The sequence below is a fragment of the Arachis ipaensis genome, chromosome B2 (assembly GCF_059453495.1).
Source record: "Arachis ipaensis isolate K30076 ecotype BB chromosome B2, ASM5945349v1, whole genome shotgun sequence".
Classification (NCBI taxonomy): Eukaryota; Viridiplantae; Streptophyta; class Magnoliopsida; order Fabales; family Fabaceae; genus Arachis; species Arachis ipaensis.
In genome coordinates, this window is record NC_142437.1 from 108716845 (window position 1) to 108788933 (window position 72089).

The 72089-nt window shown below is 33.9% G+C and overlaps 3 protein-coding genes across 3 annotated transcripts; 2 read left to right on the plus strand and 1 right to left on the minus strand.

Moving 5' to 3' along the window:
- Positions 1-6799: 6799 nt before the first annotated feature.
- LOC148575173 (uncharacterized) lies at positions 6800-8029 on the plus strand. Its single transcript, XM_088506088.1, has one exon. The coding sequence runs from the start codon at positions 6800-6802 to the stop codon at positions 8027-8029; it is 1230 nt and encodes a 409-aa protein (XP_088362214.1).
- Positions 8030-27365: 19336 nt separating this feature from the next.
- LOC107627656 (UPF0481 protein At3g47200-like) lies at positions 27366-28793 on the plus strand. Its single transcript, XM_016330481.3, has one exon. The coding sequence runs from the start codon at positions 27369-27371 to the stop codon at positions 28791-28793; it is 1425 nt and encodes a 474-aa protein (XP_016185967.1). The 5' UTR covers positions 27366-27368.
- Positions 28794-35298: 6505 nt separating this feature from the next.
- LOC148575174 (uncharacterized) lies at positions 35299-43592 on the minus strand. The gene is made up of 2 exons (XM_088505493.1): positions 42601-43592; positions 35299-35423 (listed from the first exon to the last, which is right to left on the minus strand). Exon 1 carries the CDS (start codon positions 43499-43501, stop codon positions 42611-42613), a length of 891 nt encoding a protein of 296 aa, XP_088361619.1. The 5' UTR covers positions 43502-43592; the 3' UTR covers positions 35299-35423; positions 42601-42610.
- Positions 43593-72089: the final 28497 nt, after the last annotated feature.

Consider the following 72089-nt stretch of genomic DNA (forward strand, 5'->3'; position numbering starts at 1 on the left):
CTTGTCGGGAGGCAACCCGATAATTTCATATCCTTAGTACTTTTCGTAGTAGTAATTTTCTTACTTGATTTTTTATTGAGTTTTTACTGTTTCTCTGATCATGCATCTATTTTATCACATGAACCGGACACCTCAGTTCTTCTTTGCTTGAGGACAACTAAACCTTTAAGTTTGGTGTTGACGCTTCGCTTAAAGGTTTTCTGTTTATTCCTATGGCACCAAAAGGGAGGCGAATCATCTTCACTGAGGAGCACAACCTGAAGAATAAAATGACCGCTAGGATAACTAAGGTGGTTGAGTTCCTTTCATTTTTATTCCTCCCCTCTTTTTCTATATTATGTTCTGATTTTCTGCTATTTTTGCTTTGTTTGTTGCATGATCCTTTATTAGTTAGAATCCTAAGTCTAGTTTAGTTTTCTCTTAATTGATTTAAAAGATATCTCACGTATTACTCACTAAGCTTGAATTCAAATAAAAAATACAGAAGTGATGTATTGCATGAGAAATTGAGTTAATTTTAAGAGTAGTCTTATTTACTTAGATGTGGTGGCAATACTTTTTGTTTTCTGAATGAATGTTTGAATAGTGCATATTTTTGATAGTGAAGTTTATGAATGTTAAAATTGTTGGCTCTTGAAAGAATGATGAAAAAAGAGAAATGTTATTGATAATCTGAAAAATCATAAAATTGATTCTTGAAGCAAGAAAAAGCAGTAAAAAACACGAAGCTTGCAAAAAAAAATATATAAAAATAATATATAAAATAAAGAAAAAGAAAGAAAAAAAGAAAAAAAGTAAGCAGAAAAAGCCAATAACCCTTTAAACTAAAAGGCAAAGGGTAAAAAGGATCCAAGACTTTGAGCATTAATGGATAGGAGGGCCCAAAGGAATAAAATTCTGGCCTAAGCGGCTAAATCAAGCTCTCCTTAACCATTTGCTTGTGGCGTGAAGGTGTCAAGTGAAAAGCTTGAGACTAAGCGGTTAAAGTCGTGGTCCAAAGCAAAACGATTGTGCTTAAGAACTCTGGATACCTCTAACTGGGGACTCTAGCAAAGTTGAGACACAATCTGAAAAGGTTCACCCAGTTATGTGTTTGTAGCATTTATGTATCCGGTGGTAATACTGAAAAATAAAATGCTTAGGGTCACGGTCAAGACTCATAAAGTAGGTGTGTTCAAGAATCAACATATTGAACTAGGAGAATTAATAACACTATTTGAATTCTTAGTTCCTATGGATGTCAATCATTCTGAACTTCAAAGGATAAAGTGAGATGTCAAAATTATTCAGGATTGCAGTTGTAAACCCCATTATAAAAAGAGACATGAGCTTAATCGAACTCTCATTCTCATGCAAATTCACATCCTAAGCTTATATTAGTTCTGGTTGCTTGAGGTTCAAGTTTGGTGTTGTGATGCATGAGCATCTTTCCTATCTTTTCCTAGTAAATTTGCATCTAAATTATTGAGTTTAATAAAGAATTAATTATTTTTTAGCCAATATGGATGCTACTTTGAATTTTGTGCAATTTTATTTATTTTAGGTAGCATTCAGCTGGATTTGATGGAGTTTCTGCAGAAGAAGAGATGAAGGCGAATGATGCTGTCAACCCTGACCTCTCTGCACTCAAACCTAAATAACTCGAGCTACAGAGATCCAATGGACGTGATTTCAGTGTCGTTGGAAAGCTAACTTCTAGAGCTTTCCAACGATATATAATAGTCCATGCTTCTTCTCCAAACTTGCTGCCAAAGCTGCATTAGGCACACGGCACAACAACAATACGCGAGATTGGTCTTGCCCACTTCAAGTTAGGCGCACTAAAGCCCAAGTTAGGCGTAGCTTCACTCAACTAAACTCCAATTCATGTTACCAAGCCCAAGTTAGGCGTGGATCCTAGTGAAGTCAAGTGGTCCCCATCCATCAATTGAAGATTTGCTGATTGCTATAATTAATTATAATTTAAATTCAAATTTTAAAAATAGAAAAAGATATTATTTTAGTTTTAAAGATAGATTTTAAATTAATTAGGATTAGATATAAATAGGAGGATACCACCTCAACATTATCCCAGACAACCAAAATACATTTTATTAGAATCCTTATTTTCTACTCTGAACCATGAGCAACTAATCCTCCATTGTTAAGGTTAGGAGCTCTGTCTATTTCTATGGATTAATTTTATTGCTTTTTCTCTTTTGATTCATGTATGGATTTATAATTTAAGGATTTTTTTTTTGCTCTTTATCTTATGAATTTGGGTGGAACGGAAGTATGACCCTCTTTCTATTTGAGTTCTTGTATAACTTGGAAAAGCTCTTTACTTGAACAACAGCTTGAAAACATATTCTCCTAAATTTTAATTATCTGGATTTAACGGGATACGTGACATATAATCCTTTTATTTTTGGATAATTAGAGTTTTTGTGACATATAAACTGAAATTTGATCATGTAGCTTCTAATTGGAATTAATTGACCAAGGAATTGGCAGTTAATGAATTTTAGAGGAGACTAGAAAGGTCTAAGGAATTAGGGTCTAGTCACATATAGTTTGCCATAAATTAAATCCTACATAATTAAAATAGTTAGTAAGAAAAGTAAATCCGGAAAAATAGATAACTCTGAAGCCTTAACTGCTTTCTCAATATTTTACACCCAACTTATTCACCTACCTGTCTTCAAACATCTAAATTTATTAATTAATGCTCTTTGAATATTCAAACACTATTTTTTTTTCTGTTTGTCTAACTAAGCCTATCAAACACTATTGTTGCTTAATCCATCAATTTTCGTGGGATCGACCCTTACTCACGTAAGGTATTACTTGGTACGACCCGGTGCACTTGCCGGTTAGTTTGTGGTTATAAATTCTGCATCACTTATCCGAACTCACAAGATGATTGAGAAAGATTGAGAAAGTCTCTTCTTTGTGTTCCATTTGAACTAAGTTGAAAGCGTAACCTACAAAGATATTTTAGTACTTAAGTTAGTAAGGAGTTTAGAGGTATATATTCAAAACAGTTATATTATACATAAAAGTCTTTTTGGTTTACAAGTCTTACAAGTTGGGCTAAACCCAATAGAAACTACGCTCATTCACAGAAACGTGTTGACACGTGAATCACGTTTTCAAAGCGCTCATTCACTATTATGAACGACTCTTCTTCTTCTTCCTCGATGAAAACCACAACTGTCATTTTTTTTCGCGTTTTTCCACCTCCTCTTCTTCCTTCTTCTTCTCCGTCTTCTTTGTGTTTCTCCTCCTTTTTCTTTGCGTGTTTCATCTTCATCGTCGTGTTTCTCCTCTTTCTTCTTTTAATTTTGCAACAATATTTATTTTTTTCTTTGTTTGATTTTTTTCTCCCAAAAAGAATTATGAAAATATGAAATAAGAAGATGCAGAAGAAGAAGCAGCAGAAGATGAGGAGGAGGAAGAGGATTGGAAGAGTTCTGAATAATGCAGAACTTATCAGAATAAAAATACACCCAAAATTCCTTAAAATACACCCAAATATGTTCGTTTACACCCAAATATCTTCGTTTTATACCTAAAATTGCTACAAATACAGAAATAAGTTATGCTTCGTGTATACTAAAATCAGCCACCAAAGTCAGCCACCAGCATAAAATACATACTGAAATACAAATATACATTGAAAATAAATTAAACCACATGTATTTATACACAAATACATTGGTGGATGATTTTAGTGGCTGATTTTAGAGTACAAATAGCATTTTTATACAAAAAAATGTTTCCTCTAATGCTGCATTTTTTTCTTCTTCTTTTTCTTCTTTCTTTCTTTCTTTTAGTTAAATAAATGTAAGTTCATCATCTTTCAAGTAATTTTGCAGCATTATGTGTTTCTTCTTCTTCTTCATTTGATTTTTTGTTTTTATTCTTGTTAAGAGAGTAAAACAAGAAGAAACTTAAAAAGGTAAAACAAAAAAGAAAAGATGAATAAGAAAAAAAGAAGAAGAAGATGGTGATGATGATGGAAAAAAAAAGAAGCAGCAGAAGATGAGGAGGAGGAAGAGGATCGGAAGAGTTCTGAATTACGCAGAACTTATCAGAATAAAAATACACCCAAAATTCCTTAAAATACACCAAAATATGTTCGTGTTACACCCAAATATCTTCGTTTTACACCCAAAATTGCTGCAAATACAGAAATGAGTTATGCTACGTGTACACTAAAATCAGCCACCAAAGTCAGCCACCACTATAAAATACATACTGGAATACAAATATACATTGAAAATAAATTAAACCACACATGTATTTATACACAAATACGTTGGTGGATGCTTTTAGTGGTTAATTTTAGTGTACAAATAGCATTTTTGTACAGAAAAATATTTTCTCTAATGCTGCATTTTTTTTATTCTTCTTCTTTTCCTTATTTCTTTCTTTCTTTTAGTTAAATGAATGTAAGTTCATCATCTTTTAAGTAATTTTGCAGCATTATGTGTTTCTTCTTCTTCGTTGTTTGATTTTTTTATTTTTATTCTTATTAAGAGAGTTAAATAAGAAGAAACTTGAGAAGGTAAAACAAAAAGGAAAAGATAAAGAAGAAGATGGTGGTGATGATGATGAAAAAAAAAAGAAGCAGCAGAAGATGAGGAGGAAGAAGAAGAGTTCTGAATTATGCAGAACTTATCAGAATAAAAATACATCCAAAATTTCTTAAAATACACCTAACTATTTTCGTGTTACACCCAAATATCTTTGTTTCACACCCAAAATTGCTGCAAATACAGAAATGAGTTATATTACGTGTACACTAAAATCAGCCACCAGTATAAAATACATACTGAAATACAAATATACATTGAAAATAAATTAAACCACACATGTATTTATACACAAATATATTGGTGGCTGATTTTAGTGGTTGATTTTAGTGTACAAATAGCATTTTTATACAAAAAATGCTTCCTGTAATGCTGCATTTTTTTCTTCTTCTTCTTTTCCTTATTTCTTTCTTTCTTTTAGTTAAATGAATATAAGTTCATCATGTTCTAAGTAATTTTAGAGCATTATGTGTTTCTTCTTCTTTGTTTGATTTTTTTGTTTTTATTATTGTTAAGAGAGTAAAACAAGAAGAAACTTGAGAAGGTAAAACAAAAAGAAAAAGATGAATAAGAAAAAAAGAAGAAGAAGATGGTGATGATGATGAAGAAAAAAAAAAGAAGCAGCAGAAGATGAGGAGGAGAAAGAGGAAGAGTTTTGAATTATGCAAAATTTATCAGAATAAAAATACACCCAAATATCGTCATTTTACACCCAAATTTGCTGCAAATACAAAAAATATTTTCTCTAATGCTGCATTTTTTTTATTCTGAATTTAACCATACCTCAGCCACTTGATTGGATTCAAAAACAATAATCAATTTCGTTCTAGTTCAATTGACAATCTGAACTTGAATTATTCATTATATTCAACGAGAAAACTGATGATGGAGGAGAAAGAGAAAAAGAAAGGAAGAGAAAAAAATCCAATGAAAAAAGAATGAGGAAGAGAATTAGGAGGAAGAAGTGGTGTTGATGGCGACGATAACGAAGAAGAATAAGAACGTGCAAGAACGTACGGTAACATAAAGAAAAAGAAGTAGAATGTGCGCGCGTTGATCGAAAAATCTATTAAATTAAGAGGCGCGTGAAATCGACGTGTTAAAAAAGAGACGTCTGGTATAAAATAAAATATATAGACTTATATAACTTGTATAAATAAAAAGGTTTGTATGTGGAGAATAATTCTATTCAAAAAATGTACTTACTTTTGTTTGTAATCATAACCTCCCATTTATATGATATTCATATAAGGGTTACTAACATTATTTATTATAAGCAAGGTTTGTATTTATTATGATTCTAAAAATTGAATTGGACCAGTTAATTCAATTGGATTAACCAAAAGCAGGTCTTTTAGCCGGTTTAATTGACATAAAAATTTATATGCAAAAATTAAAATTGGTGAAAAATTGACCGAATTAATTATTAACTGATGAACTGTGAGAATCAGTTCGATATTTTAAAGAATTTTAGTTCAGTATTAAACTTTCTAAAATAACGTTGTTCTAAATTTAAAAAAAAAGTTTTTCTTTCTTTCAACAATCCAATAAGCCTAAATTTATGTTAGTTATTATTATTATTATTGATACGTTACCTGTATCCTCGGTCGCCCGGAATACTCGGCACGTAAATATCTGAGGCTGGCGTCACATTAAACAAGCTCGGAACAAGAGCAGATAAGCTCGGCCTCATCCATTCGAATAAAAAGACACGTGCATCATAAAGCTCGGTCCCGTATCAGCCGTCCGAAAATCTCGGCACGTGATCAGGACCGAAGCAGCATCACCCAATTGAAAATAAGAAACGTGCTCAGCTGGTTTATAGCACCAAAACAGAATATCATAACCAACCTACAAACTAGGACTTATCCACTAACGGGTAAAAACCAACTCCTATAAAACCTAGCTAATATGCTCGGCTAGGTCTCAGGTTCTATCACTCTCACTCTTCTACTCTTTACTCTTAACTCACTCACTGAGAATCATCACTGACTTGAGCGTCAGAGTATCTTGTGCAGGTATTTCCGCCGCGGTGTTTGACTTTCGGCCGACGTGAAGCTCTTCCTCTTTGGTGTCAACTCACTCGGAAGCGCTCAAGCTCGGCCTCCCTAGTGTTCGGACGAACCACTTGGCGCCCACCGTGGGGCCCGGAGTACATCTAACCCCATTTTTTCCCTCGTTCAGTCTTCTACTTTATTTTGCAGGATTCCCGATCCTCGGACATGGCTGACAAGGAGAATCCACAACTCTCACAGGACGACCTCCTAGCTCAAATCGCTGAGCTTCAGGCGGAGGTACGAAGAATAGCCGAGCTCTCAACACAGAACAATGGAGAGAACTCCAAAGGCTCGGCTCAAAGTGCGGCGGACCCTTTAAACATCGTCCCGCCAAAGGAGAAGCTCACCCTTGATAACCCTTTCTCCGAGGAGATCACAAACTACCAGATGCCGAAAAACTTTACGCTGCCCACCGCGCTAGAACCATACAAGGGGTTCGGCGACCCTCGGGCCCATGTGAAGAAGTTCCAATCAATGATGTTCTTCAACGGCCCTAACAATGAGCCCGTCCTCTACCGAGCATTCCCCACGTACCTAGATGGTGCTGCGTTACTCTGGTTTTCTAAACTTTCTGCAGGTTCGATTTCCTCCTTTGAAGACCTCGCCAGATCATTCATTGATTATTTTGCTGCATCAAGAATCTACGTACATGGCTCGGACTATCTCGGCACCATCAAACAAGGTCAGCACGAGAGCCTGAAAGACTACATGACCAGATTCGCTGACGCCACTATGGAGATCCAAGACTTGGACCCGGCCGTTCACCTGCACGCTCTCAAGGCCGGCCTTAGGCCTGGCAAATTTCGGGAGACCATTGCCATAACAAAGCCGAAGACGCTAGAGGAATTCCGAGAAAGGGCGGCAGGTCAAATGGAGATCGAAGAGCTCCGAGAAGCCCAAAAGTCGGACAAACAACCACATCGGAGAGACAAAGAAAGGACTTTCAGATTGCCAAGCAACAGGGACACTAAGAAACCTTCTAAGCCCGCGTCAAAGTACAACACATACACCAGATTCAATACCAGAAGAGAGAACATCATCAGAGAAATCCTCAACGCCAAAATCATAAAGCCACCAGCCCGAGCAGGGAACTACCATGATCAACGGTTCGTGGACAAGACAAAGCATTGTGCCTTCCACCGGAAGTTCGGTCATACTACGGATGACTGCATCGTTGCGAAGGACCTCCTGGAAAGGCTGGCACGCCAAGGGCTCCTGGACAAATACATCGAGACCCGGAAAGGCAGAGGAGGAAACTCGGACAGGGTAGAACATAAGCAAGCAATCGCCGACGAAAAAAAAGAGAGGACGACTCCTGATCCACCAAGAGGAGTCATCAACCACATATCAAGGGGATTCGCAGGCGGAGGAGAAACAAGCTCGGCCAGGAAATGAAGCTATAGAGCGATGCTGGCAATCGAAGGAACTATACAACCAAAGAAGGACAAAGAACCAGATGTCACAATATCCTTCAACCAAGCAGACTTCAAATCGGCAAGCCCTAACCTCGACGATCCCGTGGTAATTTCAATCCAGGTCGGAGAACTGTTGGTAAGAAAAATATTGTTAGATCCAGGTAGTAGTGCTGATGTTTTATTTTACTCTACTTTTACAAAAATGATATTATCAGAAAAATTGATACAACCCTCCTCCGGAGAGCTAATTGGGTTCTCCGGAGAGAGAGTCCCCATCATGGGACACATATGGCTAAAGACCACAATGGGAGAAATCCCTATGTCAAAGTCGATTGATATTCAATACCTAATAGTAAACTGTTACAGCCCTTACAATATTATACTTGGGAGACCCGCCCTGAATATATTCAGGGCAGTGGTTTCCACATTACATCTGTGTGTCAAGTTTCCAGTGCAGGAAAACAAGATCGCTACGGTGTATGCCGACCATCAAGAAGCTCGGCAATGCTATAACGCTGGTCTAAAATCAGTACAAACAAAACAGGAAGCTCGGCCCCAGGTTCAAGCAATCCACACGTCTGCCAACACAGCGACACTAGCCGATCTCGACCCAAGGGAAGACCTCGGCGAAAGACCTCGGCCAATGGACAATCTTCAACAAGTAACACTGGCATCAGACGACAAACAATGCACATATGTTGGAGAAGCATTAGAAGGGGCAGACCGAGCAAGACTCATTCACATACTGCGTCAGAACGCCGACCTTTTTGCATGGACACCAGATGACATGCCCGGAATAAACCCAGAAGTCATCTGCCATAAGCTAGCAATCGACAAAACAATCCGACCAGTTGCACAGAAGAAAAGGAACCTCGGAGAGGAGAAAAACCAAGCAGCACTTGAAGAAACCCAGAAGCTCCTCAATGCAGGCTTTATCAGAGAGATCCGCTTCACCACATGGTTGTCCAACGTGGTAATGGTAAGGAAGAGCTCAGGTAAATGGCGCATGTGCGTCGACTTTACAAACTTAAACAGAGCATGCCTAAAGATGCATATCCATTGCCTTGCATAGATAAATTAGTTGATAATGCCTCTGGTTTCAAAGCTTTGAGTTTCATGGATGCATACTCTGGTTATAACCAGATTCTAATGCACCCAGAAGACCAAAGCAAAACAGCTTTTATAACAGAACATGGGAACTTTTGTTACAAGGTAATGCCCTTTGGCCTAAAGAATGCAGGTGCAACATACCAAAGGCTAATGGACAAAGTATTCCAACAGCAGATAGGCCGCAATATGGAGGTCTATGTAGATGATATGGTGGCAAAAACACCCATGCAGGGGTCACACTGTGACGACCTAGTAGAAATCTTCAAACAAATCCGAGCATATAACATGAGACTCAATCCAGACAACTGTGCGTTCGGAGTACAAGGAGGGAAGTTCCTTGGATTCATGTTAACGTCTCGAGGCATCGAGGCCAACCCAGAAAAATGCAAGGCCGTTCTGAACATGGCAAGCCCAAAAACGGTAAAGGAAGTCCAGCAACTTGCAGGACGAATCGCTGCTCTATCACGTTTCCTACCCGCAGTAGCAAAGCGATCTTACCACTTCTTCCAGACATTCTCTAAAGGCAGGAAGTTCAACTGGACAGAGGAATGCGAGAATGCTTTTACTGAACTCAAACACCACCTAACATCACCACCAATCCTCCAAAGACCAGAGACAGGTAAGCCACTGTATTAATACCTATCAATATCTAACCATGCTATAAGCTCGGTTTTAGTAACAGAAACAGGAAGAAAGCAAAACCCAGTATACTTCATCAGTAGGGTACTACAACCAACGGAAACACGGTACCCGAAGATAGAACAATTGGCGCTAGCACTAATCACCACAGCAAGAAGACTGCAACACTATTTCCAGAGCCACACAATCATAGTACGAACAGACCAACCGCTAAGGCAGATATTAACCAGACCCGAGCTCGCCGGCAGATTGATAAAATGGTCGGTCGAACTCTCCGAGTTCGACATCCAGTACAAGTCAAGGAAAACACTGAAGTCACAGGTGCTAGCCGACTTTATATCGGAACTGACTAATGACACACATAATACAGAGGCCAGTTGGAGCATACATGTGGACGGAGCGTCAAACAAAGAAGGCAATGGGGCAGGGATACTACTAAAAGAAGGAGACAAAGTGGTGACCGAACAGTCACTACAATTCCGCTTCAACGCAAGCAACAATCAGGCAGAATATGAGGCCCTACTTGCTGGACTAAAGCTCGCCCTACAACTACAAATACCTCGAATAACAGCCTACTGCGACACTTCATTAGTGGTACATCAAATAAAGGGCGAATTCCAGGTAAAAGATCCTCTGTTAGAGAAATATTGGCTCATAACAAAGGATCTAATTTCAAAATTTAAAGAATTTGATATTATCCATGTAAACCGAGAACAGAACACCAGGGCCGATGTGTTATCTAAGTTAGCCACAACTCGGCAAGCCGAAAACACATCGGCACTAGCCCAGCTAACACTTGACAAACCAAGTTTTGAGCAGGATACAATTTTGAGTATTACACAGGTCCCAGATTGGCGAATACCTTTTCTTGATTACATCAATACAGGCACCATTCCAAATGATGAGCCAAACTTACCACTCTTCCGAAGAAGAGCAAGTTTCTATATAGTGCTCGGAAACACCCTATACAGGCGAGGACATTCACAACCACTACTCAAGTGCATCAGCAACAAGGAGGCCGAGGAAGTTATGGCTGAAACGCATGAAGGAGTCTGTGGCAACCATATCGGCGGCCGAGCATTAGCAGCAAAGATTCTGCGAACAGGATACTATTGGACGACAATAAAACGGGACTGCATCAATAAAGTAAAAACATGCGATAATTGTCAAAAGCACGCCACCCTCTCAGAGACCCCGGCCGAGGAGCTCCATACCATAAAGGTAAGCTGGCCTTTCGATAGGTGGGGATTGGATATCCTCGGACCCTTTCCGAAAGCGCCAGGCCAGGTAAAGTTCCTCTTAGTGTCAATTGACTATTTCTCTAAGTGGATAGAAGCACAACCACTAGCACACATAACAGCAGAGAAAGTGCGATCTTTCCTATGGAAAAATATCATATGCAGATTCGGTATCCCAAGAGAAATAATCTCGGATAACGGAAGACAATTTACAGACCATAAGCTCGCCACCTTTCTAACAAACTTTAATATCAAACATCACTTCAGCTCAGTAGAGCACCCGCAGACTAACGGACAAGTTGAATCAGCTAACAAAATTATCTTGCAGGGATTAAAGAAAAAGCTCGGGGAAGCTAAAGGAGAGTGGGCCGACCTCATCCCAGAAATTCTATGGAGTTACAACACCAGCATTCAATCTGCCACAGGGGAAACTCCCTTCAAATTGGTATATGGCGCAGAAGCGCTCATTCTAGTAGAGGTCAGCATCTCAACGTTAAGAACCGAGCTCTACAATCAACCAAATAATCAACAAGCTTGGACAACCGAATTGGACCTTGTAGAAGAAGAAAGGGACATTTTCGCCATAAAACAACGAGCCAGAAAACAATATCTAGAGCTAAGACACAACAAAAGAGTAATACACATATCCTTCAACAATGGAGACCTCATACTTAGACGAACAGAGGATGCTCGAAAACCGTCATCACATGGCAAATTAGCGGCAAATTGGGAAGGACCTTTCCGAGTCCTCCAAAACCTCGGAAAGGGGGCTTACAAATTAGAAACCCTTAGAGGAGAACAACTCCCAGGAATATGGAACGTCTCCTCTCTAAGGGAATATCAGTCATAACACAGCCTGTATAATAGCGAATGATGGTACTCTTTTTCCCTCCGAAGGTTTTTTCCCAAATAACAAGGGTTTTACTCGGAAAGGGTTTTAATGAGGCCGGACGCAACAAATCATTGTACCCATACAACTTAATGTGCAACCAAAACAGCTCTCATTTTGATAGTTAGCATACATTTCAGTTAGTAAACACTTCAAATTATCCGAGCATAATCCTCGGAACCCTAACATCACAAGCCGAGCTTATCACCACCACAAAAACAAGTCAAAGTGTCTCCAGTAAACTAATCCGAGCTTCATACTCGGAATTCTAAACGCGCATACCGAGCATAATACTCGGAAAAAATACAACAAACATCAGATTATTTAAACAAGTCCCAAGAGATCACTCTACCATAACCCTTGTATTAGAGCTACTGCTCTCTTTACCAACAATCAAGAAACAGTTGCAACTGTCACCAACACATAATCATGAATTCATCCAAAATATCAGTTTTTACAAAGTCATAACTAAGCCGAGCTATATGCTCGGAACACAAAAGTATCGCAACCAAATTACATACTCGGTACCCAAAACGTTATTGCCAAATATTCGAAAACATAGTTCAAGATAAAACAGCCACAAGTTTCAAGCATGCTACAAGTATACAAAATAAACAAGATCAAATACTAAAATCCTAGTCTGCCTTATCACCTATGCTAGATCCCTCACTCTCATCAGCACCTTCATCTTCGACAAGTTCACCATTAACAACCACTTTCATGACATCAAGTTTCGAAGGATCAGCTTCCGGATACACCACCTTGACCTGGGAGACAGCACGGTCAAACCCTTGGGCAAAAGCCTCATAAACTCCGCCTTCCAACTCTTTGACCCGAGCAGAGAGCTGATCGTTCTCAGATTCCACAACCTTCAATTTTTCAGACAAGGACTTTTGAAGTTTTTTCTCATTGGCCAACTCCAACTCCTTTTTCTCCATAGAAGCAGCAAGCTCAGCAATTTTCTGATCTTTTTCCTGAATGATCCCAGACAGCTCTTCTACACGGGAAACTTCAGTCTGCTCCCGATCCAGGGCAAGCTCCTGTGCTCGGCCAATGGCAACAATCCGAGCACCAATCACCTACGAAAATAAAATAACGTAATAAGAGACATCAACAAAAAGCCACAACCTCAAACAAAATAAACTATACCTGTAGAAACCGACTAACACCAGCTCGGCCAACTTCCTCAATCATTTTCATATCGTCTGGAAAGCAACACAGTTCGTCAGCCATAGTACTGAAAGGATACAACTTTGCCCACAGAGACCTAGCGTGCTCATTCTCGTCATAACCGTGAAGCCTTTTCTGCGACTCGTATGCAGACTCAACCTTCTCCAAAATCATAGAAGACTCCCCCTTACCCTCCAAAACCTCGGCAAGGCTGCCCTGGGCTTGTCCCCTCTTCCTCTTATGTTTCGGCCCATGATGAATCAAGGCAGCTAAACCTTTCCCAGCATTCGAAGACACCTCCTTTTCACCTTTCTTGCGCTGGTTGAAGAAAGATTTCAGGCCCGCAGTTGTAATTGCAGGAGCCCTCTCGGCTGCAGAACAAAGACAAGCAAATAAAAACCAGAAAGAGCACCTTATAAAGGAAAGACAGAAGCATGGCAAATTAAGTTACCTATGTGATCATAAACAGCCTGTCTATTAGTATCCCATTTCAACATCTCGGCAATCGATAACAACCCCTTCGGACCCAATGATTTAAATAAGAAGCTCATCATAATATCATCATCTGGATGCCTATCATCTACGTCTAATACCTGATAAGGTTCGGGACACCAAGACAAGGGAAATTTTTCGACCAAGTGCTCATTCAAATAGAAGGGAAACTCCTCGGTTACACTCCTTACCTTAACAAACATCGACTTAAAATCCTTAAACGAAGATTTATACAGACCAAAGATAGCCCGACGCAGATAACTGCTAAGATTTACCCACAACCCACGTCCCACCCCCTTAGCCTGAAACAACGAGAAGAAAAGCCTCAGAGAAGGGGGGTAATCTAATAACTCCATCAATACCTCGAAAGCCCGTACAAAACCCCAAGAATTCGGGTGCAGCTGGGTAGGGGCGCAGTTCAACCAGTATAAGACCCCACATTCAAATTCGGTAAAAGGCAGTTTGACCCCCAATTCAATAAACAAACAGCTATACATATAAAAGAAAGACCAATCCCTCAACTGGTCACAGACTCGGTCCTCTTTACCACACGGCAACAACTCTACCCTAATGTTACTACCTTTTCTAACCCACAAATCCGATCCCAGTAACTTTACTGACTCCTCATCATCAAACTGAGATGCATATTCCCTCACCCTGGAATCAACCCACCCACACGGATCAACCACATCACAGTCCTCCATTGCAGACAAAGAAAGAAAAATAAAGCACAAAAAGGTAGCAGAAAACGTGAATTCAGCACTGACCTTTGCTAGACATTCTCAGACAGGAAACCAAACCAAAACTCCTTTTTTCCAGAAAACAGCAGCAAATAGGAATTACAAAAAGCAAAGGTAATAAAAGAGCAAGCCAAGTAACCTAAACGGTTACACAAAACCCCCGCATTAAATCCTCGTCGTCAAAAAAGAGAGGCATTTAATGACCACGAAATCCAACGGACAGGGGTGCCTGGGGATGCGGGGCACGTTTCACATCAATCATGTCAAATGGCGCAAAGAACGAAGCAAGTATTCAACACATAAAAAACCGTTTCGTAGTCCAGACAAAACCAAGCCGAGCTTGGGGGCTACAAGGACCATATGCGACAAACAAAATCGGCAACCGAGGATCCAGTACTCTTGGTCCAAAAGCTCGCCTTAGTCCTGTCCACACCAAGGCAAGCTTGGGGGCTATGATACGTTAACTGTATCCTCGGTCGCCCGGAATACTCGGCACGTAAATATCTGAGGCTGGCGTCACATTAAACAAGCTCGGAACAAGAGCAGATAAGCTCGGCCTCACCCATTCGAATAAAAAGACACGTGCATCATAAAGCTCGGTCCCGTATCAGCCGTCCGAAAATCTCGGCACGTGATCAGGACCGAAGCAGCATCACCCAACTGAAAATAAGAAACATGCTCAGCTGGTTTATAGCACCAAAACAGAATATCATAACCAACCTACAAACTAGGACTTATCCACTAACGGGTAAAAACCAACTCCTATAAAACCTAGCTAATATGCTCGGCTAGGTCTCAGGTTCTATCACTCTCACTCTTCTACTCTTTACTCTTAACTCACTCACTGAGAATCATCACTGACTTGAGCATCGGAGTATCTTGTGCAGGTATTCCCGCCGCGGTGTTTGACTTCCGGCCGACGTGAAGCTCTTTCTCTTTGGTGTCAACTCACTCGGAAGCGCTTAAGCTCGGCCTCCCTAGTGTTCGGACGAACCAATTATTATTATTATTATTATTATTATTATTATTATTATTATTATTATTATTATTATTATTATTATTATTATTATTATTATTATTATTATCAAGAAAAAATCAGTTGCATGCTAATTGATGTTGTTAATCGTCATCCTACAAATTTTATTATGCAGCCAATGTATATTCAAAATCTAATTAAAATGCAATTTGTGTTGTTATTGTTTAATATCTAATTAACCCCTATATATTTGTTCATCCTCTCTTTTTTGTCATCGCCATACTATTAAATACTCCATCCATTTTAAAATAAATGTCACTTTTTATTTTTTGAATTTATTAAAAAATTAATAAAAAATATTATTTATTTATATACTAAAATTAATTATCATATATTTATATATAAATATATATATTATTTAATTTATTTTTAATATATATTTTATATTCTAATATATATTTTATACTAATAACTAATTTTTAGTATATAGCTAACATAGTTAAAAATTAATGTATCTAAATAAATTTTAATTAATCCAAAAAAAATACGTATTTTAATTAAAACCGAAAAAGTATTAAATATCGGTCCTATATAAGAAATTAACTTTTTTAAGTCAAACAATCAATTAATAAACGATTCAAATATACAAGAGAGAAAAGAGAAAGATAAATGGCTTATTATAAAAATAGTAATATTAATTAATTTAACTAACCCCTGCATTTTAATTTACAAACCTATTATAATGAAAGAATATTTTTTAAAAAATTGAAGTCTTCCGTCAATCAATCATGTTTAATGAGTTCATACATAGACGGGTGATTGTTAGGAAATTATTTGATTTTCTAACTTATTTGTGGGTAATATATATATTAATTATAATCACAAATTATGTTATTTTAAATTAAATTATTTATATAATGATGATCTCATTTATTGTTTTAAATGCTAATTGAATAAGTTATTATTACTTTTGATTTGGAATTAAATGAGAATAAAACCGGATATTATCTTTTGTTCCTTAGATAATTATCTTTTTGGATTTTAGATATATTATCTTTTGGGCTTTAGATACTATTTTATTTGGGTTTAAGGGTTTAATGGGTGTCATGCTCAAATATAAATAGACTTTCAGGGTTTCGGTCCCCAATATACCAAAGCCGCCTTTGTTACTCTTTCCCCATCAAAAGAGTTGCAGTTCAGCCACCTAGGAATACAGAAGGCTTTGGTTGAGGAAGATCGAAAGAACCACAAGATCCAAACTCTTCCGATCGTATGATTCATGTTTATGAATTCAGGTACGCTTCCGCATTATGTTATGTTATATTTTTGATAATTCGATATGGATGATCTAGGTTAATAAAATTAATTTATTCCAACAAGTGGTATCAGAGTCATTCATAATTTAATTATCGAAAATATTCAATTTTATTTTTTAATTACTGAATTGATATATGGATCGATGTATATATGTTTCTTATTACGTTACCATGTTTTATATATATATATTATATTTGTGCGACTGTGTGTGTTAGTGTATATGGATTTAGTATTATTCCACATCTACAACGTAACATATCGCCGTTTTGGTTGCTTTTGAATATATATGTGTATATATATTGTCCATCATTCATATATATCATTATTTGGTTATACTTTAAGGATATATATGATTACGTATATATATTTTATGAGACGGTCTGTTTTTTATTAGTTTGGCAGAAATTTTTTTTGAATTTTTTATAATAAGTAATAAATTATTTTTTTAAATATTAATAAAATATTGCTAATCTTTGATCGTCTTGGATCTGTTTTTTTGTGTACCATTAATCGGAAAAAAATTGTTTAATAATTCTTTTTGGATATAAGGATTATTATGTGTATGTCACTTATGCGAATATTAATCTACTTAAAGAAAAATTTATATTTGGCCAAGTTATATGTACATATTAATAATATTTGAATAATAGAAAATATTATTTAATTGTTACATAAAGAAACTAGTAACAATTTGGATTAGTATACCCATCTATTTTATAAAGACTTGGTTTTAAAATAAATTGATTGAACATTATGCTGCCAAAGTAGTCTCTTTTGTGAAAATTGATTTATTTAAAACATTAGGAATATGGTGTTATGCAATTCATGCGAATATTGGTCGGCCCAAAGAAAGGTCTATATTTGGCCGAATTACATACACATATTGATAATAAATACATGTTTGGGTAACAAATTAAGAATAAAGTAATACTTATTATTTATGCGAACAATAATCGGCCCAAAGGAAGTTTATTGTTTGGCCAAATAATAAGCATTGCACACTTTTGTTTATTTTCTATTAATTATGCGGTCAATAATCGGCCCAAAGGAAGGTTATTGTTTGGCCAATTAATAGAAAATATATGCGGTAATAAATAGGTTGCGAAGTTTAAGTTTTCATGTGCGCATTAAGTCGGTCCAAAGAAAGGCTTAATGTGTAACAGGAATTTTGACAATATTTGATTACTGCAATGAGAGTATCACTTACAGTTAATTTTCTATCCAAAGATTGAAAATTAATGTTGTTCTAGATATCTCAATATGGATTTTTCCCATTATTTAACTAATGTTTACTGCATGTTCTTTTTTGTTCTAATCCAGAAACTATGGCTTTAGCTACCAATGTTTCTACACAAATTAGTAATATTCCTATGCTGAATGGTTCAAACTTTAAAGTTTGGAAGGATACCGTGAAGATTGTCCTCGGTTGTATGGATCTAGATATAGCTCTTCGAGAGGAGAAACCCACTTCCACTCTGGAAAACCTCAATGAGGTTAAAATAGAGAAGTGGGAGAGATCCAATCGAATGAGCATTATGATCATGAAACGCTCAATTCCTGAGGCGTTTCGGGACTCAATTACTGAGGATAAAGATGCCAAACAGTTCCTGAAAGATGTTGAAAAATTCTTTAATAAGAATGAAAAGGCGGAGGCAAGTAGCCTTTTGAGCAAACTTGTCTCCATGAGGTATAAAGATAAAGGGAACATAAGGGAGTACATTATGGAAATGTCTCATCTTGCTTCAAAATTGAAAGCACTAAAATTAGAGTTGTCTGAAGATTTACTCGTGTATTTCATTTTGATTTCCCTTCCTGCACACTTTGGGCAATTGAAAGTGAGTTATAACACTCTGAAGGACACTTGGTCCTTAAATGAGCTTATATCTCACTGTGTGCAAGAAGAAGAGAGGCTACAGCAAGATAAGACTGAAAGTGCTCACATGGCTTCATCTTCTCAGTATAAAAGAAAGCGTGATACTACTGCGGATGTGCCTTCTCAGCAGAAAAAGGCTAAGAAACAAGATCAAGCTTCAACTTGTTTCTTCTGTAAGAAGGTGGGACACATGAAGAAGGATTGTACCAAATATGCCACATGGCATGTAAAGAAGGGTATAATTCTTACTTTCGTTTGTTCTGAAGCTAAGTTATGCACCTGTTGATACTTGGTGGGTAGATTCTGCTGCTACTACTAATGTAAGTGTTACTATGCAGGGTTGCTTGTGGAGCCGACCGCCGAGTGATACTGAAAGATACATCTATGTGGCAGACGGTAATATAGTTGCTGTCGAAGCTATAGGAACCTTTAGATTATGTTCCACGAGTGGATTTTACTTGGATTTATTAGAGACATTTTATGTACCGTCATTTAGACGAAATTTGGTTTCTGTTTCTCGTTTGGACAAATCAGGTTATTTTTGTTCGTTCGGAGACAATAAAGTCAGTCTCTTTTATAATTCAAATAATATTTGCTCTGGTCATTTGATGGATAATCTATATAGGCTTGACTTAAATTCCTATAATAATGAAATACTGCAAACAGGTACAAAACGAAAACTAAATGAGAATTCGGCATCATTATAGCACAAACACCTAGGTCACATCTCTAAACAGAGAATTCAGAGGCTCGTGTCGGATGGAATTCTCGGACCCCTAAATTTGGCGGACTTTGAAGTCTGTATTGAGTGCATAAAGGAAAAAAAACAAACGAAAGGAAATTAGGTGCCGAGAGAGCTAAAGATGTCCTAGAACTGATACATACCGATATATGTGGCCCATTCCCTACTGTCTCTTGGAATGGACAACAGTACTTTATTACGTTCATAGTGATTACTCTCGTTACGGGTATCTATATTTAATTCATGAAAAGTCCCAAGTCTTGGATGTTTTCAAGTCTTTCAAAACTGAAGTTGAACTTCAACTTGGAAAGAAAACTAAAGCTGTTAAATCTGATCGTGGTGGTGAATACTACGGAAGATATGATGGTTCAGGTGAGCAACGTCCCAGACCTTTTGCTCTTTTCCTAGAGGAGTGTGGTATTGTTCCACAATACACCATGCCAGGCAAACCTAGCATGAATGGTGTTGCAGAGCGAAGGAACCGAACTCTTAAAGACATGGTGAGAAGTATGATTAGTCATTCTTCCTTACCTGAATCACTCTGGGGAGAAGCCTTAAAGACCGCAGTGTACATCCTTAATAGGGTGCCAAGCAAAGCAGTTAACAAAACCCCATATAAAATTTGGACTGGGAAAAGGCCCAGTATAAAGCATTTGCATATTTGGGGATGTCCAGCTAAGGCGCGACCTTATAGGCCGCATGAAAGAAAATTGGACTCAAGGACAATTAGTTGCTACTTTGTTGGTTACGCTGAGCGTTCACGGGGGTACAAGTTTTATAATCCTGCATCAAGGTCTATTTTTGAGACGGAAAATGCGATATTTCTTGAGGATGTTGAGTTTGGGGGGGAAGGAAATATTATGAATGTTGCTTTTGATGAGGATTCTATAACTGACAATGATCAGGACTTTGTGCCTATTATTGTTCAAGATACAGTTATAGTACAAGAGCACAATGAGAATCCTGCTGTAAATCCAGCTACAGTACAAGAGAACAATGAGAATATTATTGTTGCTCAAAATACTGCTACAGTACAGGAAAATAATAAGAATCCTCCTCAACCCCAACCCATACAGCAAGCTCAACAACCTCAAGAAGTGCCATTAAGGAGATCCATAAGAGAAAGGAGAAGTGCAATTTCGGATGAATATGTTGTCCATCTCCAAGAACATGAGGATGGCATTGGTTTGACAGAAAATGACCCAATCAATTTTCTTCAAGCCATGCAAAGTTCTAACTCTGAAAAGTGGATCGATGACATGAAAGAAGAGATGAAGTCTATGAAAGACAATGACGTTTGGGATCTCGTGGAATTACCTGAGGGTGTGAAACCAATTGGTTGTAAATGGATATTTAAAACCAAAAGGGATTCTAAGGGTAATGTCGAGAGATATAAAGCTCGTCTAGTCGCTAAAGGCTTTACTCAAAAAGAAGGCATAGACTATAAAGAGACTTTCTCTCCAATATCATCGAAAGACTCTTTTAGAACCATAATGGTACTAGTAGCTCATTTTGACTTGGAGCTACATCAGATGGATGTAAAGACAGCGTTTCTCAATGGTGACATTGATAAAACGATGTATATGGTGCAACCAAAAAATTTTGTATCAGGTGATCCAAAATCTATGGTTTGTAAGTTAAAGAAATCCATCTATGGTCTCAAACAAGCTTTCCGTCAACGGTATCACAAGTTTCATCAAGTCATTACCTCATACGGTTTTGAGGTGAATATCATAGATGAGTGTGTATACCGCAAGTTCAGTGGGAGTAAATATATCTTTTTGGTCTTATATGTTGATGACATTCTACTTGCCAGCAACGATATAGACTTGTTGCATGAAACTAAGAAATTTCTATCGAACAAATTCGAAATAAAAGATCTTGGTGATGCCTCTTTTGTATTAGGAATCGAGATACTAAGAGATCGTTCTCAAGGTATTCTTGGATTATCACAAAAGAACTATATCGAAAAGATTTTAAGTAGATATGTCATAGAAAGTTATAGACCAATGGACACACCCGTAGTTAAAGGAAACAAGTTTAGTCTCAAGCAATGCTCCAAAATAATCTTAAGAAGACAACAATGCATGATAAACCTTATGCATCAGCACTAGGGAATTTAATGTATGCTCAAGTCTACATACATCCCGATATATCATTTATAGTGGGAGTGTTGGGTAGATACTTGAGCAATCCGGATATGGATCATTGGATAGCTGTTAAACGCGTAATGCGTTGTTTAAAGAGAACAAAGAATTACATACTTATTTATCGGAGATCAGAAAATTTGGAGATCATTAGGTACTCTGATTCCGATTTCATGGCATATGGTTGCGAAACTTTGTCACTAAGCTTCATATAGTAAATGACATTGAAAGGCCATTAAAGATATTTTGTGACAATAAGTCAGCAGTACTATACTCCAATAACAATAAAAGCTTGACAAAATCGAAGCATACAGACATCAAGTTCTTAGTTGTTAAAGAGAAAGTTTAAGAAAAAATAGATTTCCATAGGACATATAGGAACAGAGTATATGCTAGCAGACCCATTACCAAGAGATTGACCCCTAAAGTTTTTTCATGAGCACACTGCTCGGATGGGTGTCAATATTTGTGATGCCTTGGTTTAGTGGGAGTTTATGCTATATGTCCTATAACAGATATTGAGTTATTCTTCTGCAGAATTAAGTTGATGGTTTATTTCATGTTATGTGAAATGTTCATTTTACAATATTTGTATTGTGTTTGATCTCAATAAAGTTGGACCAGCTGGAAATAGACATGCATGAGATCACTTGGCATGTAATTTTCATATTACTCATCCAAATTTGATCTATGTCGTTGAGTGTATTAGAATGGTGATTGGCGTGGTTTAGTCACGGCATTTAATGTGATAAAAGCTGCGGTAGTTCCATATCTAATGTATGAGACGGACCAGATTGTTAAAGTAACGAGAGAAATAGCATTCAGATGCGCGCATAAAGTTTATAAAGATGTGATTATGTCAAGAAATAATATATGTATAGCCCAAGTGGGAGATTGTTAGGAAATTATTTGATTTCCTAACTTATTTGTGGGCAATACATATATTAATTATAATCACAAATTATGCTATTTCAAATTAAATGACTTATATAATGATGATCTCATTTATTGTTTTAAATGCTAATTGAATAAGTCATTATTACTTTTGATTTGGAATTAAATGAGAATAAAACTGGATATTATCTTTTATTCCTTAGATAATTATCTTTTTGGATTTTAGATATATTATCTTTTGGGATTTAGATACTATTTTATTTGGGTTTAAGGGTTTAATGGGTGCCATGCTCAAATATGAATAGACCTTCAGGGTTTCGGTCTCCAATATACCAAAGCCGCCTTTGTTACTCTTTTCCCATCAAAAGAGTTGCAGTTCAGCTACCTAGGAATACAGAAGGTTTTGGTTGAGGAAGATCGAAAGAACCACAAGATCCAAACTCTTCCGATCGTATGATTCATGTTTATGAATTCAGGTACGCTTCCGCATTATGTTATATTATATTTTTGATGATTCGATATGGATAATCTGAGTTAATAAAATTAATTTATTCCACCAGTGATATCCTAACAAATGGTTCATATTTTAATTAAAGGGTTTTAGTTAATAAAGTCAACTCAAAATTTTGGAATTTTGAAACTTTAAAGGATCTATAGATGTGATTCTAATTATGATTAATTATGAATAATGTTATACACATTTAAATTTTATTGTTAATTAATTATAATCAAGTTGATATAATATAACAAAAATCAATTATAATAACTGACATTAGTTCAAGTCTTATTGTTCAATTTAATTAGATTTAATTTAAAAAAATTGAATATATAACATTATTCAATTAATTATAAAGAGAGATGATATGTATAAACACAAAAACTAGTCAATATATAATGGGTTTGTTAACCTGTGTCTTAGAACACATCTTAAAAGAACTATAAAAAAATATTTGATCAGAAATTATTAAAAAATTTGTTATTTTCAATGCATTAAATATATTAAAATTTTAAAAATCTTTTATTATTATATTTTAGTTAATATATATTTTAAGGCACAAAATAATTAAATTCGCATATATTATATTGAGTAAAAATAATGGAAGAAAAAAAGAGAATTCATCAAAAGTAGAGGTAGCTAGCTACTATATAATATATAATTTTTTGTGCTTACTCCATCATTTTTCATTTTATATTTTTTTTTCCTATTATTTCCATCATTTCCAACATGTCTGAGGTAGAAAAAAAGGTAGATTATTGTTCTCGACCATAACTTCAGACCTATTATTTCGATCCACTAGGTCGGTTTATTACTGAGGTCTGAGGATGGAAAAGCTCTTTAGACCCAAGCAAGAAAAGATTAAGCCCGATATCCCTCCAAATTTTGAGAAATTTGACTTCACTAAAGCGTGAAAGTTAGTAAAATGATTAAGTAAAAGATTAATTACTATTAATTTTATAATTTTTATGAAATGTGTATTTTACTATTTTAATTTAAGAATAATTAATTTTTTATTTTATTATTTTATCAACTTTTTCACTTTAAAAAATTTTGATCCAATTCTAAAATTAACTTCCTTGGCTTTCCCAAAAGGAAAAAAATTGCGAGGATCTTCTCAAATCAAGAGATTTTCGACAAATCCTCATGACCACTACTGATAAAAATTTTAGAATTTTCAAAAAGTATGAACTTAACTCTAATTTCAGTACACCTCTTTATGGTAGATTGAATTATAATGCATTTTAAAAAATTATAAATACTATAAATTGAACACAAATTAAAAATAGAGAAATACAATTTATGTGCCCTTTTCTTTTGGGGTTAAAGTACAGTAGAAAAAGTGTTTAATTTGGAAGAAAAGGAAGGAATTTGTCCATATATAGTTACATTTTTTTGTTGTTTCTTTCTTTTTTATTTCATGTCAATGGAAATTAGGAGTTTGAGAAAAATAACCTAGTAATAATAAGTGTGGTTGGACTAATATTTTTAATATTTATGTTTTAAACTCATAGTTTATATTATTTTCAAATTGTAGACTATTTTTAAATCGATCCAAATTATTATATCGATGCATGTTAAATCCCATAATATATATAACAAATACATTAAAAAATTCATCACAAAACACACAAATCTATTAACATATAAACTATACTAATACTCAAAATTTTTAGAAATGTTGGGAGAAATATTACCAACTTAGGCTGTCTATTGTTTCCGCCTCTACTGGTGAAGAAAAAATATAGAGATTTTGTCATGTAAGAAGAGAAAATAATAAATAGCTACCTAATTTTTTATCTTAAAGGTAAATAAATTTTTTTATTAAATTTAAATATAAATAAGTTCTTAACTTTTGTAAATAGGAGATGCATAAATTTTTTCGTATTGAATGCATATCAACGTTAGAACAATTTATGTGTCTCTTATTTATGAAAGTTAAAAATTTATTTGTAATTTAATTTAGTAAAAAATTTATTTATCTTTATGATAAAAAAATAGATATTTATTTGTCTGTTTTTCGATTATTTTTGAAGAGATTGTTACGAACTTACGATTTTAAAAAGCACAAAAAAAATATATAAACAACCTATTTTATATTTGGTAAAAAAAAATATTATATGTTTATATTTTTTAAAATTAAAAATCTATGATAACTTTATATATTAATAAATGCCTATATTTATTTTATTTGTATGTTTATTATATTTATATTCATTCAAATTATTTTAAATATTAAAAATAAATTTATCAAGTATAATTTTTGCAGTTTGTATTTTTTAAAAGTTACTTTTATTTTTATTATTAAATATAACTACTATAATTTTTAAAAAGTTATATATGTTTAAACAATTAAAAACTAAACTAGTTTTGAAAAAAAAAAATCTCCAGATTTAAAAAAGAAAAAGAATAATAATATTCTTTTATCTCCACAGTTTTTAATGATTTTAGAATCATTCATAACCGTTTTAAATGAAAGACTAATCAATTAGAAAAACATGACGAAGTGATCGATCTCCCCTCGGTCAATGAATTCACATAAGACTGTTATCCAAATAAATGACTCTTATTATAACAAACGACCAAATGGAGAAACTTGAAGTCTTGAGTCTTCTCTTTAATATTAAGTTATTAACAACTAACCTTGATCACCGGCTAATTTATTTTGTTATTATAATTACCATAAGAACCATATGGGTTTATTTTAAGTAGATAGAAATTAGATGTGGTTTACATGTAATATATTAGAGAAATATTAGGGACTAATATGTTTATTAACATTAGTCAATATTTAGTTAATATTTTTTTATATTATTTTTTTTTTTTTTACCAAAGATAGAAGACTCGAACCCGCAATCTCTTAATTGAGTATGGGAAGACTATGCCATTTGAGCTATAACTCATTGGCATATTTTTTTATATTATTAGAATTTAAAATTTAATATTTAAAATTTAAAATACTGATTAAGTATATATATGTTAGCTAAAAATAATAAATTTCACATATAGTATTGTTCATATAATTGTTAAAATAATTATGTACAAACAAAAAATCAGTTATTAAATCAATCATCATATATTTATATATATAATTATATTACATAAACACAAAAAATAACTACTAAATTAATTATCAAAATAAATTATATAATAAAATATAAAATAAAAAAATTAAACAACATATATATTTTTACAAAAAATATATAATAATTAATTTGGTTATTAATTTATTTGTATACACAAAATATTTTTTATATTAATATATATAGCTAGATCCATGTAAAACAAACCGTCAAAGTTCAAACTATAGTTGATTATCTGTCTTTTCATGTGGGTCTAATATATAGATAAACTCCTTTATCTCCTCACTCCTCTCTTATTTTATGACTGAAGTGTAGGATTTTTTATTTTAATAAATAAAATAAATGTATTAATTATTATTTTAAATAAATTTAAAATTTATGATCGAAATTTGCCATTATGTCTTATCTATTTTATACTATGAACAAAATAATTTTGCACGCTTCTCGTTTACAGTGTAAATAAAATAAACACGTAGACGTGACACGTGTATATTTCGTTCACACGATAAACAAAATACGTACAAGGTTATCTCGTTCACAGTGTAAACGAGGTTAGGCAACAACTATATATATAACTTGTTGACAGCGTTTGCTCGGGTTCTAGTTTGAACTTTTCAAACTACTTTCTCCTCTTTTTTATCCATTTCTAACCATATAATCGATACATATGACGATGGCGCACACAGCTAGTAAAGACAGAGACATCAACAGGCTGAACGAGACTTTGCGAGAGCAACCAACTTTGCGGTTAGTTCTAATTTATTAAATTTTACGCAATCCTATATAGATAAATGTGTGTATATAACGATGGTTAAAATAGTAGCGAAGAATTAAAATATAGTTTGTATAGTTAGTATGCAATAGGTCATTAGTAGTAATTTAAATATTGTAAATAAGATACGTATAAAATTATTTCGTTCACAGTACAAACGAAATAAGTTAGTGTAACAGATTTTGGTCATAATTTTAAAATTATTTAATTCAGTAATTATTAGATTTAATTTATTTATTAAAATAAAAAATCCCTGAAGCCTAAACATGTAATAGAAGTCACATATAATATAGGTGTCTGCTGTATATAAAATAAAAAATATCAATCACCAGCCCATTCATGAATATTATGAACTTCCAAATATTTTTAACATAATATACAACAAGATTAAAAATAATTTACATACGGAGCACAGTTAGGTATTTAGTTAATAATTTTTTGGTTACATATAATTAATAATCATATGTTTGCTTAAAAAAAGAAGTGTAAAAAATAATATATTTTTAGTTGACCAAATAATATTCCAAAAAAAAACTTTTGTTGTTCATGTAACATTGTCCATAACAAAAAAGTCTAGGTGATTAGATTTTTGTAACTAATATCTAATTAACGATTTTACTTTTATGTCCTTCACAGTTCACAAATATAATTTTCGTTTCCTTTTAATTTGTGTTTAGATTTTGTATTGAAGTATAATCTAGTCAATATCAAGATTCATCCGAGATTATCGTATTGTTGAAGATGCGATCAGACTTCAGTTGGATGATTCCAGTGGAAGTGATGCTGGGTGCTCTGGACCATGAAGAAGTCCATTCATGCAGCATTTCAAAGGTTCCACCAATGCTTCGAGCCCCCAACGAGGAGGCTTACAAGCCAAAGCTGGTGTCCTTAGGACCCTGGCACAAGGGAGCAACACGCCAGCTTCTCCTAATGGAAGAAGCAAAACTCCGCTACATGCGCGACTTTCTTGAAAGAAGAGAAACTGGAACGGATACAAGAACATCAGAACTCAGGCTTCGGGATTGCGCCGTTGACATGATCAGTATGGACAAAGCGATTACTGCCTGCTACAGCGGCGACACAGAGATGGATTCCCATGAGCTCTCCAGGATAATGATTGTCGACGGTTGCTTCTTGTTGGAGCTTCTCATAAGACTTGGTTATTACATGTCGAAGAAGAACAGCAATGATGATGATGATGATAGCTATTTGGGTGATCCTCTCTTTGAAACAGAGGAGAAGGTAAGATCTGTTCTCAACGACATCGTGATGGTCGAGAACCAAATACCCTTGATCGTTCTAAAGAAGTTGTACTACAATGTCTTCCCTGATGAAGACATTGAAGTCAAAGATGACCACCGCGTTGCCAACATCGTGTTCGGTGCTTTCGGTTACACTCCGGTAAGAATCTCTTCAGGTGCCGCTCACATACTCCACCTCATTCATCTGGCCACGGTTGAAGAACGTGACCAGTTAGAGAAGAAGAGAGGGGTAAAAGCGTCTCAAGAGCTAAAGCGATGCGCTACTAAGCTCCGGGCTTCCGGAATAACCATTCGAACCGCCGCAAATAGCAAAGGCAACGGTAAAGTTCCGGATCTATTTGAAGATATTTTTGACTTCGACATAAGATTTAACGAAAAAGATAAGGTGCTGGAAATTCCGGCTCTTCGTATCAAGGAAACGACGGAAGTGAGGTGGAGGAATTTGGTTGCTTGGGAGCAGAGCAGGATTTGGGTGAAAAGGAAGTACACTTCGTATGCTTTTTTCTTCAAAGGTTTGATATGTTGCAAGCACGACATTGAACTGCTTGAGAAGAAGGGAGTGATAGTGAACGATAGCAAGAAGAAAAAAGAAGAATTGCTAAGTATGTTTCGGAAAATCTGCAAGGGTTCTGAACACATGGATCCAGGTTATGGCGGAATTTGTGAGTGCTTGAACCAGTATGAGGCGGAATCTAGGAACGCGTTTCGTGGATTGGGTATAAGGAGTTGGCACAGGTGCAGGAAGGTTTTTGAAATTCTTATGTACTATGCGTGGAATTGGTATGATGCTTTGATCCGTGATCATATCCCTACAGTGTGGAAATTCATAGGAGTTGTGGCAGCTATTGTTCTGCTTGTTCTTACCATCATGCAGACATATTATTCAGCTCGTTCTAATGGCTAGTCAACTAGGAATCTCTCTATTTTTACATTGGAATTTATGCACCATTTATTATTATTTTTTTTCTTTTCCTAGTTTGATAACCATAATGGAAGCCTCTATGTGCTTTCAAGTTTGATAGTTTAAACTTTGAATCCATGAAAGTTTTTGTTGGCCAATTAATATTTGATATTTTGATTTTTATTGTTTTTTTAGTATGTGAAGTAACAATTTTGCTAGGTAGACAACGGATATTGTGAACAACGTGAAATTTAGACTACAATCCTGACACATCAAAGGTAAAAGAAAAACAAACCTCCATTTCCAATTACCCTACCAAAAACCCTATTTTCACATTTCAACTTTTAACTATCCCTTTTAACTCTATTGACCGTTGCACCTCTATTCTCCCAAATCTCCAATTGGCGCCACTCCTTCCCTCACCAGCCACACTTATTGGCGCTACTCCATCCCTCATCACTCAGCCTCAGTGTCAGGCTGTCAGCGCTTCTTCTCTCACCAGCCCAATTATCGGCGTCGCCCACTCCCTCACCATCAACACTCATCGCTGTCGAGATCTTCTTCCTCATCTCCTTTTTCCCGCCTACGCTGCTGCACTCTTGTTCGAGTTGCACCGCCGCCTTCTACAGGTAGAACAGACCAAGCAGTAGCAGTAGAACCAAGCAAGCCGCAATTTAAAAGCCGTTGTACACCGCTATCACCGCTAACTTCAGCAACATCATTTTTTACTACAAGAAGGTTAGTGATAGTTAGGGTTTTATTTCTTAAATGAATGTTTATGCGATGTATTAGACTCCAAGAAATAGTTAGATGTTCTGTGATATTTGGTTGAATTATTGGAATTTTTTTCATGAATGTTTATGCAATGTATTAGACTCCAAGAAATAGTTAGATGTTCTGTGATATTTGGTTGAATTATTGGAATTTTTTTCATCATGTAGACTATTTTTTATTTTTGAATAATTGGACTCAACTGGAAAAAAAAAAACATGAGACTGTTGCTGATTTGCTTTTTTTTATTCATTACTATATCTTTCGCATTTTGGATTAGTTAATCTAGGATTCAGGTAATATGTACAGGTATTTGTTTTGTTTACGTAGTTAATCTTTTGCTTAATTTCGTATGTTGTTTGTGAGTTAATTAAATAATTGATTGAAATTTATTTTGGTTGTGGTTAAATCAAGCTAATTAAATTTGGTATAATAGTAAGAATGTAATATATGTTTCTACTATGTACTGGGATTCAGACGCTAGTTATAGTGGTTTGAAAGAGATGTATTTTGATCGATTGAAATAGTTAATTTTACGTTTTGTTGTAAACCATTTTAAATGATTGGATAATTGGGTTCAAACGGAAAAAAGGGGGTCAATGTTGATAATATGCTTGGTTTCTATTTTTCTCAATTGTATATGTTTCTCATTTTGGTTTTAGAGTATTTTTAAAAAAAAGAAAAAGAAAAAGGGTACAGCTCAGCTTGACATTTGTTGAATTGATATTTCTTGTCAATCTAGAACTCAAGTAGTATGCATGGATGTTTAATTGTTGTGATATTTTGAATGAGATGTACTTTAATTAGTTGAATTAGTGGAATTTTTGTCTTCTTGTAAACCATTTTAAATGGTTGAATAATTGGGTTCAAATGGAAAAAAAAAAAAAAAAAGACGAGTCAATGTTGATGAATTGCTTGGTTTCTATTTTTCACGATTCTATTAGTTTCTCAATTTGGTTTGGGAATTTTTTTTTTATAAAAAAAAAAGATACAGCTCAACTTGGCATTATTGAATTAAAAATTTATGTGAATCTAAAACTCAGGTAATATGCAGGGATGTTTATTTTTCCTTATATGCAGATGTTCATTTTAACTTGAGTGTGGATTTAGTCTAAAAAGTTAGTTTAGACTTTGTTTAATTTGTCAGTGACATGACATAATTAACTTAGCTTTAGTAGTATGCATTCATTATGGTTTGCTAATTAAAATGCATGGTTATTCTATTATTCATTGGATGCTTGTTCTCGAATCAGCTTGTAAAGTTCGGATGGTGTGAAACCTAACCTTTGATTGGTCCTTAACAGATCGTAAATGCACCTGATTTGTGCTACTGAATAGAATATCCAAATGGAAAAAATGTAATACGTAGTTTACTGTTGTTGGCTTCGACTTCAACATGAATGTACTTGTTTCTCACAGCTACCTTCTATTTTGGTAGAAACTAGTAGGGAAGCGTTGTTCACCTTACTATATGAACGGTATGATCAGCCACGTGGAAAAAAAATAATGCCGAATTGAAGCCGAAGGAGATCGAAGATATTGGATTCAGATTCCTAAAAGCAAATCCAGCACTAACCTGTAAAACAGGGCATCATGGTTCAGCTAACAAGGGTCTGCGATGTAGGAACAAGCACATTGAGAGTATATGTCAGTAACATTCGCATTAACGCCGAGTTGATTGGGGGGTTTAGGGATTCTTTCTGGTGGTGAGTTTGTCTTTCATATTAAGCATCCTTTGTTGTGTCAAGTCATTCGATTTCAGTATTTAGTAATTTTATGTACTTTAATGTTTCAAAAATGCAAGCGACGACTTCGCCACACTCGACAAAAAGAATGCTACCCATGTGGCAATTGAAACACAATTCCAAAAAAGAACGACCATCAAACTGCATGATTTCGTCTACAGCTGCTTTATAGAAACTGAAGCAGACAAGATGGAGTTCAGACGGCACTTCATCTTAGTAGTGCTAAAGATGTTCCTGTGCCTAACAAGTCAACAAACAATATCGCCGTGGCACATGTCCCCTATTTAGATGTCTCGGACCTAAGTAGGTTCAATTAGCTGTTGAAGACTTTCAAATGGTTGGAAGCGACGCTCCAAAAATATAAAATTAAAAAGCACGAAACCTGTGGAGACTGCATGTTCGCCCTATTGGTATCATGGTATGTTACGTTTTTAAACTACTAGTATATCCGGCATACCATTTATTTATGTTGCAAATCAAAAGTTGTGAACTTCTTTTCTCTAGGTATTGTACTTCCAGCAGTTGAAGCATGGTTCGCTTGATGACTATCAAGAATCGGAGCCATGGGTCGCCACATGGACTACTACTGAACTTGAAAAGAAGGCAACAAATGTTATTTCCAAGATACTAACCTAGACGAGTTCTTTTTTATACTGTACTATGATAGCTTGCTTTCACATGAATATGATGTTTTTTATAATCCGAACGTTTTTTCTCATATCTAACTTGGATGATTACTAGCTAATTGATACTTTGGATCATTAAACATCAGGGACCCATCACAAGCAAAGCGAAAAATGGTGAAAAACCTAAGGAGGGGGGAGCACGTAAGACAATAACAAAATCACACACTAAAGAAGCGCGCTCAGAGAGGGCGCGAAAAACTTCATCGCTTCCGATGGTAAGTTCCTATTGGAATTTGAGTAAGCTACATTGATTCTCTTTTAACTAAGACAAAGATGCCAACTTTAATTGAGTACATCATTTGCTAGTTTGGTATAGGTTTCTCTAACTATAGAAGTGATCTTGTATTTTGGTATGAATTGGATATTTTGTATGGTTACAATTTTAGTATTCTTATGTGAACAATTGCATGGTTATTCTCTGATTTTTTGAATGTATCCGAATGGAGAAGCACTGACGCTAAAGAGCCCAAAGAGAAATCCATAAAAAGGTAGCCCATTAAGATGACAGAACAACCACCATCAGGACAAAGACGCGTATTCCGATCGAAAAAACAGACAGCTGTAACTAAGGTGAGTATATTTTATTGTGTGTTTATGTTATGTTCTTTATACCATAATTTGTCTTTATGATATAGCTGGACATTAATTGAACAGAATTCAAATAGATGTTTATTTCCTAATTATAATGGTTGTTTTTTTTATTCAGATTAAATATATATCTTAATTAATTTATTAAATAAAAAGTTAATTAATACTAAATGCACAACCAAAATAATCGTGCTTATAAACTAAATCATGATATACTTTCTAGTAAATACAAATCCGAAATCCTTTACCTACTTGATTTAGAAGCTATATAAAATACCATGCATTGGTGGGTTGCATTCACACGTGTATATATTTTACTTTAATAAAGTGTATATATATAGTAGATCATTCCCATCAATTTCCTACTATTTCCTTTTAATTATTTTATCTATTTTTTTTATATATACGAAAACAAGGTTTTATTGCATATAAGTAGTCAAACATTATTTATAAATGACATATTAAATATTAGCAATGAAGTTTATACAGAATCATCTTCTGCTGCTTTTTTGTATGTTCATTTCTAAATATTTTGGTTGTTTTTTTTTATGCCACGTTGAATATTTACATCAACACAGAAAAGTAGGACAACTACGAGGAGAAAGATGTGCATTGTCAAAGGTTGATCATGCAAAAACAACAAAAAATCACTTTCTGAGAAAGCTACCTCATAGCATACCGAGACACATACAGTAGTTTCCGACTCTGATGACGAGGATAATGAGTCAATTGCCAAGAGAATGTGTCAACTGTTTCAATATACAGGGAACCCACAAGATGAGAATCTAGGGGATGATGAGGTCAATGTCAATCATGAAAAAACTCTTGAAAAGCCGTCAAACCCCAAAGACCCTGATCCAATTACACCATCAACAGTACTGGTGCAACTTACAGGATATAATTTTGACAGGCAAGTTGTTTGTGATAAAATCTGTTGTTTGTGCCTGTTTTGCATATGCTATGATTCCAGTTCCTTTAAAAACATAAACTCTTTCTTTTATCTAACATCAGTTGCATTCGACATAGGGACTTTGACATGTATGATGCAGATTTTTGCAAACTACTATCAGCAAGTGTACCGAATCGTATCAAATAATACTTCAGGAGTGGGTTATCGTTCCCATGAAGATTAACAGACTAAGCAAGAAATGGTCAATTGATTAATCTAGTCAGACAATCAGAATTTAGGGTTTTAGAATTCCTTAGCATAAAAGCAGTGAATAAAATAAGACAAATAGTAAATGGTTGGGAGAGTAATATGATTAAAAGAGTTAAGGTTTCAGAGATGTTAAACTTCAGGAAGAATTCTACTTTAATCATGCAAGATATATCTATGGCAAATCATTAGTAATCAAATCTCAATCCCTTGATAATTCAATTTCTCTTAACTTAATAAACCATCAATTCCTTGATTAATTGATTATGAAAAGAGGTGAACTACATTCACTGATTTAGAAACCACACAATTTACAAGAGTTAACTCTAGTTGATTCGATGTCACTTATCAAGTCTAGTTTCAAAACTTAAAGAATTATGAAAAGGAGTTTTCAAGCTTAATTCCAAAAATCAAATTTTTCAATATGATAATTAGAATTCAGTTTAGATTAGAACTATTTCCCAATAGATTCAAACCCTTGTGTTGAAGAACGAAAACTCTTTCTTGAGAAAACATCAATGCATTAGTCAAAAGTAGAAAAGCTATAACATTAGTCCATTAGAATTAACAGAACCCCTAACCTTAACTAAAGAGATTAGTGACTCATGCTAAGCTTGAAAATCAAAGACAATGTATGAAAAACGGCCCAAAGGTCCCCGTCAAAGTTTTTCGGGAGCCTTTTATCCTCAACCTAAAACAAAACTTAAAATCCAAATTCAAACTTCATTAAAAAAAAATCAAATCAAATCTTTCGCAATTAATCTTCAACTCCCATTGTGATTTAGGTCCAAAGCTTAGTGATTCAATTCTTCAACAATGCAATGTGGACCTAGGTGATAACTTGATGCTTGTGGGTTCTTATGATCCGTTATTTTTTTAACTTGTGTGATTTTATTGTTGCAAAATTAGAAAAATTTGAGATATATCCAATCCAATAAAATAACCATTCACTTAAGAGTAAAAATAACTATCCGCATGCCTATGAATTAAATATCCAGCATGCCTAGTGAATTTAACTAGCTATTAATAATTAGACTATTAAAGCGTTTGGCTAAGTGTTTCATACGTATATTTTTGCCTTGTGCCAAACTTTTAGGGCTAACAAGTTAAAGATTGTACCCTAAATATTTTAATTATTAAAATTTTAATATATATCATATTATAAAATTATTTAGTTTAACAACTCCATTTAATGCGCAAAAAAGAAATGACTAAATTTTTCCGGTCACAATTCGAAAGGTAAAGTACTCCTTAACAACTCAAAAAGTTTTTAAATTAGTTTCTAACTATTAAAATAACTCGAACATCCAGCATATTTTAATCAAATAATCATTCGCACGCCTAACGAATTAAATATCCAGCATACTTAGTGAATTTAACTAGTTATTAATAGTTAGACTATTAGACTGTTCGGCTAAGCATGTTTCATACGTATATTTTTGCCTTGTGTCAAACTTTTAAGGCTAACAAGTTAAAGATTGAAACCTAAATATTTTAATTATTAAAATTTTAATATATATCATATTATAAAATTATTTAGTTTAAAAAGATAAAATTAGTGTGTAAACAACTCCATTTAATGCGCAAAAAAAAGAAATGAGTAAAAAGACAAAAAGACAAAACCAAACAGAGGAACCAAATTCCATTTCATCACTTCCTGACTCAATAATGTCCGTAACTTTACGACCTGCAATTGAACACAAAAAGACAAAGCCAAACAAAGGAACCAAATGAAATATCATACCATGAAGTAACTATCAGAAAAATAAATAACTAGTCAATAACCAAAAAATCAGACAAACACACAACAAGAGACATCTAATTATATTAAATCATCCAACAAGAAACAGCCGTCCTGAATTTTTTATTATTGAAACTTCTAAACGTTAACATAAAATCAAAATTTTTGTTTATTTTATATGTATAATTATTTTTTTAAAAAATATTATTATTACTTTTAATCTTTCATTGGAATTATTATGACTCTCAAATTACACTAACCAACACAGTTCCAAAAAAAGTAATACGCATATATGAATAAATTTTTCCTAAAAATGAAATGAGATAATTTAGTCCCATTTTACCACTATCATATGAAATATCTCACTTGATTTTATCAAAATAAAGTTAAATTGAGATAATTCGTTTCAATAAAGATGTTTATGTTCTTTACACACACACACATATATATATATATGACCAATTTATTGTTATAAAATATTTGGTTGAACTGAAAATTATTATCGTTTGCCTTATTATACGGATAAAATATAATAGAATAATCCATTTATATTATGAACAAATATCCGATTTGTATTAAAAATAAACAACCGCATGCAAAAGCAATTTCTACTGCATACCTTGTCGGATTGTTGACGCTCCACAACGCATAAAGTCAAAATATTGCCATCTGAATGCGTAGAATGGTCATTGATGTAGGAGCATAGGGCATTAGAACCTCCTTCATCAATTGAGGATTCCATCAACGGTCCAATGGCATGACTTCAAGCCCAAACACAGTAATGATCTTGGGATAGCTGACGCGGCGTCACTCTTGGTTACCACGAAAGGGTCCAGAGACTAATATGGTGCCCAGAACTGAATCTCGAGGACTAGTATAGATAATTTTGAATTTAAAAAAATTACGTGGTAAAAGATATAAATATGAGAGACCACTTTAAAAATTTTATCGAGCTATGTGATGTTAAGCGAGTAGAAGTAGAACCCATCTGAGAACTGAATTATGGAGGAGTACAAACAAAAAGATTATATTTGAAGCTGCGGTTAGAATTTCTTGTTAAAGTAGTGACGGCTAGGGAATAATTACCGACTACATGGTTAAATGCAAAACTGGATGTTGAGAAAGTAGATCGGTAAGATTTTGAGCGCCTTAAATTCTAAAGGGATTTTGGCACAATGACTTGAACAACAAAAAATCTGTTCTTGGGCAATTCACATAAATAAAATAAATTGGAGAAACTGTTACGCAAATACAAAATTCAGAAAAACCAGACGCAAATGCAATAAACCCAATTATATGTAATCCGCGACATCCTAACGCGGAATCTGAATACACGTAATCCGCTACACTCTGTCGCGGATTACGTTGAGAAGCTGCAAACACATAAACTGCTACACCCTGTAGCAGTTTATGAACAGATGGGCCCAGAGTGTATTCCGCGAGACCCTGTAGCGGATTATAAAGAGAGTGGCTCACTATATAAACCACGTGAGGGTGTAGCAGATTTCATTTGAGGAGTTTTGATAGGGACTTAGAGAGAGAAAGTAGAGAGAAGGCAAAGGATATTCTTGGAGCAGTGGAACAATGGAAGATGAACGGCGGTTGTACGGGCTCAAGGCATTGCTCACGTAACCGGAACCATCAATGAAGAGGTAAGTCTCTTTATTTTCTTTCAATTGGATGATATCTGTATATTTTATTTAACCTTAAGGAAGTTATTTATTAATTAAGAAAAATAGAATCTTAGTTTAGCTTAGGTTTTGAAAATAAAAATATGAAATTTAAAATTTAAATTTAAATGTAGAGAATTTGAAATTTAAGTTGTAGATGGTAAATTTGTAATTTTAAAACCTAGGTAGTTTACATCTTGAAACATAAATTCTGGTTTGGTAATATCAGTGTTAGAAATTAATCAGGTGTTCTTAGGCAACAGAATATGCCGTTACATGATAGGATCATACCTTACTTGGAAAGGGCTAGGTTGTACCACCTGACTAGGCTGAACGCGCATTGGTTCAGGTTGGATGAGCCTCTGGTCAGCGCATTTATCGAGAGGTGGCGGCCTGAGACCCACACTTTCCATATGCCGTTCGAAGAGTGTACTATCACGCTCCAGGATGTGGAATATCAGTTGGGGCTGCCCGTGGATGGCCAGCCTGTTTCTGAGTGCATGACTAACTTTCACTTGCACATCGAGGGGGCCAGACCGGCGTGGGAGTGGTTCCAGGAGTTATTTGGTGAGCTTCCGCCACCGGATAAGAGAAAGTTATACACGGTCCACTTCACATGGTTCCATGAGAGGTTCAGGGTGTTACCGGCTAATGCTTTCGAGGAGACCGTGCGCATTTATGCACGTGCGTATATTATGATGCTTCTGTCGACGCAGCTGTTAATGGACAAGAGTGGTAATCGGGTCCACCTTCGGTGGTTGCCATTTGTGGCGAGACTGACGACATAGGCAACTATAGCTGGGGCTCAGCTGCGTTGGCATGGTTGTACCGATGCATGTGTAGGGTGGCAAACAGAAACGTCACCAACTTGGCCGGGCCCCTATAGTTGCTATAGTCATGGATCTTTTGGCAGTTCCCCACACTGAGGTTGCAGGGGTTTGACACTTTTTCTTTTCTGTTGGCATCTAGGTATTCGTTAATACACGTATTCTTTCAAGTTATTAACATTCTACATATGAAATTACAAATTTATGTGATATTTCTATCATTCAGATGGGCCACATATTTACCCACGTTTGATGGGAAGGAACAACGGATTATTCAGTATCGCCTAACATTAGATCGACTGGGTGATCGAGATGTAAGTCATTTGCTTTTTGTTTTCAATATAGAGTATCTTCATAGTAAGGACGGCAGGGGTGGAAATAAATGGTTCCCCACTTACTATAGGACATGGCATGAGCATTGGGATGAGTGAGTTCGCTCTGTGTTGAGTATCTAGAGAGTGGCTGATCCTGGTCCATCCATTGAGTTCCTGGACTGGTGGTACCATATTACACACAGGATTCTGTCACCGGGGGTTGCATTTGCAGATCCCATGCCAGTTGAGGTTCCGGAGGATGCTATACTCAGAGGGTTGTCGCAGGCGCCCGTTAGAGTTCCAGCATCGGATATGCTCGATAACAGACACATGGAGCAGAGACGATGCATTGGTACACGTGCCAGTGATCGGGAGTGGCGCTGTCTCGACGACATGATGTAGGAGGGGCAGCTTGGTGGTGGTGATGAAGGAGGCCAATCAGATCATCGCCGGCATCGATCTAGTGCTAGACGACGGGCTGCTCGTGCTGGACGAGCACCTTCCGTCCACCATGATGACGAGGTTGGATCGTCCCGTGGTCGATCACCCTACTAACACTCAGGCTGGTGGCACTGTGGAGGCTTGTATGGGTGGTACACATTTTACTCACGTATCTAGCTCCCAGGTGATGCAGGAGCATGTATCTTTATGTTTGTATCGTTAGCTAAAGTAGTCTAGTTTAGTATATATTATTTTATTGTGTTATGAGTTAGTCCCACATCGCCCGAGTCATGAAGGTTTCCCGTCCCCTACTAGTATAAATATGCATATGTACCTCTTTTGTTTATGAGTTGAATTCATTGAGTTATATATTTAAATAAACCGTGTGCTTATTTTTCTCTAGGCTCTTTAAGAGTAAGAGGTGCATCCTTGGCTTAGCCAACCAAGGTGGGTTCTTGTCTATTTTCACCATAGTGGGTTGTTAACCTCGCCAAGATTGGTAGTCCAAGCAACGCCCCGGCGTCAGTTTGGTATCAGAGCAAGGTCGGTTCTCGACTTGCTCCAGTAAAATTTTATTTGGTTCGTGGGTACGATCTTTAGTGCAATTCTCTCGCTGTTGGTACAAGTTGTTGTCAATACGGATTGTCTGTTGCGAAGTTCCGGGTAATATCGTTCTTTTCTCTTCTTTTGGTGCCTTTTCTGTTGGTGGTTATCTTTGTTCATTCCCATCATTATCATCATTGGTGCATTCCCATCATCATTGTGCATCATCATTATCATCATAACATCGACGCCCAAGCATCAACCTCATTGCATAGTAGTAAGAGATGGCTCCAAAGCGTAGAACTACTCAAGAGATTGAAATGGAGGAGTTGCGCCGTCAAGTTAAGGAGTTGCAAGAACAGCTTGCAAAATATGAAGCTGCTTAAAATAATAATGGCAAGCAGAGTGATGACAGTTCTTCTAGCGAAGATGATAATGGAAATCCATTTCATTATTCTTCTTCGTCTGAAGATTTGTCCACACGAAGAGCACGACACAACAACATGAAAGCTAAAGACTTGGGAATCAAAATTGATATTCCTGAGTTTGAAGGGAGACACCAACCTGATAATTTCATCGACTGGCTTTGCACAGTGAAAAGAGTGTTCGAGTTAAAAGACATTCCAGATGATAAGCGTGTGAAGCTTGTAGCAATCAAGTTAAAGAAGCATGTGTCAGTATGGTGGGAGAATCTCAAGCGTCAGCGAGAAAGAGAAGGAAGAAGAAAGATCAAGACATGGGATAAAATGCGTCGTGAGCTCAAGCGCAAGTTCCCCTGAATATTACAGGCAAGACACCTTCATCAAATTTCATAATTTGAGACAAAAGTCATAATCTGTAGAAGAATATACAATGGACTTCGAAGAGTTGCTTATGAAGTGTGACAATCAAGAGCCTGAAGAACAAACAATTGCTTGTTATCTTGGAGGACTAAACACAGAAATTTCTAATGTTGTTCAGCTACAACCATATTGGACCTTGGATGATGTCATTATGTTGTCATTAAAGATTGAAAAGCAAAAAACACAAAGGAATAACACTCAATCGCCGAAAGACAAAGAAGTCATCCTTGATGGTCAACAAGAAATGAAGATAAGATCTTATAGAAGCAACAAGGAGCGTGGATCATCAGGTAAGAAATGCTTCAAATGTCAAGGTTTTGGGCATATTGCTACTGATTGTCCAAACAGAAGGGTTATCACTCTTGTTGAGGAAGAGGTTAATGAAGAACCAATTCAGAAGCAAGAGGAGGAAGGTAAGGTTGACTATGCTATTGAAGAAGTTCCAGCCGATTGTGGAGAAGCTTTAGTAGTTTGTCAAAGTTTGAATACTGCAAGGGTAATAGAAGACGAGAGTTGGCGATGCCACAACATCTTTCACACAAGATGCACTGTTGAAGAGAAGGTTTGCATGGTCATCATAGACAGCGGAAGTTGTGAGAATGTTGTCTCAAATTATATGGTAGACAAACTGAAGCTTCCAACCGAGTTACATCCTCATCCTTACAAGTTGCATTGGTTAAAAAGGGAGAATGAAGTTAAAGTCACAAAACGATGTTTAGTCCAATTTTCTATGGGAAGCAAATACAAGGATAAAGTGTAGTGTGACATCATCCTAATGGACGCATGTCACTTACTGTTAGGACGTCCTTAGTAATATGATCGTCAAACTATTCATGATGGTTTTAAAAATTCATACTCTTTTATCATAGATGGCAAGAAGATCATTTTAACTCCATTACGACATGTAGATGATCAAAAGAATCAAGCTGAGCTGTGCCTTTTTACATCTTTCAAGACTAAATGTACTCGCCAATAAAATCTTTCGCCAATACAAGATGAGCCTTTTTCAACCCAGGGAGGATAATGCAGGAGCCCTTTCCAACCCAGGGAGAATGATGCAGGAGCATGTATCTTTATGTTTGTGTCGTTAGCTAAAGTAGTCTAGTTTAGTATATACTATTATATTGTGTTATGAGTTAGTCCCACATCGCCCGAGTCATGAAGGTTTCTCGTCCCCTACTAGTATAAATATGCATATGTACCTCTTTTGTTTATGAGTTGAATTAATTGAGTTATATTTATATAACCACCCCTGATAGGCGACGCTTAACAAACCGCTGGAATCTCGTTTCGCGGCGGCTTAAAACCGCCTCAAATCACTCCAAGAACCGCCGCTATTTTCCGTTTCCTTTGTAGTGGCTTAGCCGACCAATGTGGGTTCTTGGCTACTTTCACCATAGTGGGGTTGTTAACCTCGCCAAGATTGGTGGCCCAAAAACGCCCCAACGTCACCAGGTATAATGAATTTTAAAAAAAATAAGGCTAAAATAAAAAAAATTAGATCTAGATTTTCTCTATTATAAAAGGAGAGTTCTGTGATGACATTAGTTTTGGTGACTAAGAGTGACATAAGTTTAACCTATAAATAAAATATTGATATACGACAAAAAAAATTATATCTAAGACCAAAATAATTCTCTCTCTCGTAATTTCTTATGGTTATTTTTATCAAAATAATTTCCCATAACTATTTTTATAATTATATAAAAAATTTCAAAAAAATAACACCAAAATAATTTTTTTAATTATATTTATAATTATTATTTTATTATTATTTTTATTTTTAAAAAATAATTTCTTATAATTATTTTTATGATTATTTTTACTAAAATATTTTTTTATAATTATTTTTATTTTTTAATTATTTATTATTTATTATTATTAGTTTTAATAATTTCTAAAAATAACACCAAAATTATTTTTATTTTTACCAAAATAATAACAAAAATAATTAAAAATTAATTTTGGTATTATTTTTAAAAATTATTAAAAATAATAATAATAAAAAATAATTATAAAAAAATTATTTTAGTAAAAATAATTATAAGAAATTATTTTTTAAAAATAAAAATAATATTAAAATCATAATTATAAATATAATTAAAAAAATTATTTTAATAATGTTATTTTTTAAAATTATTTTTATAATTATAAAAATAATTATAAAAATTTTTTTTAATAAAAATAATCATAAAAAATAAAAAAAAAGAATCATTTTAGTCTTAAATTTAATTTTTTTATTATATATCAATATTTTATTTGTAGATTAAATTTATGCCATTTTTAATCATCAAAATTAATATCACTATAAATATTTTACTTATTGGTCAACTTTATAACATCCGTGTATAAATCTTGACAAATATAAGGGAGATCATATAAATATACAATATTAACAAAAAGGAATGATAGACAAACCTATACTATCCTGTAAAGAAATTTCAAATAGAAAAACAAGAGTCTTCAAACTCTAAACAAAGCCTTACCTACGATACCTCACACATGGTATTTGAAAAGCCACAGCAACACAATACAGAAGACAAAGATCATAAATGACACAGAGCAGCTAGAATTGTTCGTAGCTTTCGGTAGCAAAGGATCACGGGCATAACTATCTGATGTTTGGAGTCTAGAATAATCAATCCCTGCATCCAATGGCCAAGAAACAAGATCACAATGACGACTATCGGATGTTGGGTGGCTAGAATCGTTCCTTGGATTCTCTAGATGCTCAGAACTGCGAATAAAATTACTATAGGTGGTTGTGTGCCTAGAACCTGTTTCATCAGAATTTGGCAGTTGAGTAGTACTATGGACAAAACCATTAGATGTTAACAGTCTAGAATTCATAGTAGAACTCAATGGTGGAGCATAGCGGCGAACACCACGGTTAGATGCAAAACTTGGTTCCGAGGCAATAGATTTATTATAGGATGATGTTGAGTGCCAAGAACCCATACTACGGCGAAAAGGATCACGTGTCAAGCGGTTAGAATTCCGGATAGAAGTTGATGTGGGGTCATAATTATGGACAGCACGATTAGATGCAAAACTCCATACCGAGTCAGCAGAGCTATCGGATGTTAAGCGGCTATAACCAGAACCCGTCTCAGAAATACTAGAAAGTGGAGGTGTACGGACAACAGGAGTGGATGTGAAGCGGCGGTTAGAATCAACTGCCGGGGAAAAATTCCGGACGGCACGGTTAGATGCAAAGCTTGATCCCGAGGCGACAGTTGCGTAGAGGGATTTTGAGCTCCTGGAACTTGATGGCTTAGTAGTAGTAGTATTGCGGACATAGCGGCTCGGAGAATAACCGCAGTAGGCACGATTGGATGCGAAACTACTCGCTTCTGATGCAGCAGATGAGCGCCGCCTTGAACTCATCAAAGTAACTAGCCTTGTTAGTATTATTGGATCGATGATCGATTATGAAATGGAATGGGAGTTGCATGCCTTTTTTTATGCAGGTGGAACAAGGATTCTGTGGTCAACGGTTATTAGAAATGGTGGGTGGATGGCTGAATGCGGACATCTTAGCTAACCTCTAAATTCTTTATGCCACTTGCAATCCGACTTTTAGAAGAGAAATATTAGGTGAATTAGAATTTGTTGTTTTTTGTTATTATTTAATTTTTAATTTAATTTTTTTTAGTTTAGAAATCTAATAACATATTTTATTCTATATGTTTAAATATTAATGATTAACTCATAATCAAAAACCATAAATTCTAATAGCTCTTTAATATTATTATGTGCAACCGAAAACGTATTGAATACCAATATTATATGTCTAAATTTACTGACAATGTTCATAATTTACATTTTAGAAAAAACATTTGAAATAGCTAATTTTAAAACATTTATAACTATACTAAAAAGAACGTCCAAAATTTTTTTAGGCGTTTTATTTTTAATGTGTTGGTTGAAATTGGTTGTTATATTATTAGTTTTATAGTGTGATTGTAAAGAAATTATCGTATTTATGCACTGAAATAGTAGTTGTTTATTATTAGTATGAGCATACTTTCTCTTCTTTCTAATTACATATACTGTCTTCTGCTGTTACTCCTTAATTAATAATCAAATGAAACAGCCAAGTTCATCATTCGAAAAAATATAAAATAATGTTGTTTGTAATTCATTTTTACTCTGAAATCTCAGTTTCTTTTATATTATTATTGGATTTAGTGGTTCTCTTGACATTTTCATTTTCGTTTTCAACTAATGAAATCTTCGGTTAAAATATACTCCAAAGGGTTGCATGGAATTTTCGGCTGCATGTCAAAGTCTCCTCTGATCCTTCAGTATTTCCCGATTTCAAACGCGGACAGCTCATATTATGCTTATTTTAATTTTCTCCAATCATGATAACCTTCAATTTGCTCTTGTTTTGTGTATTAGAATAACCAATTAGGTTCAGAGATCAACTTTTGTTTTTGGGATTAAATTACAGTTTAGTAGTTTTTTTCGTAATAACATTATATAAATATAAATTTTTTAAAATTATGTTAGTTTTATTTTGATATTATAGATTATGGCACAACAAATTTATAGAATCAAACTATTTTTACAAAAAAGTCACAACAGATAAAAGTTTAAATAATAAATATTTTAGTTATTATTTTTATATGAAAGAGTTTAATTTTTTACTAATAATTAATTTTAATATTTGTTATCTAACACTTAAAAGAATTTAGTTATTTAATTTTTTATATTTGATTAGGTGTTAAGTTTGTTGTACAAATAAAAATAATTAATTTTTATACTTGTTATTTAAAAATAATATTTTTTCTCTATATATAAAAATATAATTAGATATTAGTATAAAAAATTATATTGATAGTTATAAAATTAACTCAAAAATAATTTTTTTTGAAACAATTAAATCTTAATTCTAGTTATTAATCACAAAATTAGTATTTTCTCCAAATTATATGTAATAAATATTTGAAAAAAATAAAAATATAGATTAAAAGATAAGCGGTGAAAATTTAAAATTAAATAAAAAACTAATAAAATATGTATATAATAATAATATATTTTTTTATGTGAATAATATTATAGGATTATTTTTTTAATTATATTTAATTATAAATTTAATGTATTTCTTATGATTTTATAAATTTATTTAAAATATATTATTTTATTAATTTTAGTTTTTGTAGAATAGGTAAAGAAGAAGAAGGAGAGAGAGTTTGTTAATTTTGAAGAGAAAGATTTTATTTTAGTTGTAATAAAAGAATATCTTGTGACATATTTTAATTTGTTAAATTAATAATATAAAATATAATTATAAGTTATATATAGAGTGGAAAGAGTAGAGAGAAATAAAAAAGGAGAGAGAAGTAGATAAGAGGATAAAGGAAATATTTCATCCCAATTTGAATGAGAATGTGTTATGTGACATATTTTAGTTGTTAAATTAGTAATATAATAATCTTAAAAAAAATATTTTATCCTAATTTTAATAAAAGGGTGTCATATGACATACTTTAGTTGTTAAATTAGTAATATAATATAGTTATATTTTAATTTTAATTTTAATTTAATTTTAATTACAATTAAAGAGTATTATATTACATATTTTGATTGTAAAATTTATAATTAATTATTAATAATAATATATAAAAAATAGAATAGATAAAAGAATAAAAAAGATAAAAAAATAAAACTCTTTAATTTTAAAAAAATATTTAATTTTAATTAAAATAAAAAATAATATATAACATATTTTAATTATAAAGTTAATAATATATAATAAATAAAGTACAGAAAAAATTCATCAGAAACAAAGCTACCATTGCAATTGCAGGACCTCAAAGCAAATAAAAGAAGGCTATGTTTAGTTTTTGTTATTGGAGGTGTGCTTGTATTTTTACAAAAAGATAAATAGAGAGATTGTTATTTTTTTTTCCTTCTTTTTCTGAGAGATATATAAATGACCTTTCTTTTCTCTATTTAACAAACATATATTTTTTTCTCCTTCAAAACTAAAATAAGCTACTATTTATTTTATTTGGCTAAAACATTCTTCAATAATAATTACATATTATATTAGTGATAACTGATTGATTAGTCTAAATTGTAATAGTAATATATAATATATATTTATGGGTTTTTTTCATAAATAAACTAAACTAATACAAAAATACATAAAAGATATTAAAATAAATATTTTTGCAACAATTTAAACTATTTTATATTATTATTTTAATTAAATCAACCAAACAATTATCATTAATTTATATATATTTACATATTTAATTATTGAAAGATATTTTGGTCAAATAAGTTAAAAATTAATTTGGATTGATCTAGTGGTTAACTTACTAATTCACTTAAGCAAGTGTCAAGTATTTGAATTCCATACTTACGCAAGTAACAACCCATTGACTAGCGACAAATTCTTAAACGGAGCTTTGATCTAATTAGTTCTTGATCTATCGGATTGAGAGATGCCGTAAAAAATCAAGAACAATTATTTCTTTTAATCTTAGAAAAAAGGAACGTGGTATTTTCTCTATAAATTAACATTTTGTATATATCTAGTAAATTAAAATATTTACGCATATTTAATAATCATAAATTATAATAATATTATTTATTAAAATTGTATATAAAATTACTACTAGAAAACTAGTTATTACAGGCAGATATTTTCGACGGATTTTATCCTACGGAAATATAGATGAAATTTCAAAGGAATTTTTTGTCGGAAAAAAAATAAATTAGCATAAATTATAGACGAAAAAGAGAATCCATCGATAATTCTGTCGAAAAAATTAATTTTTTCGTGAGAAATGATTACAAATGGAAAATCTGTCTGTAATTAAATGGACAAAAATGCTACGTTTTATTAAATTATTACAGACAAAAAATCCGTCTGTAATTTAAAATTTTCCGTCGAAAATATTGAGTTTACCTTAATTTTATCTCCACCCTATCGAACTCCATTCACACTCCACACAAATCAAATGAGCTTTTTCCTCTCTCCATCACGGAGTTGCTTCTTCTCTTTGTCGCACCAGCTTCTTCCGCCGCTGTTGCCGCCGCTCGCGTTGCAGGATCTCTCTCTGTCATTCCTTGCGTCGCACGGGCTCCCTCCGCTGCCGCTCTCGTCGCGTCTGCAGCGATTCGTGAAACTCAGCTCAACTCGGTGGAAACTCGGTGGTTATTGTTGAATGGCAAAGCTTGAAGCGAAACTCGGAATAATAGTTGACTCCGTTGGTAACTTCTTCTCCGGCAAAGACTAGCTTCCCTGGTGTGACCTTGACATCGTCGTTGTAAGCCTTTTCATTTTCTTGATTCCATTTTCTTCAGAATTGATATCAACTTGTGATTTCTTGTTATCTATTGGTCGTGATTTCAGTCTTGATGTTTAGGCCAAAATCAAGTAAGCGTTTGCAATAGGTTTAGGGTTTAGATATAAATCAATCACATATCTTTTGTTAGTGATTAGATAAATAAAATAAAATAGAATAGAAGTTACTCACATAAATGTTTGATAAGTGTTGATCGGAAAAATATTTTCGATAAAGGTAAGTTGGTTTGAAGTAATAAAGAGGTCAAAGACATAGGCAGTTTTCGAAAAGGTACACGTACAAGCGTGGGCTGGAGGTAATCGACGCGGATTCGATTACATTATAAAATCGAATAGGCCAAATCAAACAGGATATTTGGGACAGGTAATCGAACAAGGTATTCGAATAAGTAAATCGAGCAGTTATGGTAGTGGAGAAGTTAAAGGCTTTTATCACGCGAGGAAATCATAGGAAATGTTTATAGCCAAAAGACGGAAACGGTTACCAAGGAGTATGCATTCAAGGCTGTGATTTTGTAATTAATTATAATTAGTTGTCAGTTACCAAAAGTAGATTATAAATACTAGGAAGTTTTAGGGAATAAAGGTTGGAATTTTAACTCAGAAAATACTCAAGCACACTCACATCCCCTGCAAATTCCTGAGTCTGCGATCGAGTCTCTTTTCTATAGGGTTCCTTTCATGTTTTATCTTTTCAATTTATCTTTCTATAAACTTTACTTTCCAAGTAAATTTATCTTTCAAGCATTTCTTTAATTTTCCTTGCCCAGTTTACATTTCTGCACTTTTAATTTTCATGTCAAAGTCCTTTGACTCACACGAAGGCACTTTACTGCTTTCTTTTATTTTCAATCCAAATCTTTCAATTTCAGTCAATTTACTTTTCAAAATTATTTGTTTTAAACTTCTTTATTCTTTTACAAATCTTTATTTCTTTGTCATCTCGATACACATCTAATCGAAGACCCTTTGATGCACTTTTAGAAAAATGGTACCTGCACAAAGAAGTAGGTTTCGCTCCTAGACCACTAGATATCGAACCACCATTGATTTGCTAAAAATTGACAAAACAAATTGGCATGCCCAGTGGGACAGTTTTAAAAATTTGAAGTGTGTCAAATAATTTTTTCGTGTCATTTGGTGTATGCGATTACGAAGTGAAAAAATCATTCATATGGAAGATGTGTCAAATGTGAATGGTGGTTCATCCACCAGTGATAGCTTACCAGTAATTGTGCAACAAGCAAACGTGACTTCGCGTTCGGAAGGTGCAATTGCAAGTGAGAGTATAGCAGTTACAACTGTTTAAACTGGAAATGTTGGACGTAATAATTGCCACCATTCCAGCCTCCATTAACCGTTGGTTGGCCTCTTTATGGTCTTCCTCCTGGTTACACCCCACCAGTGGATAATTTTATTCCGCCTGTCCGATTCGGGAGTGTAAATTGAGGGAATAACTCTCAAAACCCACAACAGCATTCCGAGTATTCTCGTGATTATAATGTGGGCTCTACTTCAAATGCTGCGAATTCAATGGCAGTATATCGACAACAAGTAGAAGAAAGTCATCATGACTTAGTCAACTTATTGACTCAACAGATGACCATAATTCTAAATCCTATGATGGCTGATCCCGAATCGAAATTTGAACGTCTTGCTAGACAAGTCGAACGAATCGCTCGAATCGTAGATTATGAGGAAGGTGAAAGGCATAATGCTAGAGGAAATAATGAAGGATCCGAAAATATATTTCAAAATGAAAATAATATTTTTAATTGAGAAGATCCTCATGTAGTTCCTCGAAATCAAAATGATGATGACTTTCTAGCCAGATTATGTGTTAATCATGGTGGTGAACGTTATCAAGTCACCAGAATTGTGGAGGAAGTGCTTAATCGAGTTGGCCTGAATGTTGGTTTTATGAATCGATCCCACTTTGTGTCTGCTTTTTTCCAAGTTGTTCAAATGGCTAAACTTTCAAGAGGGGTGAAAATCCGAAGACAATTACAAAGTTTGATGGTGAAGTCGGAGAATCAACTACTGAACATGTCGCTCGGAACTTGGTTGAGATTGAAAATTTAGCCAATGATGAAAATTTGAAAATGAAGTTTTTTCCTTCTTCATTAACGAAGAATGCATTTACTTGGTTTTCGAATCTTAGACCAAATTCGATAACGACATGGAATCAGTTAGAAACTGCTTTTCATGCTCAGTTCTATCGATGGGAAATGAATGTGGTAGTTACTGATCTAGTGGTTCTGAAACATGAAGATGGTGAAACCATTGATGATTATATGATATGTTTCAAGAACTCTAGGAGTAGATGCTATGTTTTATTACCTGAGAGTGAAGTGGTGAAAATAGCAACTATGTGATTAGGATTTTATATGCGCAGGAGGTTTCTTAATGTGCATATCCCTGATTTAGCCCATTTGACTGAAAAGGTTCGTCAGACCAAACTTATGAAAAAGGAGAAAGAGAAATATAGGAGTGAGCAACGATCAAAGGGTAAACCTTTTACTCGAAAAGAAAAAGTTGCTTATGTGACCATGGAGTCCTCAGAGGAAGAAATCAATTTCGAAACAGATGTTGATTTAGCCGAACTTAAAAAAGGCCCTCCATATGTTTGTTCTTTACTCAAAAAGCTTCCTAGTAATGAAAAGTCGAATTATTCAAAAATGAAAAGTGGAAAGAAATATAGTTTTGATATTTCAAAATCTGATCAGATTTTTAATGTGTTGCTTAAAGATAAACAGTTAATTCTGCCTGAGGGTAGAACTTTACTTTCGGTGAAAGATTTGAAAGGAAAACCTTATTGTAAATTTCACCAAGCAACAAGTCATTCGACTAACAGTTGTGTTCGTTTCAAGGACTTAATTCAGGAAGCAATGATGGAGGGACGGTTGAAATTTGATGATGGCAAGAAGGAGATGAAAGTTGGTGTTGATCCCTTCGAAGTAGACGCTAGCTTTGTTGAACCATGTTTTGGGGTAAACATGGTTAGCATGTCCTATGACTTTGATGTGGCTCTTGATGACTTTGAGTCGCAAGTTAAACCGGTATATTTCCGAGCGGGAAATGGTTTGTTGGATTTTTTGGTTCAGCAAAAGATTAAAGACCGGGACGTATCTCTGTGTCCACGGTGTAATGTTGTGTTTGATGCCGAAATAGCGTCAATTTTCAAAAAGGAGAGAATGAAGAAAGAATTAGCTCATAGAGAAGAGTAGGCGCGCCAGAGACAGCCGATTCGGTGCATAGAGGGTCAGAGCTCTAGGACTCCTCAACAAAGTGTGGCTGCACTGTTAAGCCGATCTCAGGCTATTGGTGTCCAGTGGATTCGGAACTGTCAGGAGTTCCAAAAGCGGGATGCTTTATATCGACGCAATCCACAGTGAGGACATCAGGGACCTCCTCGAAATCAATACCCCTACTTTTGTGGTAGAGCCAGAGGTTACCCAAGAGGTCGAGGGGGAAGAAGAAATTTCAATCAGACTAAGAAACCTCAGGTGGAAGTAAGCAAGGGGGCAACGCCCTTTGTGCATTCTCGAATTGTCTTTCCTTCTGATGGAGAGACTTGTATGAAAGGAATTCCATCTCCTGCAAAAATGGAGAAGGGAAAAGCAGTAGCTTAATCCTCAGGGGTCGATAAGAACAAAGAAGTTGGTGTCGATGAAGAATATTTTTATGAAGGGGATGATGACAAGATTGGGATGATTTCGATCATTCCAACTGAATATCTGGGAGAATATGAAGGTGACCCAGATGAAGATTATGATATGGAGGATGAGGAAGCCTTTTCCTTCATCCGAATTGAAGATGAGCCAGGGTACTTCCTTCGGCCTACCAAAAAACAAATGTCTCATCTTCGTCTGCTCCATATAACTACTACTTTGAGTGGGATCAAAGTAAACAAAGTCTTGATCGATGGCAGAGCGGCAATCAGTTTGTTGCCTGAGAGAATGCTAATCAAGGTGGGTAAGCATCCTGATGATTTGGTACCCACAAACATTGCTATGACAGATTTTAGTGGGACTTCAACTTCGGCAAAAGAGCTGGTTACTCTGACTGTGAAGGTTGGTTCATCTGAGCGCAACACTGTGTTTGTGATGGTTCCATCGAGAGCAAGCTATAATGCTTTTCTGGGGCGAGATTGGATCCATGGTGTGGGTGCATTACCTTCTACTGTGCATCAAAGTGTGCTTCTTTGGTCGAAGGATGGGAAACTTGAAGTCATCAAAGCAGATTCGAATCTTTATGTCGAACAGCTGCACGTTGATTTCAGGATATATAATCCTAAATTGAAACCTCTGAATGTTGACTGGACACTGAATTCTTATAATTGTGACGGTTGCTATTTGTTTTCGGAAGGGTTGTCAGTAAGGTTGCGTTACCCAGAGTTGGGATTTGCTCCAACTGGTTGGGACTGCCTGCCTTGAAGATCCTCTGAAGTCACTTGATGGACCAGGTCGAAGAAGTTTCTGATTACCTGGTAACCTTGCATAATTATTTAAATAATTTTATTCCTGTAAAGAATAAAAATGATTCTTTTGATGAAGTGGAATCATGTAGGTTTAGGAGTTCTTTTAACAGTAGTAATTGTACTAGCTCGATATCTTCAGTCGAGTTTTGTCACAATTTAAATATTTCTCCTATGTGTAATGGAAGTGATGCTTCGAATCCAATGGCTGATTTAATATCAGCAGCACATTGTGTTGAAAATCGAAGTAATATCAATAAAGTGGATAATTCAGTTTATTCTATTTCTAATGAAGTTGTTGATTTTACCTTTGACTGCATCTATGATTTAGAACCTTTGGGTTTTGAGAAACATTCTGTAAAAGATGATGATCATTATAAAGGGTTTGAATCTCAAGATCCCTTAGAAGAAATTAATCTAGGGACTCTTGATGATGTTCAAATTACATATATTTGTAAAGTGGACTGAACTCTTTAATCTTTTACATGAGTTTAAAGACTGTTTTGCTTGGGATTATCATGAAATGCCTAGTCTCGATCGTTCACTTGTGGAACATCGATTAGCATTAAAACTGAATGCTAGACCGTGAAGCAAACTCCAAGACGTTTTGCTCCAGAAATCAATGAAAAAATTAAAGAAGAAATAAAATGCTTGATTAAAGTGAAATTTATTCGAACTGCATGCTATGTTGAGTGGGTTTCGAATATTGTCCCTGTGATGAAGAAAAATGGGAAGTTAAGAGTATGCATTGATTTTTGAGATTTGAATAATGCTACCCCAAAAGATGAATATTTTATGCCAATTGCAAATATGTTAATTGATTCTGCAGCGGGAAACGAAATCCTTAGTTTTATGGACAGTTACTCCGGATATAACCAAATCTTCATTGCAGAAGATGACGTGTCCAAAACTGCTTTTCGTTGTCCTGGGGCATTAGGCACTTATGAATGGGTGGTTATGCTTTTTGGCTTGAAGAATGCTGGTGCAACGTATCAGTGAGCAATGAATGCTATCTTCCATGAGTTTATTAGAAAATTTATGGAGGTGTATATCGATGACGTTATGGTCAAATCGATTTCAGTGAATCAACACATTGATCACTTAAGAAAAGCATTTACCACCATGAGAAAGAAGGGATTAAAAATGAACCCTTTAAAATGTGCTTTTGGGGTATCTGCTGGTAATTTCCTGGGTTTTGTTGTTCACAAAAAGGGAATTGCAATCGATAAAAATAAGACAGATGCAATATTAGCACTATCTGCACCTAAATTGAAGAAAGAAGTGCAATCCTTCTTAGGTAAGGTAAATTATCTTAGAAGGTTCATTTTGAATCTCTCTGATCGAACTCGAGTGTTTGCTCCTTTACTCCTTTAGTAAAGCTAAAGAATGATTCACAGTTCGAATGGACGAATGAGCATCAATTAGCATTCGATTCGATTAAGGCTTATTTATCGAATGCTCCAATTATGGCGAATCTTCGTCCACATGAGCCCTTAAAATCATACATTGCAGCATCTAAGAACACGATTGGGTGTATGTTAGCCCAAGATGATGAGAATGGGCATGAGCGGGCCGTTTATTACCTTAGTCGAGTTTTAACTGATATCAAAACAAGGTATTCCCCGATAGAGAAATTGTGTTTGTCTCTATATTATGCTTGTATGAAATTAAAGTGTTATATGGTGGCTAAATCGGTAAGAGTTATAGCGCAAACCGATCTTATCAATTATATGTTAAGTTTTTCAATGTTACGAGGGCGTTTAGGAAAATGGATGCTGACATTGACAGAGTTTGATTTGCAATATGTCCCAGCTAAAGCTGTAAAAGGACAAGTCATTACAGATTTTCTTGTTGATAATTCGAACAATCTGAATGATCAGGGGGCAAATGTAATCGATGTTGAAGTTGACTATTGGAAGTTATATTTTGATGGATCGAAGCACAAAAATGGTGCATGGGTTGGAATTCTTATTATTTCACCAGAGGGGATTCCATCAGAATTTCAATTTGAATTAAAATATCCTTGCTCGAATAATGTGGCAGAGTATGAAGCCTTGATTTTGGGTCTCGAAATACTGATTAGTAAAGGGGCTTTGGAAGTCCAGATATTAGGGGATTCCCAGTTGGTTTTGAAGCAGTTATCGAAGGAATTCAAATGCAATAATGAGAGGTTGCAAAAGTATTTAACAACTGCTTGGGAGTTGTTAACCTCCTTTCGAAAAGTTTCTTTGGTTCACATTCCAAGGATTCATAATGACATTGCTAATGAATTAGCAAAAATTGCTTCGGGATATAGAATCGGTCCAGAAACTCTCAGGAAATTGGCCAGTGTTCATCAGATTTTAGTACCTGCAAGTGAAAGAGAAGTTTTGTGCATAGACAAATGGAAAGATATTGATTGGAGGAAGCCTATTGCTCAGTATTTAAAAGATCCTAATATTTCAGTTGATAGAAAGATGAAATTGCAAGTAATAAATTTTGTCTTGATGACTGATGAATTATATAAGAAGGGGATCGATGGAAGTTTATTGAGATGTTTAGGCCAAGATGATCAAAATGTTGCTTTGGGCGAAGTCCATAATGGGATATGCGGTGCCCATCAGGCTGGGAAGAAGATGAAATGGGTGTTATATCGTAATCATGTGTATTGGCCATCTATGATAAAAGATTGCATCGATTATGCAAAGGCATGTCAAGAAAACCATAAACATGGCTCGATACAGCAAATTCCAGCAACTGAGTTGCATTCGATAATAAAACCTTGGCCATTTAGAGGTTGGGATTTAGATTTGATTGCATTAATCCATCCTCCTTCATCAAAACAACCCAAGTTTATCTTGGTAGCAATTGATTACTTTGCAAAGTGGGTTGAAGCAATTCCCTTAATAGAGGTTGGTCAAAGTGAAATAATAGACTTTGTTGAGGAACATATTATTCATCGATTTGGAATTCCTCAAACATTAAGTACTGATCAAGGAACTATGTTTACTGGTCAGCGAATTAAAAACTTTGCAGCCTCGAGGAATATCAATATGATTACCTCAACTCCTTATTATGCTCAAGCTGATGGGCAAGTTGAGGCAACAAATAAAATCTTGATAAGTCTGATAAAGAAGCATATCGGGAATAAACCTCAAACTTGGCATGAGACTTTAAGCCAAGTATTGTGGGCTTATCGAAATTCACCAAGAGGGTCAACAAATACTTCACCCTATAAATTAGTTTATGGCCATGATGCAGTGCTACCATTAGAAATTAATTTGAATACTTTAAGAGTATCAAAACAGAATGATTTTCCAGTTGATGATTACTGGAATGCAATGTTTGATGAGTTGAATGAATTAGACTCAGAGCAAATCTTGGCACTTGATAATATGATTCGATAAAAAGAAAGTATTGCTCGAAGTTATAATCGTCGAATAAGAGAGAAATATTTTAATATAGGTGCGTTGGTTTTAAAAGTTATTCTGCCAATGGAGAAGAAATCAAAATTTCTTGGAAAATAGTCCCAGACTTGGGAAGGACCTTTTCAAGTGATAGGGTGATTAGGGTCATATTCTGGAAATGCATATCAAATCAAGGATATCGAGTCGGGAAAAGTAATTAACTCGATAAACGGAAAGTATTTGAAGCAATATTGTTGTTAGTTAAATTAAAGTCAAACATGCATAAGTCCAGAAAAGATAGAAACCATTACAAAAAAGTAGCCTGAAGTAAAGAAATTCAAGGTGCCAAGAGTTTTGCCAAGTTCGAACGCAGTTTTGCCCTTTTATTGTCCAAAGTTGAGAGTGCTTCAATACGCTTGAACTTGTTGAATTGGACCTGTTCAAATTGTTTTTCATATTCTTCTTTCTTGGTTTCAATAGAAATAATTTCTTGAATAATTTGGTGTTGTTCTTGCTGGGCAGTAGTCAGAGGTACGCCTTCAGCCCGCCTCTCGCGAACTTTAGCAAGCTTTTCATTAATTTGGGCCAATTCTTTTTCGAGCCTTGTCTCCTCTTTGTCATAGAAATCTTGAATAGAAATAGCGTGAGAGTTCCTTAGATCGAATTCTTCACGAGAAGTCTTTTTTGGTTGAAGAGAAGAAACACAATTGTCTATTTCAGTTTTAATCTTAGCCGCTTCGTTTTCGATCTCTTGGAGTTCATTTTGAGAGGCTACGCTATTGTGGGCAAGCTCTTTGAATTGTTGGAGTATGGCAGAATACGGAGTAGAAGCCGAAAATCCAAAGGTGGAATTCAAAATATCAGATAAAAGCTGGTTGAGGAGGGCATCTTTAATCCATGCAGCAGATGGATGATCCAGGAGTTTAAGAAGGAATTGAAGTTGTTCTCGAGTGTCAACATCCAACTCGGATAGAGATTGGATGAGGAAGGTTTAGGAAGTGTTGGAGGAGGAACAGGCACTTCGTCCTCTTGGATAACTCGATTCAAGACAGAGATCAAGTTAGCTAATGTAGCACTTGTGGGTGTGGTAGAAGCTCCCGAATTTCCAGATTCATGTCCAGGGGGAGTTTGAAATCCAGCCTGTTGAGGAGGACTGGAGATTCCTTGGGGAGTTTCTAAAATCCTAGATTGAGACAAGTCCGAATTTGTCGTCTCAGCAACTCGAGAGACCGAATCAGAATCTGGGGCCACTTGGTTTTCAATAGAAAGTGCAGCCTGGTTATTTGGTAAGGTTGATTCGAGTATTTGAGTGTGTGTTGGAGAATGCTGCAGAGGATCTTTCATCAAATCGACCACCGGTGTTATACGAGAAGGTGGAAAGGCAACTTGATGTGGTTGATTGGATTCTGTGGCTTGGATCGAATCATGGGATGTAGAGTGTCCCAGATCAAGTTGTTGTTGCAGAAGTGGTTGATCAGGTGCCATAGGAGATGTGATTGAGTGAGCAGTAGTGGTATGCTGCAATGAAAGGTATACAGTTATAAGTCAAGATTTATTTCAATGAAACACATGTAGAAATGATAGTGTTACCAGAATAAGTCTTGGTTTCCGAATTAGTTTTGGACCAAGATCTGAGTCAGCCGTATCCTCCGATTGAGAGGAAGCAGTAAGGATCTCTTGGATGGGTTTCCCACTTCCATAAGAGCTTTCACTTGATGGCTGCAGCCGTAACTGATGGAAAATCAAAATTGAATGCTGTTAAGCAAATGTGGCTTTCAAAATATTTCAATTTCGAATGCATGAATATGTAAAAGTAATTACCCTTCTAGAAGCCCTGGTAGGAGTCTTTCGACTTTTGTGATGTGGTTGTCGTGAGGAGGCTGTGGTTTCAGCTTTTCTTTTTTGGATTCTTTTTGGAGAACCTTCAGCAGCAGGAGCTATTCGAATCGCAGATTGCTGAATTTCCTCTAAAGTACGAGTATACTTAAAGTAATAAGCAATCCACCATTCGAAGCAAAATTTGGTAATGTAGGAGCTGCGATCATAAATAAGGAAATTGAACGTTCCTTGTGTTGCTGGTTCTTTAAGAGGCAAGCATCAAGTTCCTTTTGGGAAGTCAGAGTGATGTGACAGAATGGTTCACTGTTTTGAGGCAGTGGAGATGGGATGGCTTGAGAAAATCCCTGTTGCCTGGCTATAAAATGAGGGGCATACAGGGTCACTTTGAACCTTTCTTTTTCGTGCTGGGACAGCCCTGTAGGAATTATTTGGACAGCTAGTAAATTTGCCCAATTCCGATTGGCAAGTTCATTTTTCTCAGTGTCATTTGGGAAGAGTAAACGATCAAGCCAAACAAGACAATAATTGCGACGCATAAAAGGAGCGAAATTGAGGTTGTCATTATAAAAATCTTTACAGGAATGAAAGACAGAAAAAACAGTCCAGAATCGGTCCTCATCCGATTGTGTATTGGGGAAGTTGGGCTTATAATCAGCTAATCGAAAGCCTTCAATATGCTGTTTATCAGTACCACCAACTCCAGAATTTGTCATAAATATTTCGAAAATGGCATTAAGCCATAGTTGGAGGAGCCAGAGAGGGCCACCTGTACTAATCATACAGTTATCTCGGAGACAATGTACAAATTGGCCAAGTTCCTCAAAGATATCCCCTAGAAGAAGTTTGGCCAAATTAAGAGCTTTCCCTTCATGAAGTAGAGCAGCCAAGGAAAGGAAAAATTTTGACATCTGAACGCTTCGAGAACAGAAAATGATTGCATTCAGCCAATAGAATAGGAAGGCTACATGCTCGTCATCTGTAACAGCAGTGCCTTCTGCACCCATGTTCTAGGCAATAAAATCACTATAAGAAGTGGATAAGACAATATTGTAGTGGCGCTCAGGCTGCATGTCAGGAGTACAGTCTGGAAAACTTATTGGAAGCCCTGTGATAGCGGCTACATCTAAAAGAGACATACCAATCATTCCACAAGGAAGGTGGAAGTTGATGGTTGTCCGGTTCCAGAAACAGGTCACAGCTCCAATAATCCAGGGGAGCGTTGAAGGTGAGAAATGGGAAAGCCGTAATAGTTCTTGGATTTCCAGAGCCCTCCAGTCAGTAGTATTTTTCGGGGCGAGGCGTTGATACTAGGCTGTAAAGTCATATCCTCGAAGATTAATTTTTGGATTATTCCTGAAAGGTTTTTGATTGATGAAGAGGGAAATATCGAGGGCTTAGTTAATTAACAAATATTCCCCTTGAGCACTAGGGAAGAAAGATGTTTTCTTATTCACCTTCTCCAGGGATTTGACGGGTCCGAGGAAACAGTGGGTATCTCCCCCTACTGTGAAAGGAATTAAGATTCTAGTATCATTAGTTTGAAGTTGTGGGTCGTCAATGACTTCATCATTGACTTGATTCAGTATATGGAGGACTGTGGAGCTGGTGGCGCAACAACATGACCTTTCCCTTTGTCTTGGGCAGCAGCATGAGAAGAGGAAGTGGCCATTGTAGAACAGAGAAAAAGGAAGGTTGAAAGGTTAAGGGTAATGCAAGAAAAGCTTAATGCCAGAAAGATTTAGAAAGCAAGGGTTCGAGAAAAATTGAACAATGGCGAGAATGTTGAATTTGAAGGAATATGGTACTGTAGCCGTTATTGTAGAAGGAATGTAAAAAAGAGGTAACTTCCCGAAGAAGGCAAAAAGGTGGAGAGAGAAAGCGTATGTCTCAGGAAACGTGTCGAGTGGATCAGTATTAATGGGGAGTTAAAAGGTAATTATTGCTGATTTAAGAGATTGAAATTTGAATTTGGATTAAGTGTTTCATCTTCTAATAGTGTTATCGAAGGCAAACACATTAATCCAAAGGGCAATTTGTTGATCGGAAAAATATTTTTGATAAAGGTAAGTTGGTTCGAAGTAATAAAGAGGTCAAAGACATAGGCAATTTTCAAAAAGGTACACGTACAAGCGTGGGCTGGAGGTAATCGACACGGATTCGATTACATTATTAAATCGAATAGGCCAAATCGAACAGGATATTCGGGACAGGTAATCGAACAAGGTATTCAAATAAGTGAATCGAGCAGTTATGGTAGTGGAGAAGTTAAAGGCTTTCATCACGCGAGGAAATCATAGGAAATGTTTATAGCCAAAAGACGGGAATGGTTACCAAGGAGTATGCATTCAAGGCTGTGATTTTGTAATTAATTATAATTAGTTGTCAGTTACCAAAAGTAGATTATAAATACTAGGAAGTTTTAGGGAATAAAGGTTGGAACTTTAACTCAGAAAATACTCAAGCACACTCACATCCACTGCGAATTCCTGAGTCTGCGATCGAGTCTCTTTTTTGTAAGGTTCCTTCCATGTTTTATCTTTTCAATTTATCTTTCTGTAAACTTTACTTTCCAAGTAAATTTATCTTTCAAGAATTTCTTTAATTTTCCTTGCCCAGTTTACATTTCTATACTTTTATTTTTCATGTCAAAGTCCTTTAACTCACTCGAAGGCACTTTACTAGTTTCTTTTATTTTCAACGCAAATCTTTCAATTTCAGTTAATTTACTTTTCGAAATTGTTTGTTTTAAACTTCTTTATTCTTTTACAAATCTTTATTTCTTTGTCATCTCGATACACATCTAATCGAAGATACTTTGATGCACTTTTAGAAAACTGGTACCTGCACAGAGGAGTAGGTTTCGCTCCCAGACCACTAGATATCGAACTACCATCGATTTGCTAAAAATCAACAAAACAATAAGCAATAAGCAATAAGCTACTTCGGACCTATCTCAGCTGCCAATAAGGTTAGAAATCAGTATCGTTTGTCCATATATGTATTTGTTGCTGCAAATCAATGGCTTATTGAATTCTGTTTTTGGCTGCAGTTTTTCCTTGCCCAAGTCTCCAGAATCCTCCTGATCACTTTGTAAAAATTATTAACAAGGATTTTGAACAGGTAGTTAGAATATGAATCACTCTAAGATCTTTACTGAACAACAATTTATTTAAAGGTTACAATGATAGATTACAAGGAAACTTAACCAATTTATCTTTGTTTCAGGAGGAGTATCCTGAGAAAGGATTAGCTAGAGGGCTAACCACAGAAGAAGCAATTCATATACTTGTTGAATCATATGATACATCTGAAATTAGTCACCAAGTTCATAAAGAAATAGCTCAAATGAATAAAAGGGTAAGTACAAATTTTTTGAACATTGATCTGATGTCCATATGTAGTACAAATTGTACAAGTGCTGAAAGTCTTAATAATGGATGCAGGACTCAGATGCAATGGAGAAGAAAAGTCATGCTGATTTGTTAACACAGTGCATGGTCCTTACTAGGAGATCTTTTGTGAACATGTATCGTGAAGTAGGCTACCACTGGTTGCGCCTACTTATCTATGGTGGTCTGGCTTTAAGTCTTGGTACCATATTTTTTGACATTGGCTCAAGCAGTGAATCAATTCAGGTACACAAATCTAACAAAAAATTGTCTAATTTTGTTAGTGACATGATTTATTAGTGTAAATTTTTTCTTCTTGAAGATTTTTAACAATTTAGGTACACAAATCTAACAAAAAATTGTCTAACAAGCAGTGTATAAGACCAAAAGCATGCAGAATTTGTTCTTCCTTGTGGAGCGCTGCTTTCAATTACGTGAACCTATATTGCTTGTTGGGGAAACGGGTGGAGGGAAGATTACTGTATGCCAGTTACTAAGTGCCTATTTGCAATTGAAGTTACATATTTTGAACTGTCATAAGCATACAGAAACATCTGACTTCATTGGGGTACATATTTTTCCCCTTCAATTTATTTAGTTTTTAGGACACTTGAGCTCAAATACTATTATTAGCTGTGGTGCTAACTAGAATGATGTCTTCCAAGGGTTCCGTCCTCTAAGAGAGAGATCTAGACTGATTTCTCACTATAAAGAGATCGTTGAACAACTGAAAAAGCTAGAGGGATTTAGATACTTTCCTGAAGAGCCCGTGAGTGCTATTTTTCTGTTATTGTTAACCACTTGGCTCAAAATAAATTCTAAAGTTTTGTTTTAATTTTGTAGTAAGAGACCTGAGACCTAGTTTTGCTGTATTCACATTGTTTTCTGCAATAGTTTTATTTTCTGTACCCATTTTTCTTAATCCAAGTCATTTGTAGCATAAATACTGATTTCTTGTTCTCTTCTATAGTTAGTTTCTTCTGATATAAGGCAAGCTGCCTCAAACTTGATATGCTTAATGGCATGATAAGGAAATATAAAGAATGTCAAATTCAGATTCCTGATGTCAACAGGGATGATCTTTGTGCTTTTGAGCAGTTAAAGTTTGAGCTCGATATCTTGCACAAGAAGTGGCAGAGCATATTTGAATGGCAGGATGGTCCCCTTGTAAAAGCAATGAGAGGGGGTGTTCTCTTTCTTGTTGATGAGATATCTTTGGCTGATGATAGTGTACTTGAGAGACTGAATAGTGTGTTGGAGCCAGAAGGATGCTAGTAAGTTAACTCGTGATGTATCAAGTAGCACCACCTTTTTCTTTATCTAGGATTGATGATAATTGTTTTTCTGTTCCTTGCAAAGAAAATTAGGTGTATTTGGTTTGTGTTTTTATTTTCAGTATTTTCTATTTTTAGAATTTTGTGAAAATAAAAGATACCTCTCTGAGCCTTTACTAAATGAGCTTGAAGGCGACAAGGTGTTGCGCTGAGAAGGTACCTCTCTAAGCCTTTACTGTTACAGGATACAAATTTAGATATGCAGATATTTAATATTTGGTTTATTTGATTTATTTACAGAATTTCCAAGCTTAAAAATGCGGAAAACGTAAAGGAAGATTATCATGAAAGACTCCTGGAAGTTGTTAATGCTATGATAAGTTTTTTTGAGGTATATTATCTTAATATATGCAGTTAATTTTGTTAATGGTGCTTATGCCTTTTTTTTCTCCAATCAATTCCATCAGATCATACTTATATATAGTGTTATTTAGCTTGTATTCATTACATAACTTTTTTTTTTTCAGTGGTTCAACCAATTACATCCTAGCAGAAGGCTTACTGTGAGAGATCTCATTTCTTGGGTTGACTTTTTGGATGTAATGGAAGAAACCTTAGGTCCTGAATGCACTTCTTCATGGAATCTTTCTTGTTTTGCTTGATGGATTAAGTCTAGGTATAGCTTGCCACTTATTTTATGCCTTCAACTTTCTCTGATTTCTCATTCAAATATATTATTGCCATATTGAATATTTTTGTGCTGCTTCTTTTCTTTTATTGCCATTATTCACGGAATGGCAAGAATGGCTGCTTTGATGGCTTCCACCTACAAGGCATATTTGGGTGTTGGTCTTGGTCCTTTAGAGGTAGGAATTTCTTACTAACGAGATAAGTCAGAATTCAGAGAAGTTGACAGTTCAAATTGATATCTATGCGTGCCACTTCTATCTCATTATCGCTTTCAGTTCTTGACCAAGTTCCGGATACCACATCCTGGAAGGGTTGGATGAAGATTTTTCGTCGACATCATGATGCCTACTATGTTAAGCTGGGTCTTAGGGGGCAACAGGTAATGCCAAGAGTTCACTATCCTTTTTCTAATAACCTTCACTTGGTGAAATCAGCATAACTGCATGTTAGGTATACGAGCCAATTGAAAAACTTCATGGATAATGAGAGTTCCTGCAAACTGATAACATTGGAAACAATGTTAATGTTTCTATTTGGTGCTAATCAGGAGAAATATTATATTGCATTATCAACTACTTGTTGATTTGTGCCAACTGATTACCTAATACATAAAGATATTGTAACATTGTTGCAGCTCTAAACTTGAAGGGAGGCCATTAAGCTGTAGGCTTTCAGACAAAGTACGTTGCTCAAAATTTACTTTTGTACTTTTGCTGCTCAGAAGTTTTTTTATCTGGTAATTTATATAGTCATATCTATTAGGTTTGTTGCGATATGGATTCTAAAGTGTCATTTGATTATCATGCAGGCAAATGACCAATTACGGCAATGGTTTGAAGATGATGATGCGCTTGAGCGTGTTATTAACGAAGAGTACGTCTCTAACTGAATATGCTGAGTGTCATCCTTACCATACTTAGTAAGGAATTTTTAGATCTCATAACTCTGTTCATTCTTGTTTTGAATAGGTGGATTTTGTTACCATGTGGAGATGAAACAGGTCTTAAAACTTCTGTTTACCTTTTAGCTTGTAGATGGGTTAATTTTAGAGAAGACATCATCTCCTATAAGAGTTCTCTTAATTGTTTTTTAATCTTGCCCTGATGCACTTGTATAGGTGAATTGAACATTTTTTTCAATTTTTCTCCGAACTTTCTCGTTGTCGCTTTTAATTGGTCATGGCTGTGATTATGTGTCATTCCTGTTTAGTGGGCTGTTAAAAACAGTCTTCAGATTTTTCACAATTTTCTTTATATAGATCGGAGGAAAAAATTTCCAATCCAGAGTCAGAAAACCAAATTCTTCGCCAGCAAGCATTGGCTGTATTACCAACTGGAAAAGCTTTGACTACAAGATTAATACCTGAGGCATTACTTCTACTTCAACAACTGACACATAATTTGATAATACTTTTAACTTTATTGTTCCAATTCATGTGAGTAAGTTAGTTTTATAAAGTAATTAGATTAATTCGATGAATGAAGTTGTATGAGAGTGGAATGATGTAAATGATATTCATTATATGATGTAAATGATATTCATTACTTCTGCTTCAACTTTTTTTAATTATATGACGTAAATGAATTATATTGACTTGTTTGTTTATAGTATTTCTTTTTTTGCTTGATAATATGATGAACTTGTTTAAATTTATATTTATTTTATATGAAAATAAGTTTATTTTGCAATAGAAAAATATAAAAAAAATTCTATTTTACCTTACTGACAGATTTATAAACGGATTTTTTGTCTGTATTTAGAGTGTGGGATGATTTTTCAAGGTTTCAATTACAGACGGAAAATCTGTTGAAAAATCTGTTGCCAATTACTGACGAAAAATCCTTCGAAAAGTTTGACGTTTCAGGAAAATGGAGGGGAGAATTTACCGAGGAAAAATCCGTTGGTAACTGGTAAAAATTCGTCGGTAATTTTTTGACGGAAAAAATTCGTCGGTAAATAATTTTCGACGAGACTTTTACAGAGGGACACCGTCGGTAACTAAAAATCCGTCGATAATAAAGACCAAATCTGTGTATAAATCTGTCTGTATTAAGCAATTTTCTAGTTGTGAATTTAAAATAATTATAATAGGTTTAAATATAATAAAAAATATTTTATTAAGTATAAAGTGAATTTAAAAATATCTTTCCTGTTTCCTTATCATAATTACAAGTGTCTTTTTAGAGTTTAGGATCTAATATTTGGGTTTTTTATTTATATACGCATGGAAAAAACATTATTTTCCATAATGCGTATGTCTCAAAAGTGTTCCTGAAATGCGCATGGCCATTTTATGCCATGCATTTACGAAATGGAATTAGCCTCAATTTTAAGGAAGGTGCACACGAAATGGAACAACTCATGTATACCAGCCACAAAATGGAGCAATCCGTGACTGACACACGCGAAATGGAAACTTTAATAGAGCTGAACACGAAATGATTTACTACTTGTATAAATGATTTATTCTTCATTAACTTTAAAATATAAATATCAATAAAAATACTCGAATTTAGATTTAAATAAAATATAAAAAAAGCAAAACAAATAAAAATATAAATTCAAATTTTGTATTTTAGTTCAAATTCTAAAAATCTACATTTTTATGAATTTATAAATTCAAAATGAAATAATAAATGATTTTTAAAAATTCATTAAAAATTATTCTTTGACTCATTAGCATCTAAAGAGTCATAAATGAGACTTTTGATGTTGAAAGAGTTAAGAGTAAAGTATCGTTTTTGTCCCCAACGTTTAGGGTAAGTCCTATTTGTGTCCTTAACGTTTAAATCGTCCTATTTATATCCTTAACGTTTATAAAAGTGATTCAATGTTATCCTACTATCAATTATACTAACAAATCAGATTATATTTTTCAATTATTCTCACTTGGATGTATTCATTCTCAATTAGGTCTCACTTGGATGTGTTCGATTTTAATATTATACCCATTATTTGTGTTTAGATTCAATTATGTCCCTAGAAAAGTGAATTATGTAAATGTTGTAGGAATTAATTTCAACTTTTGACGAGCTATTTTTCGGAGTGGATCATCGATTCTATCATAGACATTTGTATTCTAACTTCAAGAAGAGATTTTTAAAACTTAAACTAAAGCGCTCATGATGTGTAATTGATGGCAGGATAACATTGAATCACTTTTACAAACGTTAGGGATACAAATAAAACGATTTAAACGTTAGAGACATAAATAGGATTTACCCCAAACGTTGGGGACAAAAACAATATTTTACTCAAAAATTAATATAAAGTATAACTCTTCAAAGTGGCATATTCCTAGAGAAAAAGAAGGGAAATTATTTTAGTAAAAATAATTATAAAAATAATTATAAAAAATTATTTTTTAAAAATAAAAATAATATTAAATTATAATTATAAAAATAATTAAAAAAAATTATTTTGATAAAAGTAATCATAAAAAATTAAGAGAGAAAGAGAGAATCATTTTATTCTTATACTATTTTTAGTCATCAAAAATAATGTCACTATAAATATTTTCACTATAAATATTTTCCTTGTAAGTTAAATTTATGCCATCTTTATAAAATCCGTGTATAAATTTTGACAAACATAAGGGAGATCGTATAAATATACAGTATTAACAAAAAGGAATGATAGACAAACCTATACTATCCTGTAAAGAAATTTCAAATAGAAAAACAAGAGTCTTCAAACTCTAAACAAAGCCTTACCTACGATACCTCACACATGGCATTTGAAAAGCCACAGCAACACAATACAGAAGACAAAGATCATAAATGACAAAGAGCAGCTAGATATTGTTCGTAGCTTTCGGTAGCAAAGGATCACGGGCATAACTATCTGCTGTTTGGAGTCTAGAATAATCAATCCCTGCATCCAATGGCCAAGAAACAAGATCACAATGACGACTATCGGATGTTGGGTGGCTGGAATCGTTCCTTGGATTCTCTAGAGGCTCAGAACTGTGAATAAAATTACTATAGGTGGTGGTTGTGTGCCTAGAACCTGTTTCATCAGAATTTGGCAGTTGAGTAGTACTATGGACAAAGCCATTAGATGTTAACAATCTAGAATTCATAGTAGAACTCAATGGTGGAGCATAGCGGCGAACACCACGATTAGATACAAAACTTGGTTCCGAGGCAACAGGTTTATTATAGGATGATGTTGAGTGCCAAGAACCCCTCTCAAAACCGTGGACGGCAAGATTATTAGACGCAAAATCTGATGATGTTGAGTGCCAATAAGAACCCATACTACGGCGAAAAGGATCACGTGTCAAGCGGTTAGAATTCCGGATAGGAGTTGATGTGGGGTCATAATTATGAACAGCACGATTAGATGCAAAACTCCATACCGAGTCAGCAGAGCTATCGGATGTTAAGCGGCTATAACCAGAACCCGTCTCAGAAATACTAGAAAGTGGAGGTGTACGGACAACAGGAGTGGATGTGAAGCGGCGGTTAGAATCAACTGCCGGGGAAAAATTCCGGACGGCACGGTTAGATGCAAAACTTGATCCCGAGGCAGCAGTTGCGTAGAAGGATTTTGAGCTCCTGGAACTTGATGGCTTAGTAGTAGTAGTATTGCGGACATAGTGGCTCGGAGAATAATCGCAGTAGGCACGATTGGATGCGAAACTACTCGCTTCTGATGCAGCAGATGAGCGCCGCCTTGAACTCATCAAATTAACTAGCTTTGTTAATTGATAAAATTGTGAAAGAATAAGAAAAGAAGAGAAGATACTTTGTATTTCTTGATTGATTGATTGAATTTTATTGAATTATGGAGATAAAACTATATATATATATATATATATATATATAGCATTAGTCTAAGAAAGATAAAAGTAAATAAAGATAAAGATAAGAACAATTAAGTATTTGTTTGGGCGCCATTATTTTGATAAAAAAAATTTTTTTCAATGAAAAAAGATTTTTTTTTATTTTTTAGTGCGTTTGACAAATTTCTAGTAGTAAAAGTAAAAGTACTAGAAAAATTAAAAAAATATCTTTTTTGAGAAGCTGTAATTTATATCTTTTTTTAAAAGATCTTTTTCTCTTAAAAAAAAGATGTTTTTCATCTAATAAATAAACAAAAAAGTACTTTTATATCGTTATACCCAAACATAATTGATAAATAAAAAAAATCTTTTTGCATGAAATACCCAAACATAAAATTACTTTTACTTTTCCAAAAAATTTTTTAAAAAAAGATAACTCGAAAAAAAATATTTTCTTAGAAGTTCACCTAAACAAGCTCTAAAGATAAGATAAGATAAAATAATAAATACTAAAATTATAATTAAATTTATGTATTTTCTTAGGCTGAATTTGTGGGTTACAAGATTTTTTTTTATTGTTGTACCGAGTTAAAGTAGAAGAGAGTAGTTTAATATTAATATTATTAGATCGATGATCAATTATGAAAGGGAATGGGAGTTGCATGCCTTTTTTTTATGCAAGTGGAAGAAGGATTCTGTGGTCAATGGTTATTGGACATGGTGGGTGGATGGCTGAATGCGGACATCTTAGCTAACCTCTAAATTCTTTATGCTACTTGCAAATTGCAATGCCACGACTTTTAGAAGAGAAATGTTAAGTGCATTATAATTTATTGTTTTTTTTGTTATTATTTAGTGGTTAATTTAATAATATATTTTATTCTATATCTTTAAATATTTTTAAATATTAATGATTAATTTATAATAAAAAATAATAAATTTTGATATTTCTTTAATATTATTATGTACAACCGAAAAAATATTGAGAACCATTATATGCCTAAATTTACTGACAATGTTCATAATTTACATTTTCAAAAAAACATTTGAAATAGCTAATTTTAAAACATATATAACTATACTAAAAAGAACGTTCAAAATTTTTTTAGGCATTTTATTTTTAATGTGTTGATTGAAATTGGTTGTTATATTATTAGTTTTATAGTGTGATTGTAGAAGAAATTATCGTATTTATGAACTGAAACAGTAGTTGTTTATTATTAGTATGAGCATAGTTTCTTTCTAATTACAGATACTCGCTTCTGCTGTTACTCCTTAATTAATAATAAAATGAAACAGCCAAGTTCATCATTCGAAAAAATATAAAATAATGTTTGTAATTCATTTTTACTCTGAAATCTCAATTTCTTTTATATTATTATTGGATTTAGTTAGGGCTGCACACAGATCGGATCGGATCGGATATAGCCTAAAATTCTATTCGATTCGTACTGTACTCATCGGATCGGATCGGATACGATATCCGTATTTTTTCAGGCAAGATCCGATCCGCATACTTGCGAATCGGATCGGATCGGATATCGGGTATATCTGCATAATTAAAAAAATTATTTTAAGATTTTATTTGGCTATTTTTACAAAAAAATATTTATAAAATTTATTTTTTACCTGTTTGAGCCTATTTACTCTTAAAATATTATCCATAAAAGTTCTCTTGAATAACAAAAAATAAGTAATAACACAAGATTTAAGTTTAATTATTCTAAGTTGAAGTATAACATAAAAAATTAAAAACAAGGTATCATAAAATTCATAAAATAACACACTAAAATTCATATCACATTAGTGTTTACTTTGTTAAACTATACTATTTATATAAGAAGTGCGGATATGTGGATTTGTGGATCAGATCCGCAAATATCACTGCTAAATCTGTAATCCGATCTTACCATAATGCGGATAGAATCTGATCCGATCTGATGGCTCTGTAGATCGGATAATATCCACAAAAATTAAATCGAATACAGATAATTACCGCCGATATACAAATATTATCCTATCCATGTACGGCCCTATATCTAGTGGTTCTCTTGACATTTTCATTTTCGTTTTCAACTAATGAAATCTTCGGTTAAAATATACTCCAAAGGGTTGCATGGAATTTTCGGCTGCATGTCAAAGTCTCCTCTGATCCTTCAGTATTTCCCGATTTCAAACGCGGACAGCTCATATTATGCTTATTTTAATTTTCTCCAATCATGATAACCTTCAATTTGCTCTTGTTTTGTGTATTAGAATAACCAATTAGGTTCAGAGATCAACTTTTGTTTTTGGGATTAAATTACAGTTTAGTAGTTTTTTTCGTAATAACATTATATAAATATAAATTTTTTAAAATTATGTTAGTTTTATTTTGATATTATAGATTATGGCACAACAAATTTATAGAATCAAACTATTTTTACAAAAAAGTCACAACAGATAAAAGTTTAAATAATAAATATTTTAGTTATTATTTTTATACGAAAGAGTTTAATTTTTTACTAATAATTAATTTTAATATTTGTTATCTAACACTTAAAAGAATTTAGTTATTTAATTTTTTATATTTGATTAGGTGTTAAGTTTGTTGTACAAATAAAAATAATTAATTTTTATACTTGTTATTTAAAAATAATATTTTCTCTCTATATATAAAAATATAATTAGATATTAGTATAAAAAATTATATTGATAGTTATAAAATTAACTCAAAAATAAATTTTTTTGAAACAATTGAATCTTGATTCTAGTTATTAATCAAAATATTAGTATTTTTTTTAAATTATATGTAATAAATATTTGAAGAAAATAAAAATATAGATTAAAAAGATAAGCGGTGAAAATTTAAAACTAAATAAAAAACTAATAAAATATGTATATAATAATAATATATTTTTTTATGTGAATAATATTATAGGATTCTTTTTTAATTATATTTAATTATAAATTTAATGTATTTCTTATGGTTTTATAAATTTATTTAAAATATATTATTTTATTAATTTTAGTTTTTGTAAAATAGATAAATTAAAGAAGAAGAAGAAGAGGAGAGAGTTTGTTAATTTTGAAGGAAAAAATTTTATTTTAGTTGTAATAAAAGAATATCTTGTGATATATTTTAATTTGTTAAATTAATAATATAAAATATAATTATAAATTATATATAGAGTGGAAAGAATAAAGAGAAATAAAAAAGGAGAGAGAAGTAGATAAGAGGATAAAGAAAATGAGTTTATTAATTTTAGAAGAAAATATTTCATTCCAATTTGAATGAGAATGTGTTATGTGACATATTTTAGTTGTTAAATTAATAATATAATAATTTTAAAAAAATATTTCATCCTAATTTTAATGAAATGGTGTCATATGACATACTTTAGTTGTTAAATTAATAATATAATATAAGTATATTTTAATTTTAATTTTAATTTAATTTTAATTACAATTAAAGAATATTATATTACATATTTTGATTGTCAAATTTATAATTAATCATTAATAATAATATATAAAAAAATAGAATAGAATAGATAAAAGAATAAAAAAGATAATAAAAAAGAAAAATAAAACTCTTTAATTTTAAAAAAAATATTTAATTTTAATTAAAATAAAAAATAATATATAATAAATAAAGTACAGAAAAAATTCATCAGAAACAAAGCTACCATTGCAATTGCAGGACCTCAAAGCAAATAAAAGAAGGCTATGTTTAGTTTTTGTTATTGGAGGTGTGCGCGCTTGTATTTTTACAAAAACATAAATAGAGAGATTGTTATTTTTTTTTTCCTTCTTTTTCTGAGAGATATATAAATGACCTTTCTTTTCTCTATTTAACAAACATATATTTTTTTTCTCCTTCAAAACTAAAATAAGCTACTATTTATTTCATTTGGCTAAAACATTCTTCAATAATAATTATATATTATATTAGTGATAACTGATTGATTAGTCTAAATTGTCATAGTAATATATAATATATATTTATGGGTTTTTTTTCATAAATAAACTAAACTAATACAAAAATACATAAAAGATATTAAAATAAATATTTTTGTAACAATTTAAACTATTTTATATTATTATTTTAATTAAATCAACCAAATAATTATCATTAATTTATATATATTTACGTATTTAATTATTGAAAGATGTTTAGGTCAAATAAGTTAAAAATCAATTTGAATTGGTCTAGTGGTTAGCTCACTAATTCACTTAAACAAGTGTCGAATATTTGAATCCCATCTTACACAAATAACAACCCATTAACTAGCAGCAAATTCTTAAATAAAACTTCGATCTAATTAGTTCTTGATCTATCAGATTGAGAGATACCGTCAAAAATCAAGAACAATTATTTATTTTAATCTTAGAAAAAAGAAAAGTGATATTTTCTCTATAAATTAACATTTTGTATATATGTAGTAAATTAAAATATTTACGCGTATTTATACTTTTAGTTTGAATGATATGCTAGGTATTGCTGTTGTTATTTTTAAACGTTATTTATCTTTTAAAAGTTACTTTTAATAATCATAAATTATAATAATATTATTTATTAAAATTGTATCTAAAATTTAAAATAATTATAATAGGTTTAAATATAATAAAAAGTGTCCTTTTAAAGTTTAGGATCTAATATTTTAGGTTTTTATTTATATACGCATGAAGAAAAAATTATTTTTTATAATGTGTATGTTTCAAAAAGTGTTCCTGAAATACGCATGACCATTTCATGCCAAACATTTACGAAAGAGAATTAGTCTCCATTTTAAGGAAAATACACACGAAATGAATGAGAAATACTGTG

Bases quoted from the DNA above. Each gene is read 5' to 3' on its own strand.
- LOC148575173 (XM_088506088.1), top strand. From the start codon at position 6,800: ATGGCTGACAAGGAGAATCCACAACTCTCACAGGACGACCTCCTAGCT.
- LOC107627656 (XM_016330481.3), top strand. From the start codon at position 27,369: ATGCGATCAGACTTCAGTTGGATGATTCCAGTGGAAGTGATGCTGGGT.
- LOC148575174 (XM_088505493.1), bottom strand. From the start codon at position 43,501: ATGAGTTCAAGGCGGCGCTCATCTGCTGCATCAGAAGCGAGTAGTTTC.